The sequence below is a fragment of the Zalophus californianus genome, chromosome 1 (genome assembly GCF_009762305.2).
Source record: "Zalophus californianus isolate mZalCal1 chromosome 1, mZalCal1.pri.v2, whole genome shotgun sequence".
NCBI lineage: Eukaryota > Metazoa > Chordata > Mammalia > Carnivora > Otariidae > Zalophus > Zalophus californianus.
The window spans coordinates 6,817,276-6,889,364 of NC_045595.1; the positions used below are offsets into that span (position 1 = coordinate 6,817,276).

General features: G+C 39.8%; 3 protein-coding genes and 1 pseudogene across 3 annotated transcripts; all 4 read right to left on the reverse strand.

Moving 5' to 3' along the window:
• Positions 1-23,196: 23,196 nt before the first annotated feature.
• Positions 23,197-24,153, reverse strand: LOC118356733 (olfactory receptor 7G1-like). The gene has a single exon (XM_035726275.1). The coding sequence runs from the start codon at positions 24,133-24,135 to the stop codon at positions 23,197-23,199; it is 939 nt and encodes a 312-aa protein (XP_035582168.1). The 5' UTR covers positions 24,136-24,153.
• Positions 24,154-37,350: 13,197 nt separating this feature from the next.
• Positions 37,351-38,322, reverse strand: LOC113916539 (olfactory receptor 7G1-like). The gene has a single exon (XM_035726271.1). The coding sequence runs from the start codon at positions 38,302-38,304 to the stop codon at positions 37,351-37,353; it is 954 nt and encodes a 317-aa protein (XP_035582164.1). The 5' UTR covers positions 38,305-38,322.
• A 9,629-nt stretch (positions 38,323-47,951) lies between these two features.
• On the reverse strand, positions 47,952-56,779 carry LOC113916540 (olfactory receptor 7G2-like). The gene is made up of 2 exons (XM_035726254.1): positions 56,388-56,779; positions 47,952-48,498 (listed from the first exon to the last, which is right to left on the reverse strand). The coding sequence occupies exons 1-2, from the start codon at positions 56,777-56,779 to the stop codon at positions 47,952-47,954; spliced, it is 939 nt and encodes a 312-aa protein (XP_035582147.1).
• A 9,465-nt stretch (positions 56,780-66,244) lies between these two features.
• Positions 66,245-67,167, reverse strand: LOC113916529 (annotated as a pseudogene).
• Between the last annotated feature and the right edge of the window lie 4,922 nt (positions 67,168-72,089).

A 72,089-nucleotide genomic window follows, 5' to 3' on the forward strand; every position in this document is an offset into this window, starting at 1 on the left:
CACTCACCATACAGGTACATACAGATTAATTCCCTCTGAGAGAAATCCCGAAACTGGTTGGGTCACTCCTAGATATCAGAAGACTGAGAAAATACCTACCTCAAAAAAGGTAGGAAAAGCTGAGGTATACTTCACACCATCAACCCCACCCCTGGGACAACACTTACAACCAGGAGAGAATCCCCAACTCAGCTTATCCCTGAGGAGTGAAGGGTTAGGGTTAAGACCACATACATAGGGCCCCAATTTGTATGGCAAACCTAAGGGACTGGCTCCTAAATCTTCTAGCTCTAAGAGCAATGTGGCTTGGCATGTCCAAGTCCCCAGACACCACAGAAAATCAAGAGGCAGTTTTTATAAGGGTATATGAGTACTTCTCATGGTTATCCCCCTGGGCTCAGCACAGAGGGAGGAGGTAGAAACACAAGGCTCCCACTTTCTCCCTGGAAAGTGTTTAATTGCATATTTTCCCAACTGCCTCCCAAGGGATGAGCTCTAATCAGCCTATATATGTGATCTGATTGGGCTCCTCTGGAAGCCTGAAATGGCTTCTGGACACTTCCGATGGAGGCATCAGATGTCCTGATTTCACACTATACTACAAAATTATAGTAATCAAAATTATGTGGTACTGACATTAAAGCACACACATAAACCATTGGAACAGGACTGAGAGGCCAGAATAAACCCTCACATATACAATCAACTTGTTTGACAAAGGAGCCAAGGCCACTCAAAGAAGAAAGATAGTCTTTTTAGTCAATAGTGTGGGAAAAACTACAGGGGCACCTGGGTGGCTCAGTCAGTTGAGTGTCTAACTCTTGGTTTCAGCCCAGGTCATTATCTGAGGGTATTGAGCACATCAGGCTCCAAACTCATCAGGTAATCTGCTTGAGATTCTCTCTCTCCCTCTCCTTCTGCCCTTCCCCTGCTCTCTCTCTCTCTAAAATAAATAAATAAATCTTTAAAAAACTATATATCCCCACGCATAAGAATGAAATTGAACCTTCTATGTTACACCACACACAAAATTAACTCCAAGTAGATTAATGACTTAAACATAGCACCTGCAAACCATACAACTGCTGGAAGAAAACGGGGAAATCTTGACATTGGTCTTGGCAACAATTATGACACCAAAAACACAAGACACAGTTGCAAAAATTAAAAGTGTGTCTACCTCAAATAAAAAGCTTCTGTGCAGCAAAGAAACCAACAACAAAATGAAAAGCCTACATATGGAATGAAATACTTATAAATCATATATCTGGTAACATCCAAAATATATGAAAAACTCATATAACTCAATATAAAAAATAGTCTGATTTTAAAATGGGCAGAGAGCATTTAGGCCATTCACGTTGAGAGTGATTATTGAAAGATATTAATTTATTGTCATCATGTTGCCTGTGAAGACCTTCTTTTTATAGATTGTCCCTGTAAATTTCTGTTCTATATCACTCTTGGGGTCTTCTCCTTTTATAGAACCCTATTATAGAACCCCCCTTAATATTTCTTGCAGGACCGGCTTAGTGGTCACATATTTTTTCAGTTTCTGCCAGTCTTGGAAGCTCTGCATCTCTCCATCCATTCTAAATGACAGGAGGACAGGAGGACATTAGGAGAAGAAAGGGAAAAATGAAGGGGGGGAATCGGAGGGACAGATGAACCATGAAAGACTGCGGACTCTGAGAAACAAACAGGGTTTGAGAGGGGAGGGGGGTGGGGGATGGGTTAGCCTGCTGATGGGTATTTAGGAGGGCACGTACTGCATGGAGCACTGGGTGTTATATGAAAACAATGAATCATGGATCATTACATCAAAAACTAATGATGTATGGTGACTATCATAATATAATAAAATAAAATTTTTTAAAAAATTAAAATAAAAATAAAATGGACAGAAAAACTGAATAGACTTTATTTATTTATTTATTTTATTATTTTTTGATGTTGTGGTTTTTTGTTATGTTAATCACAATACATTACATCATAAGTTTTTGATGTAGTGTTCCATGATTCATTGTTTGTGTATAACACCCAGTGCTCCATGCAGTACATGCCCTCTTTATTTTTATCCCCTCCTTCATTTTTCCCTTCCTGCTATCTTCCTCTTTTTTTCTTTTTTTAACATATAATGTATTATTTGTTTCAGAGGTACAGGTCTGTGATTCAACAGCCTTACACAATTCACAGCGTTCACCATAGCACATACCCTCCCCAATGTCTATCACCCAGCCACCCCATCCATTCCTCCCTCCCACCACTCCAGCAACGCTGTTTGTTTCCTGAGATTAAGAATTCCTCATATCAGTGAAATCATATGATACATGTCTTTCTCTGACTGACTTATTTCGCTCAGCATAATACCCTCCAGTTCCATCCACGTCATTGCAAATGGCAAGATTTCATTCCTTTTGATGGCTGCATAATATTCCACTGTGTGTGTGTGTGTCTGTGTGTGTGTGTGTGTGTGTGTGTGTATACCACATTTTCTTTATCCATTCATTTGTCAGTGGACATCTTGGCTCTTTCCAGAGTTTGGCTATTGTGGACATTGCTGCTATAAACATCGGGGTGCACATACCCCTTCGGATCTCTACATTTGTGTCTTTGGGGTAAATACCCAGTAGTACAATTGCTGGGTCATATGGTAGCTCTATTTACAACTTTTTGAACAACCTCCATACTGTTTTCCAGTGTGGTTGCACCAGGTTGCATTCCCACCAACAGTGTAGGAGGGTTCCCCTTTCTCCACATCCCCGCCAACATCTGTTGTTTCCTGACTTGTTAATTTTAGCCATTCTGACGGGTGTGAAGTGATATCTCATTGAGGTTTTGATTTGGATTTCCCTGATGCCGAGCGATGTTGAGCACTTTTTCATGTGTCCGCTGGCCATTTGGATGTCTTCTTTGGAAAAATGTCTGTTCATGTCTTCTGCCCATTTCTTGATTGGATCATTTGTTCATTGCGTGTTGAGTTTGATAAGTTCTTTATAGATTTTGGATACTAGCCCTTTATCTGATATGTCATTTGCAAATATCTTCTCCCATTCTGTCAGTTGTCTTTTGGTTTTGTGGACTGTTTGCTTTGCTGTGCAAAAGATTTTTATCTTGATGAAATCCCAACAGTTCATTTTTGCCCTTGCTTCCCTTGCCTTTGGTGATGTTTCTAGGAAGAAGTTGCTGCGGCTGAAGTTGAAGAGGTTGCTGCCTGTGTTCTCCTTTAGGATTTTGATGGACTCCTGTCTCACATTTAGGTCTTTCAACCATTTTGAGTTTTTTTTTGTGTGTGGTGTTTGAGTTTAGTTTTGTGTGTTTATTTTAGAAGTGGTCTAGTTTCATTCTTCTGCATGTGGCTGTCTGATTTTCCCAACACCATTTGTTGAAGAGACGGTCTTTTTTCCATTAAATATTCTTTCCTGCTTTGTCAAAGATGAGTTGATCATAGAGTTGAAGGTCCATTTCTGGGCTCTCTCTTCTGTTCCATTGATCTATGTGTCTGTTTTTGTGCCAGTACCATACTGTCTTGATGATTACAGCTTTATAATAGAGCTTGAAGTCCAGAATTGTGATGCCACCAGCTTTGCTTTTCTTCTTCAACATTCCTCTGTCTATTTGGGGTCTTTTCTGGTTCCATACAAATTTTAGGATTATTTGTTCCATGTCTTTGAAAAAAATGGATGGTATTTTAATAGGGATTGCACTGAATGTGTAGATTGCTCTAGGTAGCACTGACATCTTCACAATGTTTGTTCTTCCGATCCATGAGCATGGTATGTTTTCCCACTTCTTTGTGTCTTCCTCAATTTCTTTCATGAGTATTTTATAGTTTTCTGAGTATAGATTCTTTGCCTCTTTGGTTAGGTTTATTCCTAGGTATCTTATGGTTTTGGGTGCAATTGTGAATGGGATCGACTCCTTGATTTCTCTTTCTTCTGTCTTGTTGTTGGTGTATAGGAATGCCACTGATTTCTGTGCATTGATTTTATATCCTGCCCCTTTACTAAATTCCTATATGAGTTCTAGCAGTTTTGGGGTGGAGTCTTTTGGGTTTTCCACATAATGTATCATGTCATCTGCAAAGAGTAAGAGTTTGACTTCTTCTTTACTGATTCAGATGCCTTTTAATTTTTTGTTGTCTGATTGCTGTGGCTAGGACTTCTAATACTATGTTGAATAGCAGTGGTGATAGTGGACATCCCTGCTGTGTTCCTGACCTTAGGGGGAAAGCTCTCAGTTCTTCCCCATTGAGAATGATATTTGCTGTGGCTTTTTCACAGATGCCTTTTATGATATTGAGGTATGTACCCTCTATGCCTATACGCTGAAGAGTTTTGATCAAGAAAGGATGCTGTACTTTGTCAAATGCTTTTCCTGCATCTATTGAGAGGACCATATGGTTCTTGTTCTTTCTTTTATTAATGTAGTGTATCACGTTGATTGGTTTGCAGATGTTGAACCAAACTTGCAGCCCAGGGATAAATCCCACTTGGTCGTGGTGAATAATCCTTTTAAAGTACTGTTGCATCCTATTGGCTAGTATTTTGGTGAGAATTTTTGCATCCATGTTCATCAAGGATATTGGTCTGTAATTCTCCTTTTTGATGGGGTCTTTGTCTGGTTTTGGGATCAAGGTAATGGTGGTCTCATAAAATGACTTTGGAAGTTTTCCTTCCATTTCTATTTTTTGGAACAGTTTCAGGAGAATAGGTATTAATTCTTCTTTAAATGTTTGGTAGAATTCCCCTGGGAAGCCATCTGGCCCTGGGCTTTTGTTTCTTGGGAGATTTTGGATGACTGCTTCAATTTCTTAGTGGTTATAGGTCTGTTCAGGTTTTCTATTTCTTCCTGGTTCAATTTTGGTAGTTGATACATCTCTAGGAATGCATCCATTTCTTCCAGGTTATCTAATTTCCTGGCATAGAGTTGCTCATAATATGTTCTTATAATTGATTGTATTTCCTTGGTGTTGGTTGTTCTTTCATTCATGATTTTGTGGATTTGGGTCATTTCTCTTTTCTTTTTGATAAGTCTGGCCAGGGGTTTATCAATCTTGTTAATTCTTTTGAAGAACCAGCTCCTAGTTTTGTTGATCTGTTCTACTGTACTTTTGGTTTCTATTTCATTGATTTCTGCTCTGATCTTTATTATTTCTCTTCTCCTGCTGGGTTTAGGCTTTCTTTGCTGTTTTTTCTCTAGCTCCTCTAGGTGTAGGGTTAAGTTGTGTATTTGAGACCTTTCTTGTTTCTTGAGAAAGGCTTGTATTGCTATATACTTTCCTCTCAGGACTACCTTTGCTGCATCCCAAAGATTTTGAGCAGTTGTGTTTTCATTTTCACTGGTTTCCATAAATTTTTTTAATTCTTCTTTAATTTCCTGGTTGACCCATTCATTCCTTAGTAGGATGCTCTTTACCCTCCATGTATTTGAGTCTTTCTGACTTTCCTCTTGTGATTGAGTTCTAGTTTCAAAGCATTGTGGTCTGAAAATATGCAGGGAATGGTCCCAATCTTTTGGTACCAGTTGAGACCTGATTTGTGACCTAGGATGTGATCAATTCTGGAGAATGTTCCATGGGCACTAGGGAAGAATGTGTATTCCATTACTTTCGGATGGAATGTTCTGAATATGTCTGTGAAGTCCATTTGGTCCAGTGTGTCATTTAAAGTCTTTATTTCCTTCTTGATCTTTTGCTGAGATGATCTGTCCATTTCAGTGAGGGGGGTGTTAAAGTCCCCCACTATTATTGTATTGTTGTCAATGTGTTTCTTTGCTTTTGTTATTAATTGCCTTATATAATTGGCTGCTCCCAGGTTCGGGGCATAGATATTTACAATTGTTAGATCTTCTTGTTGGATAGGCCCTTTAAGTAGGATATAGTGTCCTTCCTCATCTTTTATTACAGTCTTTGTTTTAAAATCTAGTTTGTCTAATATAAGGATTGCCACCCCAGCTTTCTTTTGGTGTCCATTAGCATGGTAAATGGTTTTCCACCTCCTCACTTTCAATCTGGGGGTGTCTTTGGGTCTAAAATGCGTCTCTTGCAGACAGCATATGGATGGGTCTTGTTTTTTAATCCAATCTGATAGCCTGTGTCTTTTGATTGGGGCATTTACCCATTTACATTCAGGGTAACTATTGTTAGGTATGAATTTAGTGCCATTGTATTGCCTGTAAGGTGACTGTTAACTGTCTGTTGCCTGTGTTCCTTTCTGATCTTTGTTGCTTTTAGGCTCTCTCTTTGCTTAGTGGACCCCTTTCAATATTTCTTGGAGGGATGGTTTCGTGTTTGCAAATTCCTTTAGTTTTTGTTTCTTCTGGAAGCTTTTTATCTCTCCTTCTATTTTCAATGACAGCCTAGCTGGATATAGTATTCTTGGCTGCATATTTTTCTCGTTTAGTGCTCTGAAGATATCTTGCCAGTCCTTTCTGGGCTGCCAGGTGTCTGTGGATAGGTCTGTTGCCAATCTAATGTTACTACCATTGTAGGTTACATATCTCTTCTCCCAAGCTGCTTTCAGGATTTTCTCTTTGTCTCTGAGACTCGTAAGTTTTACTATTATATGTTGGGGTGTTGACCTATTATTATTGATTTTGAGAGGGGTTCTCTGTGCCTCCTGGATTTTGATGCCTGTTTCCTTCCTCACATTAGGGAAGTTCTCTGCTATTATTTACTCCAATATACCTTCTGCCCCTCTCTCTCTCTTCTTCTTCTTCTGGGATCCCAATTATTCTAATGTTGTTTCATATAATCATATCACTTATCTCTCGAATTCTGCCCTCGTGATCCTGTAGTTGTTTCTCTCTCTTTTTCTCAGCCTCTTTATTTTCCATCATTTGGTCTTCTATATCACTGATTCTCTCTTCTGCCTCATTTATCCTAGCATTTAGTGCCCCCATTTTTGATTGCACCTCATCAATAGCCTTTTTGATTTCGACTTGGTTAGATTTTAGTTCTTTTATTTCTCCAGAAAGGGTTTCTCTAATAACTTCCACGCTTTTTTCAAGCCCAGCTAGTATGTTTAAAGTCATGATTCTGAACTCTACGTCTGACACCGTACTAATATCCGTATTGAGTAGGTCCCTGGCTGACGGTACTACCTCTTGTTCTTTTTGCTGAGGTGATTTTTTTCGTCTTGTCATTTTGTCCAGAGGAGAATAGATGAATGAGAGAACAAAATGCTAACAGGTTTACAACGTCCCCAGCAAATATACTGTATACAAATCAGAAAAGACCTGAAACCAGGGGAAAAGAAAGGGAAAGAAAGAAAAAAGAAAGAGAAAAGAAAATAAAAAGATAAAAACAAAAACAGAACAATACCAAAAAAACAGAGTATGATCAAATATGATCAGGCTGGTGCATAGATCAGTGCCACAGACTAGATTTTGGGCGTATTTTGGTCGGTTAGAAAAAAGTGCCTCCTAAGATTTTAAAGGAAGAAAGACATATATGTACAAAATAAGGGTTGATACAATGAAGGGATGGAAGATGACTGTAAAGATGAAAATTATAAAATATTTTATAAAAGGACTTGATAAGATAAGAAGTTGTTTGAAGAAAGAAAGAAGATTTAAGGAAAAAAAAAAGGAAAAAGGGAGAGAATGTCATCAGGCAGGAGACTAGAACAAAGCCATACACTAGTGATTTAGGGTATATTTTGATCTGTTAGAAGAAACTGTATCTCAAAATTTTAAAGAAAGAACAACTTATACATATATGCCAAAAATAAGGGTAACTACTATGAAGGGATAAAATATGACTCTAAAAACGAAAAATAAAAAATGTTTTTTTTTTAAAAAAAGGGATTGATAAGATGTTGGTTGAAAAAGGGAAAAAGAAAAATAAAATAAAAAAGAAAACAGTCAACAAAAATTAACTTTGATGAACTAATGAATCATGGTTAAAAAAAAGCCATGAATTCTTTGTGCAGTATTCCCCTAGCGCTGGAGTTCTCCCGTTCTCCTTGATCAGTAAACTTGTCTTGGCTTGCTGGCTGTTCGTGCTGATCTTCTGGGGGAGGGGCCTGTTGCTGTGCTTTCCAAATGTCTTTGCCGGAGGCTGAATTGCCCCGCCCTTGTCGGTCCGGGCTAAGGAAGCTGCTCCGGTTTGCTCTCAGGAGATTTTGTTCCCTGCAAGCTCTCGGTACAGCTTTGGAGGACCAGGGCAAAAATGGTGGCTTCCCAATCTCCACCCGGAGGAGCTGAGAACTCGGGGCCCCGCTCCTCAGTGTGCCCCCAGAGAAAAGCAGTCACTCCCGTGTCCCCGGTCTCCGGCCGCACTCCGTGCTCACCTGGCCTGTGACCGAGCGTTGCTATCTCTGGCACCCGACCCCGTGTGGAGTCTCCAAACCCAGCAGATCCCTGCGGTGTGCTCCCACGCCGCTCCTCCCGGGGAAGGAAGGGGAGTCTCCCCGGCTCTGCCGCTTGTTGGGTCCCTGCTGGAGGAGCAGTGGCCCGACTGGGCCGCGGGTCACAGTTTATGGCCACCCCGAGCTGAGAGCCCGCGCCTCGGCTCCGTCTCTGCAGCCGGCTTCCCTGCTCCGATACCTGGGAGCTCTGCCGCACTCAGGCACCCCCGCTCTTTCTGTGACCCCAAGGGTCCTGAGACCACACTGTCCCGGGAGGATTCCACCCCCCGCTTAGCCACTGCAGCGACGTCCCTCAGCGGAGCCGACTTCTAAAAGGTCCAATTTTGTGCTCCGCGGCTCTATCACTTGCCAGAAGCAGCCGACGGAGGCCCCCTTCCCCGCCGTCTATCCTCTCGAATATCGCCTCGGATTCACTTCTCCAAACGTCCTACCTTCCAGTAAGTGGTCGCTTCTCTGTTCAGAGAGTTGTTGCTACTCTCCTCTTCGATCTCCTGTTGAGTTCGTAGGTGTTCAGAATGGTTTGATCCCTATTCAGCTGAATTCCTGAGACCAGACGAAATCCAGGTCTCCTACTCCTCCACCATCTTGCTCCGGCCTCGCACTTAGTTTCTCTTTAAAAGCCGAACAGGAGTTTCCAAAATGGGAAATAATAAGAGAGTATAGATACTAAATTATGGCCTAATTTCTTAGAAATAATATTCAGTGGTCAGGGGTTTCAGATGGGGGAACAGGGACCACGGGCAGGGGTGAATAAGGCCAAATATGGGGAAGGAGAAGTACGTGTAGAAAAGGAGGGACAGACTCTCCCTCAGGTGGTCAGAAACAGATTTGTTAAATGTTCTCTCAGGACAAGCTCAAAAGATATTAATCTCATAATCATGGAAACCTCACCACAATCACTAATACTTCCTAAAATCATGAGTACACTTTTTAGCAACGGAGGGCTGGGGGGACAACTGTGCTGTATCACGTCACAATTTCTCCTGATGGCCAGCAGATGTTTGCTGAGACATCAGGAGTAGATCAGACTGCCAACACTATATGCTTCCATTACTTCTGAAAAGCCAAGCACACAGCCTTATGTAAATGAGCAAGAAAGGGTTCTTGCTTCTCTGACTGACCCTGCAACTACCTTGATCTTGAAAACCAGTGAATACCCATCAGCAGCAACTATCACCAGGTCAACTGCTCAGAGGGATACAAATTCCCAGGAACTCATTCTGGAGCCTGAAACCATCTCTATACAGGCCTTCTCTTCAGGGTCCAGGACAGATGGGGTGAAGCATCCTTGGATGGTCAGCAGCACAGAAGTAGCCATCGTGGGAACACCAGTCCCTAGCAGCATGGAGGGCAAGCAGAGTTCTCCTGCAACTCTCACCATGACATTTACAATGTCAGGGCACAAGTCCCCAGTAGCAATGACTCTTCCTGAAGGAAATCTGACTCTGAGTATAAGTTCCAAGGGACAGAGCTTAAAGGCTCCTACCCTACAGATGACAATGTCACCCACTTTCAGAAGTGACATACCACTGACCACTGAGATGATGGGGGTCTTGGCCAACTGATGGGTCACTCACTCACCTGAGATCACAGAAACTGGGAACAGTTCTCCAACTTGGATCAATACCTCAGCAGAGACAATAGCTGCTTCGGAGACCACCACAGACACAGAGGGAACTCATCCTTTCACAGATGTACTGGTGACCACTTCTGGGGCTGACCATGTTCTTCTGCTTCTACCCACTCAGAATCACACAAGCTCACACCACCAATGGTTACAGCCTTCACTATGCAGGCCACCAACCTTTATATTTCAGCCTCCATTTTTCCTAGGTCTGCAAGGACTGGGGCAGACTGGTTCCTCCCAATCTCTTGGACTGAGGGAGACTAGTACTTCTCAGGATTCCAGCACAGGCACAGACTCGGCATGGTTTTTCCCAAATGTTCCGTGATACTACTACTGAAATCACTGGGACTAAGTTCACTAGTGTTTGCAAGGAGTGTAATGTGGGATTTTTTTTCTTTCTGTAAACTTTACTCTTCGTTTTTTTTTTTGTTTTTTTTGTTATGTTAATCACCATACATTATATCATTAGTTTTTGACGTAGTGTTCCATGATCCATTGTTTGCATATAACACCCAGTGCTCCATGTAGTACGTGCCCTCTTTAATACCCATCACCAGGCTAACCCATCCCCTCAACCCCATCCCCTCTAGAACCCTCAGTTTGTTTCTCAGAGTCCATAATCTCTCATGGTTCATCTCCCCCTCCGATTTCCGCCCTTCATTTTTCCCTTCCTGCTATCTTCTTTTTTTTAACATCTAATATATTATTTGTTTCAGAGGTACAGGTCTGTGATTCAAGAGTCTTACACAATTCACAGCGCTCACCATAGCACATACCCTCCCCGATGTCTATCCCCCAGCCACCCCTTCTCTCCCACCCCCACCACTCCAGCAACACTCAGTTTGTTTCCTGAGATTAAGAATTCGTCATATCAGTGAGGTCATATGACACATGTCTTTCTCTGATTGACTTATTTTGCTCAGTATAATAACCTCCAGTTCCATCCAAGTTGTTGCAAATGGCAAGATTTTATTCCTTTTGATGGGTGCATAATATTCCATTGTATATACACACCACATCTTCTTTATCCATTCATCTGTAGCTGCACATCTTGGCTCTTTCCACAGTTTGGTTATTGTGGACATTGCTGCTATAAACATCGGGGTGCATGTACCTCTTCGGATCCCTACAATTGTATCTTTGGGGTAAATACCCAGTAGTACAATTGCTGGGTCGTATGGTAGCTCTATTTTCAACTTTTTGAGGAACCTCCATACTGTTTTCCAGAGTGGCTGCACCAGCTTGCATTCCCACCAACAGTGTAGGAGGGGTCCCCTTTCTCTGCATCCCTGCCAACATCTGTTGTTTCCTGACTTGTTAATTTTAGCCATTCTGACTGGTGTGCGGTGGTACCTCGTTGAGGTTTTGATTTGGATTTCCCTGATGCCGAGCGATGTTGAGCACTTTTTCATGTGTCTGTTGGTCATTTGGATGTCTTCTTTGGAAAAATGTCTGTTCATGTCTTCTGCCCATTTCTTGATTGGATCAATTGTTGTTTGGGTGTTGAGTTTGATAAGTTCTTTATAGATTTTGGATACTAGCCCTTTATCTGATATGTCATTTGCAACTATCTTCTCCCATTCTATTGGTTGTCTTTGGTTTTGTGGACTGTTTCTTTTGCTGTGCAAAAGCTTTTTATCTTGGTGAGGTCCCAATAATTCATTTTTGCCCTGGCTTCCCTTGCCTTTGGCAATGTTTCTAGGAAGAATTTACTGCGGCTGAGGTCGAAGAGGTTGCTGCCTGTGTTCTCCTTTAGGATTTTGATGGACTCCTGTCTCACGTTTAGGTCTTTCAACCATTTGGAGTCTATTTTTGTGTGTGGTGTAAGGAAATGGTCCAGTTTCATTCTTCTGCATGTGGCTGTCCACTTTTCCCAACACCATTTGTTGAAGAGACTGTCTTTTTTCCATTGGACATTCCTTCCTGCTTTATCAAAGATAAGTTGACCATAGAGTTGAGGGTCCATTTCTGGGCTCTCGATTCTGTTCCATTGATCTATGTGTCTGTTTTTGTGCCAGTACCATACTGTCTTGATGATGACAGCTTTGTAATAGAGCTGGAAGTCCGGAATTGTGATGCCGCCAGCTTTGCTTTTCTTTTTCAATATTCCTCTGGCTATTCGGGGTCTCTTCTAGTTCCATCCAAATTTTAGGATTCTTTGTTCCATTTCTTTGAAAAAAGTGGATGGCATTTTGATGGGGATTGCATTGAATGTGTAGATTGCTCTAGGTAGCATTGACATCTTCACAATGTTTGGTCTACCAATCCCTGAGCATGGAATATTTTTCCATTTCTTTGTGTCTTCCTCAATTTCTTTCCTGAGTATTTTATAGTTTTCTGAGTACAGATCCTTTGCCTCTTTGGTTAAATTTATTCCTAGGTATCTTATGGTTTGGGGTGCAATTGTGAATGGGATAGACTTCTTGATTTGTCTCCCTTCTCTCTTGTTGTTGGTGTATAGGAATGCCACTGATTTCTGTGCATTGATTTTATAGCCTGCTACTTTACTGAATTCCTGTATGAGTTCTAGCAGTTTTGGGGTGGAGTCTTTTGGGTTTTCCACATACAGTATCATATCTTCTGCAAAGAGTGAAAGTTTGACTTCCTCTTTGCCGATTTGGATGCCTTTGATTTCTTTTTGTTGTCTGATTGCGGTGGCTAGGACTTCTAATACTATGTTGAATAGCAGTGGTGAGAGTGGACATCCCTGCCGCGTTCCTGACCTTAGGGGAAAAGCTCTCAGCCTTTCCCCATTGAGAATGATATTCGCTGTAAGTTTTTCATAGATGGCTTTTATGATACTGAGGTATGTACCCTCTATCCCTATAGTCTGAAGAGTTTTGATCAAGAAAGGATGCTGTACTTTGTCAAATGCTTTTTCTGCATCTATTGAGAGGATCATATGATTCTTGTTCTTTCTTTTGTTAATGTATTGTATCACGTTGATTGATTTGCGGATGTTGAACCAGCCTTGCAGCCCAGGGATAAATCCCACTTGGTCGTGGTGAATAATCCTTTTAATGTACTGTTGGATCCTATTGGCTAGTATTTTGGTGAGAATTTTTGCATCCATGTTCATCAAGGATATTGGTCTGTAATTCTCCTTTTTGATGGGGTCTTCCCCGGTTTTGGGATCAAGGTAATGCTGGCCTCATAAAATCAGTTTGGAAGTTTTCCTTCCATTTCTATTTTTTGGAACAGTTTCAGGAGAATAGGTATTAATTCTTCTTTAAATGTCTGATAGAATTCCCCTGGGAAGCCATCTGGCCCTGGGCTTTTGTTTTTTGGGAGATTTTTGATGACTGCTTCAATTTCCTTAGTGGTTATAGGTCTGTTCAGGTTTTCTATTTCTTCCTGGTTCAATTTTGGTAGTTGATACATCTCTAGGAATGCACCCATTTCTTCCAGGTTATCTAATTTGCTGGCATAGAGTTGCTCATAATATGTTCTTATAATTGTTTGTATTTCTTTGGTGTTGGTTGTGATCTCTCCTCTTTCATTCATGATTTTGTGGATTTGGGTCATTTCTCTTTTCTTTTTGATAAGTCTGGCCAGGGGTTTATCAATCTTGTTAATTCTTTCAAAGAACCAGCTCCTAGTTTCGTTGATCTGTTCTACTGTTCTTTTGGTTTCTATTTCATTGATTTCTGCTCTGATCTTTATTATTTCTCTTCTCCTGCTGGGTTTAGGCTTTATTTGCTGTTCTTTCTCCAGCTCCTTTAGGTGTAGAGTCAGGTTGTGTATTTGAGACCTTTCTTGTTTCTTGAGAAAGGCTTGTATTGCTATATACTTTCCTCTCAGGCCTGCCTTTGCTGTATCCCAAAGATTTTGAACAGTTGTGTTTTCATTTTCATTGGTTTCCATGAATTTTTTTAATTCTTCTTTAATTTCCTGGTTGACCCATTCATTCTTTAGTAGGATGCTCTTTAGCCTCCATGTATTTGAGTTCTTTCCGACTTTCCTCTTGTGGTTGAGTTCTAGTTTCAAAGCATTGTGGTCTGAAAATATGCAGGGAATGATCCCAATCTTTTGGTACCGGTTGAGACCTGATTTGTGACGTAGGATGTGATCAATTCTGGAGAATGTTCCATGGGCACTAGAGAAGAATGTGTATTCCGTTGCTTTGGGATGGAATGTTCTGAATATGTCTGTGAAGTCCATTTGGTCCAGTGTGTCATTTAAAGTCTTTATTTCCTTGTTGATCTTTTGCTGAGATGATCTGTCCATTTCAGTGAGGGGGGTGTTAAAGTCCCCCACTATTATTGTATTGTTGTCAATGTGTTTCTTTGCTTTTGTTATTAATTGCCTTATATAATTGGCTGCTCCCAGGTTCGGGGCATAGATATTTACAATTGTTAGATCTTCTGGTTGGGTAGACCCTTTAAGTAGGATATAGTGTCCTTCCTCATCTTTTATTACAGTTTTTGTTTTAAAATCTAGTTTGTCTGATAGAAGGATTGCCACCCCAGCTTTCTTTTGGTGTCCATTAGCATGGTAAATGGTTTTCCACCCCCTCACTTTCAATCTGGGGGTGTCTTTGGGTCTAAAATGAGTCTCTCGCAGACAGCATATGGATGGGTCTTGTTTTTTAATCCAATCTGATAGCCTGTGTCTTTTGATTGGGGCATTTAGCCCATTTACATTCAGGGTAACTACTGAAAGGTATGAATTTAGTGCCATTGTATTGCCTGTAAGGTGACTGTTACTGTATGTTGTCTGTGTTCCTTTCTGATCTTTGCTGCCTTTAGGCTCTCTCTTTGCTTAGAGGACCCCTTTCAATATTTCTTGGAGGGCTGGTTTCGTGTTTGCAAATTCCTTTAGTTTTTGTTTGTCCTGGAAGCTTTTTATCTCTCCTTCTATTTTCAATGTCAGCCTAGCTGGATATAGTATTCTTGGCTGCATATTTTTCTCATTTAGTGCTCTGAAGATATCTTGCCAGTCCTTTCTGGCCTGTCAGGTGTCTGTGGATAGGTCTGTTGCCAATCTAATGTTACTACCATTGTAGGTTACATATCTCTTCTCCCGAGCTGCTTTCAGGATTTTCTCTTTGTCTCTGAGACTCGTAAGTTTTACTATTATATGTCGGGGTGTTGACCTATTATTATTGATTTTGAGAGGGGTTCTCTGTGCCTCCTGGATTTTGATACCTGTTTCCTTCTTCACATTAGGGAAGTTCTCTGCTATTATTTGCTCCAATATACCTTCTGCCCCTCTCTCTCTCTCTTCTTCTTCTGGGATCCCAATTATTCTAATGTTGTTTCATCTTATCGTATCACTTATCTCTCGAATTCTGCCCTCGTGATCCTGTAGTTGTTTCTCTCTTTTTCTCAGCCTCTTTATTTTCCATCATTTGGTCTTCTATATCGCTGATTCTCTCTTCTGCCTCATTTATCCTAGCAGTTAGTGCCCCCATTTTTTATTGCTCCTCATCAATAGCCTTTTTGATTTCAACTTGGTTAGATTTTAGTTCTTTTATTTCTCCAGAAAGAGTTTCTCTAATAACTTCCACGCTTTTTTCAAGCCCAGCTAGTATCTTTAAAGTAATGATTTTGAACTGTAGGTCCGACATCTTACTAATGTCCATATTGAGCAGGTGCCTGGCTGACGGTACTACCTCTTGTTCTTTTTGCTGAGGTGATTTTTTTCGTCTTGTCATTTTGTCCAGAGGAGAATAGATGAATGAGAGGACAAAATGCTAACAGGTTTACAAAGTCCCCAGAAAATATACTGTATACAAATCAGAAAAGACCTGAAACCAGGGGAAAAGAAAGGGAAAGAAAGAAAAAAGAAAGAGAAAAAAAAAGAAAAAAGATAAAAACAAAAACAGAACAATAGAAAAAAAGCAGAATATGACCAAATATGATCAGGCTAGTGCATAGATCAGTGCCACAGACTAGATTTTGGGCGTATTTTGGTCTGTTAGAAAAAAGTGCCTCCTAAGATTTTAAAGGAAGAAAGACATATATGTACAAAATAAGGGTTGATACAATGAAGGGATGGAAGATGACTGTAAAGATGAAAATTATAAAAGATTTTATAAAAGGACTTGATAAGATAAGAAGTTGTTTAAAAAAAAAGAAGAAGATTTAAGAAAAAAAAAGGAAAAAGGAAGAGAATGTGATCAGGCAGGAGACTAGAACAAAGCCATACACTAGTGATTTAGGGTATATTTTTATCTGTTAGAAGAATTTGTATCTTAAAATTTTAAAGAGAGAACAACTTATATATATATGCCAAAAATAATGGTAACTACTATGAAGAGATAAAATATGACTCTAAAAATGAAAAATAAAAAATGGGTTTTTTTAAAAAAAGGGATTGATAAGATGTTGGTTGAAAAAGGGAAAAAGAAAAATAAAAAAAAAACAGTTAACAAAAATTAACTTTGATGAACTAATGAATCATGGTAAAAAAAAGCCATGAATTCTAGGTGCAGTATTCCCCTAGCGCTGGAGTTCTCCCGTTCTCCTTGATCGGTAAACTTGGTCTTGGCTTGCTGGCTGTTCGCGCTGATCTTCTGGGGGAGGGGCCTGTTGCTGTGCTTTCCAAATGTCTTTGCGGAGGCGGAATTGCCCCGCCCTTATTGGTCCAGGCTAAGCAAGCTGCTCGGGTTTGCTCTCAGGAGCTTTTGTTCCCTGCAAGCTCTCGGTACAGCTTTGGAGGACCAGGGCAAAAATGGTGGCCTCCCAATCTCCACCCGGAGGAGCTGAGAACTCGGGGCCCCGCTCCTCAGTGTGCCCCCAGAGAAAAGCAGTCACTCCCGTCTCCCTGGTCTCCGGCCGCACTCTGTGCTCACCCGGCCTGTGACCGAGTGTTGCTATCTCTGGCACCCGACCCCGTGTGGAGTCTCCAAACCCAGCAGATCCCTGCGATGCGTTTCTGCCCCGCTCCTCCCCGGAAGGAAGGGGAGTCTCCCTGGCTCTGCCGCTTGTTGGGTCCCTGCTGGAGGAGCAGTGGCCCGACTGGGCCGCGGATCACAGTTTATGGCAACCCCAAGCTGAGAGCCTGCGGCTCGACTTCGTCTCTGCAGCCGGCTTCCTTGCTCCGATTCCTGGGAGCTCTGCCACACTCAGGCACCCCCGGTCTTTCTGTGACCCCGAGGGTCCTGAGACCACACTGTCCCGGGAGGATTCCACCCCCGCTTAGCCACTGCAGCGACGTCCCTCAGCGGAGCCGACTTCTAAAAGGTCCGATTTTGTGCTCCGCGGCTCTATCACTTGCCAGAAGTGGCAGGCGGAGGCCCCTCCCCCGCCATCTATCCTCCTGAATATCACCTTGGATTCACTTCTCCGCACGTCCTACCTTCCAGTAAGTGGTCGCTTCTCTGTTCAGAGAGTTGTTGCTACTCTCCTCTTCGATCTCCTGTTGAGTTCGTAGGTGTTCAGAATGGTTTGATCCCTATTCAGCTGAATTCCTGAGACCAGACGAAATCTAGGTCTCCTACTCCTCCGCCATCTTGCTCCGCCTCAGGACACTATGTCATTCTTAAAGGTCTTTCCAACAAGAGGATTTAACAAATGTAAATATCTATGCCCCCAACACGGGAGCAGCTAACTACATAAGCCAATTGTTAACCAAAAAAAGGGAGACATATTGATAATAATACGTTAATAGTAGGAGACCTCAACACTCCACTCTCAGCAACAGACAGATCATCTAAGCAGAAAATCAACAAAGAAACAAGAGCTTTGAATGACACACTGGGCCAGATGGACCTCATAGATATATACAGAACATTCCACCCTAAAACAACAGAATACTCATTCTTCTCAAGTGCACACAGAACTTTCTCCAGAATGGACCACATACTGGGTCACAAATCAGGTCTCAACCGATACCAGATGACTGAGATTATTCCCTGCATATTCTCAGACCACAGTGCTTTAAAACTGGAACTCAATCACAAGAAAAAAATTGGAAGAACTTCAAACACATGGAAGCTAAAGACCATTTTGCTTACTAATGTTTGGGTCAACCAGGAAATCAAAGAAGAACTTAAACAATTCACGGAAACCAATGAGAACAAAAACACATCTGTCCAAAACCTATGGGATACTGCAAAGGTGGTCCTAAGGGGAAATACATAGCCATCCAAGACTCACTCAAAAAAACACAAAAATCCCGAATTCACCAACTGACTTTACACCTTAAAGAACTGGAGAAAAATTAAGAAATCAAGCCTAAGCCACGCATGAGAAGAGAAATAATTAAGATTAGAGCAGAGATAGGGGCGCCTGGGTGGCTCAGTTGGTTGAGCGACTGCCTTCGGCTCAGGTCATGATCCTGGAGTTCCGGGATCGAGTCCCACATTGGGCTCCCTGCTCAGCAGGGTGTCTGCTTCTCCCTCTGACCCTCTTCCCTCTCGTGCTCCCTATCTCTCATTCTCTCTCTCTCAAGTAAATAAATAAAATCTTATTAAAAAAAAAAAGATCAGAGCAGAGATCAATGACTTAGAAACCAGAAATACAGTAGATCAGATCAACAAAACTAGAAGCTGGTTCTTTGAAAGAGTTAATAAGATCGATAAACCACTGGCCAGACTTATCCAAAAGAAAAGAGAAAGGACCTAAATTAATAAAATTATGAATGGAAGAAGGGAGACCACGACTAACACCAAGGAAATAGAAACAATTATCAGAAATTATCATCAACAACTATATGCCAATAAATTAAGCAACCTGGAAGAAATGGATGCCTTCCTGGAAACCTATAAACTACCAAGACTGAAACAGGAAAAAATAGACAACCTGAATAGACCAATAACCAGTAACGAGATTGAAGCAGTGGTCAAAAACCTCCCAAAAAATGAGTCCAGGGCCTGATGGATTCTCTGAGGAATTCTACCAAACATTCGAGGAAGAAAAAATACCTATTCTCCTGAAGCTGTTTCAAAAAAATAGAAACAGAAGGAAAACTTACAGACTCAATTCTATGAGGCCAGCATTACCTTGATCCCAAAACCAGGCAAAGACCCCATCAAAAAGGAGAATTTCAGACTGATACCCCTGATGAATACGGATGCCAAAATTCTCAACAAGATCCTAGCTATTAGGATCCAACAGTACATTAAAAGGATTATCCATCACGACCAGGTGGGATTTATCCCTGGGATGCAAGTGTGGTTCAACATTTGCAAATCAATCAATGTGATAAAACACATAAATAAGAGAAGAGAAAAGAACCACATGGTCCTTTCAATTGATGCAGAAAAAGCATTTGACAAAATACAGCATCATTTCCTGATTTAAACTCTTCAGTGTAGGGATAAAGGGACCATTCCTCAATTTCTTAAAATCCATCTATGAAAAGCCCACAATGAATATCATTCCTAATGGGGAAAAGCTGAGAGCCTTTCCCTTAGGATCAGGAACAAGACCAGGATGCCCACTCTCACCACTATTGTTCAACATAGTACTAGAAGTCCTAGCAACAGCAATCAGACAACAAAAGAAAGAAAGGTATTCAAATTGGCAAAGAAGAAGTCAAACTCTCTCTCTTCACAGATGACATGATACTTTATGTGGAAAACCCAAAAGACTCTACCCCCTAATTACTAGAACTCATACAGCAATTCAGTAATGTGGCAAGATATAAAATCAGTGCACAGAAATCAGTTGCTTTCCTATACACTAACAATGTGACTGTAGAAAGAGAAATCGGGGAATGGATTCCATTTACAATAGCACCAAAAACCATAAGATACGTTGGAATAAACCTAACCAAAGAGGTGAAGAATCTATACTCTAGAAACTACAGAACACTCATGAAAGAAATGGAAGAAGACAGGCGCGCCTGGGTGTCTCAGTCGTCAAGCGTCTGCCTTCAGCTCAGGTCAGGATCCCACGGTCCTGGGATGGAGCCCCACGTCAGGCTCCCTGCTCAGCGGGAAGCCTGCTTCTCCCTCTTCCTCTGTCCCTGCTTGTGTTCCCCCTCTCAATATATATCCCCCTCTCTGTCAAATAAGTAAATAAAATATTAAAAAAAAAAAAAGAAATTGAAGAAGACACAAAAAGATGGAAAAACATTCCATGCTCATGGATCGGAAGAATAAACATTGTTAAAATGTCTATGCTGCCCAGAGCAATCTATACTTTCAATGCCATCCTGATCAAAATACCAATGGCATTTCTCAAAGTGCTGGAACAAACAATCCTAAAATTTGTACAGAATCAGAAAAGACCCCGAATCGCCAAGGAAATGTTGGAAAAGAAAAACAAAGCTGGGGGAATCACATTGACTGATTTCAGGCTATATTACAAAGCTATGATCACCAAGACAGCATGTATTGGCACAAAAGCAGACACATGGATCAATGGAACAGAACAGAGAGCCCAGATATGGACCCTCAACTCTGTGGTCAACTAATCTTCGACAAAGCAGGAAAAAATATGCAATGGAAAAAAGACAGTCTCTTCAATAAATGGTGCTGGGGAAACTGGTCAGCTATATACAGAAGAATGAAACTTGACCATTCACTTACACCATACACAAAGATAAACTCAAAATGGATGAAAGACCTCAATGTGAGACAGGAATCCATCAAAGTCCTAGAGGAGAACATAGGCAGTAACCTCTTCGACACTGGCCACAGTAACTTCTTTCAAGACACATCTCCAAAGGCAAGGGAAACAAAAGCTAAAATGAACTTTTGGGACTTCATCAAGATAAAATCTTCTGCACAGCAAAGGAAACAGTCAACAAAACGAAGAGGCAACCCACGGAATGGGAGAAGATTTTTGCAAATGACACTACAGACAAAGGGCTGATATCCAAGATCTATAAAGAACTTCTCAAACTCAACACTCAAAAAACAAATAACCCAGTCAAAAAATGGGCAGAAGACATGAACAGAAACTTCTCCAAAGAAGACATACAAATGGCTAACAGACACATGAAAAAATGTTGATCATCATTAGGCATCAGGGAAATTCAAATCGAAACCACGTTGAGATACCACCTTCCACCAGTTAGAATGGCAAAAATTGACAAGGCAAGAAACAACAAATGTTGGAGAGGTTGTGGAGAAAAGGGAACCCTCTTACACTGTTGGTGGGAATGCAAGTTGGTACAGCCACTTTGGAAAACAGTGTGAAGATGCCTCAAAAAAATTAAAAATAGAGCTACCCTATGACCCAGCAATGGCACTACTGGGCATTTACTCCAAAGACACAGATGTAGTGAAAAGAAGGGCCATATGCACCCCAGTGTTCATGGCAGCATTGTCCACAATAGCCAAATTGGAAGGAGCCAAGATGCCCTTCAACAGATGAATGGATAAAGAAGATGTGGTCCATATATACAATGGAATATTACTCAGCCATCAGAAAGGATGAATACCCAACTTTTGCATCAACATGGATGGGACTGGAGGAGATGATGCTAAGTGAAATAAGTCAAGCAGAGAAAGTCAATTATCATATGGTTTCACTTATTTGTAGAACATAAGGAATAGCATGGAGGACGTTAGGAGAAGAAAGGGGAAAATGAAGGGGGGAAATCAGAGGGGGAGATGAACCAGGAGAGACTATGGACTCTGAGAAACAAACTGAGGGTTTTAGAGGGGAGGGGGGATGGGTTAGCCAGGTGATGGGTATTAAGGAGGGCACGTGTTGCATGGAGCACTGGGTGTTATATGCAAACAATGAATCATGGAACACTACATCAAAAACTAGTGATGTACTGTATGGTGACTAACATAACATAATAGAAAGAAAGAAAGAAAGAAAGAAAGAAAGAAAGAAAGAAAGAAAGAAAGAAAAAGAAAGAAAGAAAGAAAAAGAAAGAAAGAAAGAAAGAAAGAAAGAAAGAAAGAAAGAAAGAAAGAAAGAAAGAAAGAAAGAAAGAAAGACTTCTGAGAAATAAAAAAAAAGATTTAACCTTTAACTTGTTCAAAAATAAGAAAATTTACAAATTGGATAGGGATACACATGGTTGATAATAACATTGAATCTCACTGCCAATTTTAGAGGGCAAATGTGATCAAATATGGCAACCTCATAGGATTCAACCTAACAGAACATGAAACAAAGTGATAAATACAAAGTTCAATATAGTGTTTGTCACTGGGCAGAGAGAGGGTAATGTGGCTGGGACACCATCAAATGGACTGTCTGTGGCACTGCTTTATTTCTTCACCTAGGTGAGAGGTATGTGTTTTACTATGCTACCGTTTTTTTAAAACCATAGATACATTTTATATACTACTTTGTATATATTTTAACAAGAGAACTTTAGGAAAGGTCTCATATTCCAGATTCTAAATACATTCTTTCGTAGATTTCTTCCATCCGTTGCAACCATCTGGACCATAAGGGGAGCTAGACCTATGAGGAAGCCACCATGTGGATGAATAAATGAAGTCTTCCTGTCCAGTTCTTATATACCCCTACTTCTGAAGTCCTTACAGTGAAAGAGAATTCTTTTTTACAGCTTTACAGAGGTATACTTACAAAAATTGTATAAAGTTAAGGTGTGCCATGTGATGACTTAATATATGTATGCACTGTGCACTGATTGCCACAAGAAAGTTTATTAATGCATCCATCACCTTATAACCCTCTTTATATTTTGAGCATATTAGAGTCAGGATTTCTTTTTCTTATTACAGCCAAAGACCAAATTTAATTATCTCCTATCATGCCAAACCACTAAGATAACCTAATAATGCCATCTTATATATCATGGAAGTGAGTGTAGTGGTTGCTGATATTGTCCTGCACAGGTACACTTTCCAGTGACTGGAATTGGTGATTCCTGAATTGGGGTACAAAATATCAGCACCTGGCCTCCTAGCAGCTCCAACACTGAAGTGCGATTCTCATGGTATGATCCTAGATTCAGGTAGACTCACAACATCCTCATTTAAATTCTTTCCCTGTTCTGTCTAACCTTATCCCACTTCTCTTCTGAAAACAAACCTCACAAAATCACTACTACAAGAACCCCTGACCCAGGTTCTGCTTTTAAGGAATCTGACTCAGAAACTGAGATTAGAGATTTGAAATCACTTGCCAAACACCACATTGCTGGATAAAGTGCAAGTTAGTTTTCCACATCAAATTAAAATGCACATGACCATTATGCTATCTCGTAATTTCAGAAGAAGTTGATGATGCAAGAATCAGATATTCTGGCTCATCATGTATTTTTGTCACTCTGACTCATTCTAGAAACCACAGTCGAATGCCAATGACACAATCATAGAAGAGAAGGTGTCCTACTGGTAAGTTTCTTCAAGGCTCCCTTCATGTCCCTGTTCCTCAAGCTGTAGATGAAAGGGTTCATCATTTGAGGGACAACAGTGTACATCACTGAAACCACTGCAGTGTTTCTGGAAGAGTTAGTAAGAGCAGAACTTATGTATACCCCCAAACCTGTCCCATAGAACAAAGACATAACTGACAGGTGAGACCCACAGGTGGAAAAAGCTTTATACTTCCCACCTGCTGATGGCATTCTCAAAACAGAGGATACTATCTGAGTATAAGAGAAAATGATTCCACACAGAGGAATACCGCCAAATATGCTAGTTGCAAAATATATCAGGATGTTATTGATGAGGGTGTCAGAACATGCAATCTTGATGACCTGAACAACTTCACAGAAGAAGAGAGGGATTTCAAGGTCTGTGCAGAAGGTCAGTTGCAACACCATCAGACTGTGCATCAGGGCATCCACAATGTTAATGCACAAGGAGAGTAGAATCAGAAGGCCACAGAGGTGGGAGTTCATGATGACGGTGTACCTCAGTGGATGACAGATGGCCACATAGCGGTCATAAGCCATTACTGCAAGAAGAAAACTTTCCAAACTAGCAAAAACCAGGACAAAGTAGATCTGTGTGAGGCAGCCTGTATAAGTGATGCTCTGATTCTGTGCTTGGATGTTCACCAGCATCTTTGGGATGGTGGTTGTGCTTAAACAGATGTCAGTAAAGGACAGGTTGGAGAGGAAGAAGTACATGGGGGTGTGGAGGTGGGAGTCGGAGCTGACAGCCAGGATGATGAGCAAGTTTCCCAGGATGGTGACCAGGTATATGAATAGAAACAGAATAAAGAGAAGGGGCTTCAGTTCTGGATCCTCTGTCACTTCCATAAGAAGGAATTCTGAAACCCCTGTTTTGTTTCTGGGTCCCATGTTGTTGATGAATCTGATGGAGAAGGTGGAGTGACAACACAATCAAATGTTCTAGACCAGCAGGTGAAGCATCACCAGAGACAAACACTGTTTTAGGATGGGATGGAGACTAATAGAGAGGGATAAGAAGTAGGTGCCTTCAGGATGCCTGGGTGGCTCAGTCAGTTAAGCGCCTGCCTTTGGCTCAGGGCATGATCCCAGGGTCCTGAGATCAAGTCCCACATCAGGCTCCCTGCTCAGTGGGGAGTCTGCTTCTCCCTCTGCCTTGCCGCTCCCTCTGCTTGTGCTCCGTATCTCTCTCTCTCTCTCTCTCTCTCTCTCTCTCTGAGAAATAAGTAAAATCTTTAAAAAAAAGAAGTAGGTGCCTTTTGTATGCATATTATTCTATTCCTTTAACAAAAATCTGAAGGTGATACAGCAGAGTGTCATCCATTGTTAATTCCCACAAGGGTTAACAGGTGGCCATTTTTAAAAAAATTACACTCTATGCTATTCTGATTATTTGAAACATTTGGTAATTTTATAAAGAGAAACAGACAGGGGAGGCAGCTGAAGATTCTGTCTGGATCCCCAAAGACCTCTGAGGCAAGCAACTGAGATAATACATAAGTATGTGAAGAACCCAGAATATTTTATTGATGTACAATACACATAATAAAAATCTACCATCTACAAATCTAAAAAAAAAAAAGAACCAGGAATGGGAAGATAAAGTGAACTTTACCAAATTTCCTGCCTCCCACCACCACCAGATTGCAAGTAAATGTCAGATAATTTTATAACAGCCATCCTGTTTTATAAAAAGCATATTTCTACTCAGTAGGAAAATGGTCCTGGCTATAGCAGAGACTGAGTATGATATTAGTAAATCAGCAGTACTTGAGATTGGTATAAAGTACAAGGAAACATGTGAAGCAGATGACAGGCAGGAGGATCCTGGGTGACATGGTTCTAATCATTTGATGCATGTAGTCTTCACAGCTTCCTCTGGATGAAACTGTAGTAAAATATCTGTCCTCATTTTCCAAACATTGACTAACGGACACTAGATTAGCTGGTGGACATTGTAGTAGAATGATTTGACATTTCCTCTGAATGTACCAAATGGAAGACCAATACTCAGGAAGGGCAGAAAGATTGAGTGACCCTCAGGCTCCAGGGCAAGAAGGATCATCTATGAGATGAGGCTCAGGTGTGCTACTTCTTTTCTGGAGAACTGTTGAAGCAAGTGGTCACAGGCAGATTGCAGTCTCTGTATCCCTACAGGTTCAATTTCCAAAGCTCCTTATTAGCCAAGCAATTTTATTATCACTGTGACCCAAGGCAGTGCAAATCCTTCAAGGCTAAGACTCTAGAGGGAGGAATTCAGGATGACTGCTTTTCTGACTCTGAGGCTGGGTATATACCATTCACTATACAATATGTATAGATAAATGGGGGGAAAAAAACCAATCCTAAAAAGTATATGGAATCACAAAAGACCCCAAAGAGTCAAAGCAATTTTGAGCAAGAAAAACAAAGTTGGAGGCATTACACTTCCTTATATCAAGCTACATATCAAAACCATAGTAATTAAAACAGTATAATATTGGCATAAAAACAGATACAGAGCCCAGTGGAATAGAATAGAGAGTCCATAAATAAACTGACACATACACAGTCAACTAATCATTGACAAGTGTTCCAAGAATATTCAATGGGGAAGGGGTAGTCTCTTCAACAAATGGTATTAAGAAAACTGGATATTGGGGCACCTGAGTGGCTCAGTATCTGAGTGGCTTAAGCACCTGCTTTCAGCTGGGGTCATGATCCCTGGGGTCCAGGGATCAAGCTCCACATCAGGTTCCCCACTCAACAGGGAGCCTGCTTCTCCTTCTCTCCACCCCCACTCATGCCCTCTCTCTCTCTCTCCTCAAATAAATAAATAAAACCTTTAAAAAAAGAAAACTAGATATCTACATGCATTGGAAAAAAAATTGGATGTGTATCTTACACCATACCAAAAAGCAATTATGAAAGAAATCATATGGTATTTGTATTTCTCAGTCTGACTTATTTCCCTTAGCTTAATATCCTCTAGGTCCATCCATGTTGTCTCAAATGGCACAATATCATCCTTTTTTATGGCTGCCTAATATTCCATTGATATGTATACCACATATTCCTTATCTTTTTTCATCTATTGATGGATGGAGAAGAGTGGGAGATAGGACATACAGGCTTCCAGTTATGGAATGAATAAGTCATGGGAATAAAAGGCACAGCACAAGGAATATAGTCAATGATACTATAATAGCAATGTATCAGGATAGGTGGCAGCTACACTTGTGGTGAACATAGCATAATGTAAAACTTGTCAAATCAGTATGTTGTATGCCTGAAACTAATGTAACATTGTGTGTCAACCATACTCAAATAAAAAAAAGAAAAAGTAAAATAAAGAGATATTTTAAAAATCAACTTGAATGGATTAAAGACTTAAACAGAAGACCTAAAATCATAAAACTCCTAAGACAAAACATAAGGAAAAAGCTCCTTGGCATGGTCTCGGCAATATGTTTTTGGATATGACACTGAAAGCACAAGCAACATAAGAAAAAAATAAACAAGTTGGACACATCGTACTAAAAAGTTTGCACAGCATAAGGAAAGAACAACATGAAAAGACAACCTACAAAATGGGAGAAATATTTGCAAACCACACATTTGATGAGGAGTTAATATCCAAACTAATAGCAAAAAAAAAAAGTAACCCCATTTTTAAAATGATGAAATAACCTAAAAAGACATTTCTCCAAAGAAGACATACAAATGGCCAACAGGTATATGAAAAGATGCTCAAAATCACTAATCATCAGGGAAATGCAAATCAAAACCACAATGTGAAATCACCTTACACATGTTAGGATGGCTACTGAAGAAGAAGAGGAAGAAGAAGAAAAGAAGAAGAAAGAAGAAGAAGAAGAAGAAGAAGAAGAGAAGAAGAAGAAGAAGAAGAAGAAGAAGAAAAGAAGAAGAAGAAGAAGAAGAAGAAGAAGAAGAAGAAGAAGAAAAGAAGAAGAAGAAGAAGAAGAAGAAGAAGAAGAAGAAGAAGAAGAAGAAGAAGAAGAAGAAGAAGAAGAAGAAGAAGAAGAAGAAGAAGAAGAAGAAGAAGAAGAAGAAGAAGAAAAGAAGAAGAAGAAGAAGAAGAAGAAGAAGAAGAAGAAGAAGAAGAAGAAAAGAAGAAGAAGAAGAAGAAGAAGAAGAAGAAGAAGAAGAAGAAGAAGAAGAAAAGAAGAAGAAGAAGAAGAAGAAGAAGAAGAAGAAGAAGAAGAAGAAGAAGAAGAAGAAGAAGAAGAAGAAGAAGAAGAAGGAGGAGGAGGAGGAGGAGGAGGAGGAGGAGAAAGGGGGAGAGGGAAGGGGAATGGGAGGGGGAGGAGGGTAAGGAGGAAGGGAGGAAGGGAGGGAGGACTGGAGGGAAGGAGTGTGAGAGAGAGAAAAAGAAGGAAGGAAGGAAGAAAAAAATCAAAAGTGTTGTCAAGGGTGTGGAGAAAACAAAGCCTGGTGCACTGTTGGTGGAAATCGTAAATTGGTAGAGCCCTATGGAAAACACTATAGAGGTACCTCAAAAAGTTCAAAATAGAACTACCATTTGATCCAGCAATCCCACTTCTGGGTAAATACTCAGGTGTACTGAAATCAGGATCTCAAAGAGATACCCACACTCCCATGTTTGTTGCAACATTATTCACAATAGCCAAGATACGAAGCCAATCTAAATGTTCATTAATGCATGAACGGATAAAGAAAATGAGGTATATATTCACAATAGAATATTATTTAACCTTAGAAAAAGAAGGAAATCTTGCCATTTGTGACAACATGGATGGACCCAGAGGACATTATGCTAAGTGAAATAAGCCCAACAGGGAAAGACGAATGTTGCATTGTATCACTATATATGGAATCTAAAAGAGTCAAACTCATGGAAGCAAGAGTCAAATGGTGGTTGCTACTGGCTTGGGAGAGAAGTAAATTAGGAGGGTGATGGTCAAAGGGTACAAAGTTTCAGTTGTGCAAAATAAATAAGTTCTGGAAATCTACTATACACCATAGTGCCTACAACTAACAATACTGTACTGCACATTCAAAATTTGCTAAGAGGGTAGATCTTATATTAAGTATTCCTATCACAAAAACTAATAATAAAAATAATTAGAGGGGTGCCTGTGAGGCTCAGATGGTTAAGCGTTTGCCTTCAGCTCAGGTCATGATCTCCAGGTCCTGGGATTGAGCCCTATGTCGGGTTCCCAGCTCAGAGGGGAGTCTGTTTCTCCCTCTCCCTCTCCCCCTGCTTCAGCTCTCTCTGTCTCTCTCTCTCGCTCTTAAAAATGAATAAATAAATTCTTTAAAAAATAAAAATAGTAAGAATGAGGATGGGAGAAAACTTTAGGAAACGATGGATAGACATCATCTTGATGGTGGTGGTGATTTCACAAGTATACACTTATCCCAAACTCATTGAGTTGTATATATTAGTATATACAGCTTGTTTACATGCCAATCATATCTATAAAGTGCTTTTATAAATTAATTAAATCATGGTTGCACTATAAAAAATCCATCACAGAAGTTCAGATCCTCCTTTTTTTTCCTAATTGGGCCCCACTAAAGCTTGGGTCAGGCAGCTATGAGCAGTGCCTCCTGAGTATATTCAGAAGATATGTACCAGCATCAACTCTTCTATTTCCTGGGTTAAGATGAGATTTTTTTAGAATATTGACCTTGGATCCTTCCAAACAGGGGAGACCTAGTTGGCTCAGTCCTGGGTGCATCCATGTATTGCCTATAATTCTTATTAGCCAATGATTTAGAAAAATTCTCTAATGATTTTGTAAAGGTAAATACCTCATCAAGGGTTGCCTGGCTGGCTTAGTTGGTGGAGCATCTGGTTGATTTCCAGGTTGTGAGTTTGAGCCCCACATTGGGTGTGGAGATTACTTAAAAAAAAAAAAAAAAAAAAACACTCATCAGGATCCTAATGTTTAAAGATGAATAGTGGGGCACCTGGGTGGCTCAGTCTGTTAAGCATCTGACTCTTGATTTCAGCTCAGGTCATGATCTCAGGGTCATGAGATTGAGCCCTGTGTTGGGCTCTGCTTTTCCCTCTCCCTCCCCCTGCACTCACTCTCTCCCTCTCTCTCTCTCAATCTCTCATGGATAAATAAATAAAATCTTTTTAAAATAACAGAAATAAAATAAAGATGAATAGCAATATAAAAAATCTGCTTTGGGCACCTGAGTGGCTCAGTCAGTTAAACGTCTGCCTTTGGCTCAGGTCATGATCCCAGGGTCCTGGGATCGAGTCCTGCATCGGGCACCCTGTTCCGCAGGGAGACTGCTTCTCCCGTTCTCTCTCTCTCTCTTTTTTCTGGTGAATAAATAAATAAAATCTTCAAAAAATTAAAAAATAAATAAAAACTCTGCTTCACCAATCAGAAAATCTGAGTCATGCATGGAGTTGTGAAAATAAGCAATTATATCAGAACTGATCATTTGCTATAAATTTGGACTCAGAAACACCTGAGTTTATTCCAGCTTCCAGCACATGCTTTGGGAACAAGGAGATGTTTACAGCTAGGAAATATTGCCAAACACAGTGCTTGACATATGGGATCTTAATATCACCTATAAGAATTTGCTTATGGAGGGACCCCTGGGTGGCTCAGTCAGTTAAGTATCCAACTCTAGATTTTAGCTCAGGTCATGATCTCAGGGTTGTGAGACTGAGCCAAACATTGGCTCCACACTGGGCAAGAAGACTGCTTGGGATTCTCTCTTTCCCTCTCCTTCTGCCCCTACCCACCCACTGCTCTTTCTCTCTCTTTCTCTCTCTCTCAAAAAAAAAAAAAAAAAGATTTGCTTATGGGATGACAATGACTGGACAAACAGGCATGGTTCATTATAAGGAGGGAAGTGAGGGGTGGGACAAGATAAAAAAAAAGAGGAGAGAAAGAAAGAACAATCCTGGCATGGTAATAAATTTCAGGAAGGAATTTATGTGCTAAAACTCCCACTGTAAATCTTGCTCATGTATAGAAGCAGAGAGAGGAAACAAACCTTGGTACATTTCATTCTGGTTCATTGACTTTCACTCCTTTGCTATATTCCTGTCTTACAACATCACTATTTATTTCTTCTTGAAGGAATGGGCATTTGCATTGTGACATACAGACACACATACATGCACCTGCATATACATGCACACAAATACACATACACATATGTGTGTGTGTAAAAATAGTTTACCGCAATACCAAGAGACCCAGCCAACTGAAGACTGTGGTTTCCTCTGGGAATGGTGGAACAGGGATGGAGAAAAACAAAAATAGAATATTGTCTCTATGCAAACTATTTTCTTACTTTAAGAAGAAAACTATTGTGGCACGTACTGCATGGAGCACTGGGTGTTATACAAAAACAATGAATCATGGAACACTACATCAAAAACTAATGATGTATTGTATGGTGACTAACATAACATAATAATAAAAATAAATTTAAAAAGAAGAAAACTATTATGGCAAATATAAAAATTTATTAATTCCAGACACAGATACATGAGTACCTGTCCTGATATTCTATATTAGTCTCCATTTCTTTATATTTAGTAGGTTACTAAAGAGGGGCCAGCACTAGAGATGTAGCTTATGGGGTTTACCCTGGTCCATCTCCTGTTCCAGAGTCCTCATAGACAGGCACCAGGATCCAGACCAAGGATCATCCCTACAAAAGAATATTAAAGAACAGACATGGAGGGATAAATATATGCTGACCATCTACTTCAATTCTGTGCCCAGAAATTAAGAAACATTTTAAAGAATTCTACAACTTTCCACAAAATTGTGCAAGGGAAGTTTTCTCCTGAGGATAGAAAAGGTCTTTAGAACTTCGGGTTCAGAGTAGAAAATGAGACTTATTAGGTATTGCTGCAAAAGTACATGTTTATACCAGATGATGAACAATGAAGAACTTCACAGATGAATAAGATCAGGGTCATCTTCAGCATGTTCTCACTCACAGACCCAAAGGGACTGTGACAAACAGTAGACAAACACCTCTTCCTATTTGAAAACCATATACTAGGGAACGTCAGATTACCTGGGTGCCAGCACTAAGGAGTGATACCCAGTTCTCCCTCTGATACTTCTCAGGGAGAATGAAAACACAGTTCAAAGGACTAGGCCATGATACAAAATGATGGTCCCTGAGAAAAGGCTCAGGTGTGTTGCCAGTAACCTGAGCAGAGTGGTCACAGGCAGACAATTTGCAATCTCTGTGGTCCTTCAGGTTTCAATATCCAAAGTTCCTCATTAGTCACATTCTTTTGCTATCATGCCGATCCCCAGGTAGTAAAAATCTTTAAGGAACAAGGCTCAGAGAAGGAATAACTTAAAACTGGCTAATTCCCTCATCCTGGGAGCCAAAAGTATGCAATTCTTCTCCATCCACCTATTTCTTTTCATATCCATTTCAAATTCCTTTTATACATAGATGCAGTTCTGTTCTGTAATTGTATTCTTGTCTTGTTTCCTAAGGTACATTAAAAGGCACCCTTTATAGCAACAATCTAAGGAAGACAGGACATGTTAAGCTCAAAAGTATAGTTTATTATATGGAGATAGATGATAGATAGATGATGATGATGAAGATAGATAGATAGATGATAGATGATAGATAGATAGATAGATAGATAGATAGATAGATAGATAGATAGATAGATGATAGATGATAGATCACCTATAAAATACAAGTGATAATATGCATGATAATATAGCAAATATACCATAAAAAGCAAATTCTAAGGACTAATTCTATGTATGGCTCATTGTATTCTGTTTCTACATATTATATTGAACAGTTTCTTTTTTAATAAATGTTAACAATATATTTTATTTAACCTAGTATATTAATTCAATATATAAACCATGTAAAATTATTAATGAGCTATTTTACTTTTTTCCTCTTTGAAATCCACTGTGGGTTTGAAACTCAGCACCTGTCTCAGTTCAGACCACCATTCTTCATGTGCTCAACAGCCACATGTGTGCAGTGGCTCCTCCATGGGACAGCACAGCCTGAGAGCCTTGACCTGTATGTTCAACAATTTCTAATGTATTCCCTATAATCAAAATGAACTGTGCATGGAAGAGTAGCCTCAGCAAAAAGGCAAAATGGGAGATTGGGCAGCTCAAAGCTCTTGTCCTCTCAAAGTAACACTGAAAAAAGCAAGCAGAATTGTCAGAACTAACCTTGTCAGAACTTCTGAAAATGGTCAAAATTTACAACAACCAAGTAAGTGCTGGATCAAGAAATAAGCAACTTCAAACTGGAAGGAAAATTATGTGGCATTTTTACTTGCCCTTGCCCCTCACTTTCCCTGGCATGGCAATAGTCTTAGTATGAAAATGGACATAGCCTGTGTTCTCAGCATGAGACCCTGGTCCAGGTATTCTGAGGAAGCAGAGTAGATCCTTTCTCAAACCATTCTGCATGTCTGTTTTAACCCATCTGGGAGCTACTTGAATGACTGACACAAGGCATTCATCTCTGTTTTGCCTAACTCAGAACTCAGGCTGGAAAAATAGTGGGTATTGATAGAAAATACTGTAAACCAAACTAGCAGCCTATATACACTTACCGTAAAAGATTAAGTCAAAACATAAAATAGGGGGCACCTGAGTGGCTCAGCTGGTTAAGAGTCTGACTTGTGCTTAACAAATGGGAAAGTTTAGGGTCAAGTCAAGCATCTTGGCTCAGGTCATGATCCCTGTGTTGGACTCCACACTCAGTGTAGAATCTGCTTAAGATTCTCTTCCTCTCCTATTCTTAATCTCAGGAACAAACTGAGTGTTACTGGAGTGGTTGGGGGTGGGAGGGATGGGGTGGCTGGGTGATAGACATTGGGGAGGGTATGTGCTATGGTGAGCGCTGTGAATTGTGCAAGACTGTTGAATCACAGATCTGTACTTCTGAAACAAATAACGCAACATATTTTAAGAAAAAAGAAAAAGAAGAAGATAGCAGGAGAGGAAGAATGAAGGGGAGTAAGTCAGAGGGGGAGAGGAACCATGAGAGATGATGGACTCTGAAAAACAAACTGAGGGTTCTAGAGGGGAGGAGGGTAGGGGGATGGGTTAGCCTGGTGATGGGTATTAAAGAGGGCACATTCTGCGTGGAGCACTGGGTGTTATGAACAAACAATGAATCATGGAACACTACATCAAAAACAAATGATGTAATATATGGTGATTAACATAACAATAAAAAATTTTTTTAAAAAGATTCTCTTCCTCTCCTTCTCCCTCTCTCCCTCTGCCCACTAGCACGCTCTCTGTCTCCCCAAAATAATAAATAAATAAACAAACAAACAAACAAACAAATAAATAAAATCTTCTGTAAAATTTTAAAAACAATAAAATAGACCAGCTTACCCTAGAGTAAAACAGAGGAATTTTTCTTTAGGAAATTCAGATGTTTAAAAGCCACCAAGTTGGGGCACCTGGGTGGCTCAGTTGGTTAAGCATCTGACTCTTGATTTTGGCTCAGGTCATGATCTCAGCATTGTAGGATCAAGCCCCACATTGGGTTCCATGCTCAGCAGGGAATCTGCTGGAGATTCTCTCTCCCCTACTCTACCTTTGCCCCTCCCCTTGCTCATGCTCTCTCTCTCTAAAATAAATAAACAAACCTGGGGCACCTGGGTGGCTCAGTTGTTAAGCATCTGCCTTTGGCTCAGGTCGTGATCCCTAGGGTCCTGGGATCAAGCCCCGCATCGGGCTCTCTGCTCAGCGGAAAGCCTGCTTCTCCCTCTCCCATTCCTCCTGCTTGTGTTCCCTCTCTCACTGTGTCTCTCTCTGTCAAATAAATAAATAAAATCTTTTTAAAAAATAAAATAAATAAATAAACCTTTAAAAAATAAAAGCAACAAAGTATATGAGAAAATTTAGAAAGCCACATGCATGCCCATGGCAAAACATATACTCAGAAAAGACCAGAGAAGATCCTAAACTTTCACATTATTCTCTACACTCAGTGCAAACCTGGATAAGTGTTGAAAGAGTACTGCAGCACAGATCCAATCTGGAAAGACTGGGAGAGCTGTGTTATTTCTTTGTGTGTTTGTATCACTCCTGGCATTTAAGGAATTCTGTCACAACACTAGCTGAATGAAGTAAGGAACATAGATTTCAATGACCACATAAAATAAAAATTATAGTCTTTGCAAATATATTCTGGGAAAGTTACTAAACAGACTACTACCACCTTGAACAATTTTTTAAAAAGCAAATGGTAGGACTGCCTCATTTTTTTTATGATACACACACACACACACCAAAACTTATTAATCCATTCATCCATCACCAGACACACATGGATGGACCTTGAAGGCATTATGCTAAATGAAACAAATCAGACAGAGAAAGACAAATACTGTGTGATCTCACTTATATGTAGAATCTAAAAAACAAAACACCTAACTCATAGAAAAAGAAAACAGATTTGTGGTTACCAGAGATGAGAGGTGGGGTGAAGAGGAATTGGAGGGAGGTGGTCAAAAAGTACAAACTTCTGGTTATAAGATAAGTAAGTTCTAGGGATATAACATACAATATGATGATTACAGCCAACACTGCTATTTGATATATAGGAAAGTTGTCAGCATAGATCCTTCAAGTTCTCATCAAAAGGAGAAAATATTTTTCTTTTCTTTTGATTGTATCTATATGAGATGATGGATGTTAACTAAACCTATTGTGGCAGTGATTTCACAATATATGTAAAACACACCACCATGCTTATACCTTAAACTTATTAGTGATGTATGTCAATTATTTCTCAATAAAACTGTGGAAAAAAGCAAACTCTGCGGGAGATTCCGATACCCAGAGCTATTACATTATAATATTGAGTCTGAGAAGCAGAAAGAAAAAAGAATGAAGAAAAGTGAACAGACCCTAAGGGACTGGTGGGACACCATCAAGTGAAAAAAACATATGCATTATGGGAGTCCCAGAAGGAGAAGAGAAAGAGAAGAGTAACTGAAGATAAAATGAACAAAAACTCCCCAAACATGAAAATAGACATGAACCTACAAAACTAGGAACCTTAGTGAACTCCAAGGAGGATAACTCAAAGATACTAACACTAAGACTCATTATCGTCAAACTGGCAAAGCCAAAGGGAAAGAGAGAATCTTGAAAGGAGCTCATCATATACAAGAACTTAAGAGAAAATCAATTCCACACATACAAGAGGTCCTTAATAAGACTAACAACCAATTTCGGGCGCCTGGGTGCCTCAGATGGTTAGGCATCTGCCTTCGGCTCAGGTCATGATCCCAGGGTCCTGGGATCAAGTCCCGCATCGGGCTCCCTGCTCCTTGGGAGTCTGCTTCTCCCTCTGCCTCTCTCTCTTTCTCTCTCATGAATAAATAAATAAAATCTAAGACTAACAACCAATTTCTCATAAGAACCATGAAGGCGAGAGGGTAGTGTGATGACATATTTAAAAGTGTTGAAAGAAAACTGACAATTTTATATTTGACAAAATTTTCCTTCCAAAAATGAGGGAGAAATAAAACATTCCCAGAAGAATAAAACTGAAGTAGTTCATTACCACTAAGCCTGCTCTATGAAAATATCTAACAGATTCCTTCGGGTTAAAATGAAAAGACACTAAACAGCAATTCAATTCTGTATGAAAAAAATAAAAATTTCTGATAAATGCATGGGCAAATAAAAAAAAGCATTGTATTTTTGGCTTATAACTCCTCTTTTTATTTCCTACTGGCTTTAAAAAACAAATGTAAAAAATGTTAAATCTATGCTATTGGAAACAATGTATAAAGACTTAATTTGTGACAGTAACAACATAAAGAAGGACAGAGCAATATAAGAGCAGAGGTTTTGCATGCTATTGAAATAAAAGTGGTATGAATTCAAACTAGATTTTTATGAACTTGGCATATTAAATGTAATGCCCATGATAACCATAAAGACAATTATCTGGATATACTCCAAAAAGACAATGAGGAAAAACCCAAAATGTTCACCACAAAAAATCAAGGCAGTAGGGAGGGCAGTAATGGAAGAAATAAAGAACAACAACAACAAAAAAGGCATTAGACACAAGTAAAATAAAATTTTCAATGGAATAATTAAGTATCTCCTTAGCATGGAGGACATTAGGAGAAGGAAGGGAAAAATGAAGGGTGGGGGCAGAATTGGAGGGAGAGATGAACCGTGAGAGACTATGGACTCTGAGAAAAAACTCTGTTTGTTTTTTCTCCCTGGAGGGGGGATTGGTTAGCCCAGTGATGGGTATTAAGGACGGCACGTACTGCATGGAGCACTGGGTGTTATATGAAAACAATGGATCGTGGATCACCACATCAAAAACTAATGATGTATTGTATGGTGACTAACATAACATAATAAAATTTAAAAAAAAAAAGGTAAGTAGATTAAACTCTCCAATCAAAAGGTAGAGATTGGAAGAAAGATAAAGAAAACATGACGTGAATATAGGCTGTTTATGAGAGTGTCATTATGGATTCACAAACACAAATAGACTTTAAATTTAAAAAAAAAAAATACAGTCCAGGCAAATAGTTACCAAAAGAGAACTAATGTCAGGGGATAAAAATAGACTTTAAGTCAAAACTGTTAAAATAAACAAAGCAAGCAAGATGGAAAATAGATAAACAGATACACAGAAATAGAGATTAAAAGGTCAATAATCAAGACAATATAACAATTATAAACATACATACACCAAACAACAGAGCCTTAAAATACATGAAGCAAACATGACAGAAGTGAAGTAAGAAATACACGTTTCCACAATAATACTTAAGAGACTTCAATACATCACGTTCAACAATGCTTTGTGTCCCTGGATAGACTGATAAGAAATAATGAACTTGAAAAACATTATAAACAAACAAAACCTAACAGACACATGTGAACACTCTATCCAACAACAGTAAAAAATGCACTCTTCTCCAGAGCACCTGGAACATTCCTCAGGATAGATCATATGTTAGGCCACAAAGCAGTTTTCAGTAAATTTAAAAATATTGAAATCATTCAAAGTGTCTTTTCTAATCAACATGGTGTGAAGCTAGAAATCAGTAACTGAAGGACAAAAGGAAAATATACAAATATGCGGAAATTAAACAACACACTCCTGAAAAAACAATGATATCTTACTCATGAGTTTCCTCAAGGCTCCCTTCATGTCCCTGTTCCTCAGGCTGTAGATGAAGGGGTTCATCATTTGAGGGACAACAGTGTACATCATTGAAACCACTGCAGTGTTTCTGGAAGAGTTAGTAAGAGCAGAACTTATGTATACCCCCAAACCTGTCCCATAGAACAAAGACACAACTGACAGGTGAGACCCACAGGTGGAAAAAGCTTTATACTTCCCACCTGCTGATGGCATTCTCAAAACAGAGGATACTATCTGAGTATAAGAGAAAATGATTCCACACAGAGGAATACCGCCAAATATGCTAGTTGCAAAATATATCAGGATGTTATTGATGAGGGTGTCAGAACATGCAATCTTGATGACCTGAACAACTTCACAGAAGAAGAGAGGGATTTCAAGGTCTGTGCAGAAGGTCAGTTGCAACACCATCAGACTGTGCATCAGGGCATCCACAATGTTAATGCACAAGGAGAGTAGAATCAGAAGGCCACAGAGGTGGGAGTTCATGATGACAGTGTACCTCAGTGGATGACAGATGGCCACATAGCGGTCATAAGCCATTACTGCAAGAAGAAAACTTTCCAAACTAGCAAAAACCAGGACAAAGTAGATCTGTGTGAGGCAGCCTGTATAAGTGATGCTCTGATTCTGTGCTTGGATGTTCACCAGCATCTTTGGGATGGTGGTTGTGCTTAAACAGATGTCAGTAAAGGACAGGTTGGAGAGGAAGAAGTACATGGGGGTGTGGAGGTGGGAGTCGGAGCTGACAGCCAGGATGATGAGCAAGTTTCCCAGGATGGTGACCAGGTATATGAATAGAAACAGAATAAAGAGAAGGGGCTTCAGTTCTGGATCCTCTGTCACTTCCATAAGAAGGAATTCTGAAACCCCTGTTTTGTTTCTGGGTCCCATGTTGTTGATGAATCTGATGGAGAAGGTGGAGTGACAACACAATCAAATGTGTGTTTTCTAGACCAGCAGGTGAAGCATCACCAGAGACAAACACTGTTTTAGGATGGGATGGAGACTAATAGAGAGGGATAAGAAGTGTGTGCTTTCTGTATGTATATTATTCTGTTCCTTTAACAAAAACCTGAAGTTGATACAGCAGAGTGTCATCCATTGTTAATTCCTAAAAGGGTTAACAGGTGGCCATTTTTTAATATTGCCCTATCTATATCATTTTGATTATTTGAAACATTTGGTAATTTGATAAAGAGAAACAGACTGGGGAGGCAGCTGAAGATTCTGTCTGGATCCCCAGAGACCTCAGAGGCAAGCACCTAAGATAATACATAAGTATGTTAAGAACCAAGAATGGGAAGATAAAGTGAACTTTACCAAATATTCCCTGTCCTCTTACCTCCACAAAATTGTAAGTAAATGTCAGAGACTTGTCTAACAGTCATCCTATTTTTTAAAAAAGCAGATTTCTACTCATTAAGAAATGGCCCTGGCCATACTAGAGAGTGAGTACGTTAGTAAATGGAGGTACTTGAAATTGGTACAAAATACAAGGATGTGAAGAGAATCGCAGACAGGCAGGAGGACCCTGGATGACTTGATTCCAATCATCTGGTACATGTACTCTCTTCGCAACTTCCCCTGGATGAACCTATAGTGAAATACCTGCCCTCATTTCCAAACATCCATGTAGGTTACCTGGCTGGCATCACAGTGGAATGATGATTGACATTTCCCCTGAAGGCGCCATCTGGGAGATTTGTACTCAGAAAGGGCAGAGGGACTGAATGAGACCTAGGCTCCTGAGCAAGAAGGATCATCTATGGGAGGAGGCCCAATTACGCTACTGCTTTTCATGGGAAGGATTGCTGAAATAAGCGGTCACAGGCAGATTGCAGTCTCTGTATCCCTAGAGGTTCAATTTCCAAAGCTCCTCATTAGTCAAACAATTTTATTGTCACTGAGATCCCAGGCAAGTGCAAATCCTTCAAGACCAAGAATCAAGAAGGAAGGAATTCCCTGACCCTGTGAGGCCCAGTATATACCATGTACTTTTCTCCACCTGTGTCTGCTTATCTCCATTTCAAATTCTTGGTAAATGTGGACACGCCATCCTTCTCTAATTGGATAAGAGTCTTCTAAGTTATGGATAAAGATATTGCTATCTAATCAATGACATCAGGAATTCTGATACCTTTTTGAGGTGTGAGAATACAGTGTGCATGTTTATATATATTATATATATTTTAATATATCTTACCAAATTATATGTATTGTTAATTATGTATATTATATAAATAAAATATTTTAAAACATAGCTATATTATTATAAAAATGCAAACACTCTGAGGTTTATCTCTCTGTGTCCTTAATGTTTCCTGAACATTAATCTTCACTGTGTATACACAGAGCATATACAATATGTTTTATATAATAGATTTTAATCTATTCCCTGTGACAATTCTCTGATTAACTCACAGATCTGCTACTCCCATTTTAGGTTTTCACAGTCATATTTTCTTTTCTTTTTTTTTTTCAAGTTTTTATTTAAATTCCAGTCAGTTGAGGTGCCTGGGTGGCTCAGTCAATTAAGCATCTGCCTTCAGCTCAGGTCATGATCTCAGGGTCCTGGGATTGAGCCCTGCATAGGGCTCCCTGCTCAGCGTGGAGTCTGCTTGTCCCTCTTCCTCCCCCTGTGCTTTCTCTCTCTCTCTCTCATGCTCTCTCTTAAATAAGTAAATAAATAAAATCTTTTTTTTCAAAAGTAAATAAATTCCAGTTAACATACAGTACAATATTGGTTTCAGGAGTAGAATTCAGTGATTCATCACTTACATAGAACACCCAGTGCTCATCACAAGTGCCCTCCTTAATACCTCTCACCCATTTAGCCCATCCCCACATACTTCCCTCCATCAACCCCTAGTTTGTTCCCTGTAGTTAAGAGTTTCTTATGGTAAACAAACTGAGGGTTGCTGGAGTGGTGGGGGGTGGGAGGATTGGGGGGTAGGTGATGGACAGTGGAGAGGATATGTGTATGGTGAGCACTGTGAATTGTGTAAGACTGATGAATCACAGACCTGTAACCCTGAAAAAATTATACATTATATGTTAATAAAAATAAATTAATAATAAAAAGAGTCTCTTATAGTTTGCTTTTCTCTCTCTCTTTTCCCCCTCCCATATGTTCATCTGTTTTATTTCTTAAATTCCACATGAGTGAAATCATATGGTATTTGTCTTTCTCTGACTGACTTATTTCACTTAGCATAATACACTCTAGCTCCATCCACACTGTTGCAAATGGCAATATTCATTCTTTTTGGTGGTTGAGAAATATTCCATTATATATATATATATATATATATATATATATATATATATATATATATACACACACACACACACACACCACATCTTCTTTATCCATTCATCAGTCGATGGACACTTGGGCTCTTTCCATAGTTTGGCTATTTGATAATGCTGCTATAAACATCAGGGTGAATGTGCCCCTTCAAATCAGTATTTTTGTATTCTTTGGGCCAATACCTAGTAGTGCAATTGCTGGACTGTAAGATAATTCTATTTTTAAATTTTTTTAAAGATTTTATTTATTTATTTGACAGAGAGAGACACAGCGAGAGCAGGAACACAAGCAGGGGGAGCGGGGGAGGGAGAAGCAGGCTTCCCGCCGAGCAGGGAGCCCGATGCGGGGCTCGATCCCAGGACCCTGGGATCATGACCTGAGCCGAAGGCAGACACTTAACAACTGAGCCACCCAGGCGCCCCTATTTTTAAATTTTTGAGGAACCTCCATACTGTTTCCAGAGTGGCTGTTCCAGTTTGCATTCCCACCAACAGTGTAAGAGGGTTCCCCTTTCTCCACATCCTCACCAACACCTGTTGTTTCCTATGTTGTTGATTTTAGCCATTCTGACTGGTGTGCACAGTCATCCTTTTTGTTGTTGTTGTTGTTATTTATTTATATTTTTAATGTACAGCTCCACTTACTTTTTTAATTTTTTATTATGTTATGTTAGTCACCATACAGTGCATCATTAGTTTTTGATGTAGTGATCCATGGTTAATTGTTTGTGTATAACACCCAGTGCTCCATGCAATACGTGCCCTCCTTAATACCCATCACCAGGCTAACCCTTCCCCTCCTCCCCTCTAAAACCCTCAGTTTGTTTCTCAGAGTCCAGAGTCTCTCATGGTTCATCTCCCCCTCTGATTTCCCCCCTTCATTTTTCCCTTCCTTTGCCTAATGTCCTCCATGCTATTCCTTATGTTCCACAAATAAGTGAAACCATATGATAATTGACTTTCTCTGCCTGACTTATTTCACTTAGCATAATCTCCTCCGGTTCCGTCCATGTTGTTGCAAATGGTGGGTATTCATCCTTTCTGATGGCTGAGTAATATTCCATTGTATATATGGACCACATCTTCCTTATCCATTCATTGGATAAGGAAGATGCCCATTGAAGGGCATCTCAGCTCTTTCTACAGTTTGGCTATTGTAGACGTTGCTGCTATGAACATTGGGGTGAATGTGGCCCTTCTTTTCACAACATCTGTATCTTTGGGGTAAATACCCAGTAGTGCAATTGCTGGGTCATAGGGTAGACACATAGATCAATGGAACAGAATAGAGAGCCCAGATATGGACCCTCAACTCTTGCATGTCAACTAGGACAAAGAAGGAAAAAATATCCAATGGAAAAAAGACAGTCTCTTCAATAAGTGGTGCTGGGAAAATTGGACAGCCACATGCAGAATAATGAAACTCAACCATTCTCCAACACCATTCACAAAGATAAACTCAAAATGGATGAAAGACCTCAATGTGAGACAGGAATCCATCAAAGTCCTAGAGGAGAACATAGGCAGTAACCTCTTCGACATCAGCCACAACAACTTCTTTCAAGACACGTCTCCAAAGGCAAGGGAAACAAAAGCGAAAATGAACTTTTGGGACTTCATTAAGATAAAAAGCTTCTGCACAGCAAAGGAAACAATCAACAAAATGAAGAGGCAACCCACAGAATGAGAGAAGATATTTGTAAATGATATTACAGATAAAGGACTGGTATCCAAGATCTATAAAGAACTTCTCAAACTAAACACCCAAAAAACAAATAATCAAGTCACAAAATGGACAGAAGATATGAACAGACACTTCTCCAAAGAAGACATACAAATGGCTAACAGACACATGAAAAAATGTTCCACATACCTGCCATCAGGGAAATACAAATCAAAACAGCAATAAAATACCACCTTACACCAGTTCTAATGGCAAAAATTAACAAGACAGGGAGCAACAAATGTTGGTGAGGATGTGGAGAAAGGGGAACCCTCTTACACTGTTGGTGCAAATGCAAGCTGGTACAGCCGCTCTGGAAAACAGTATGGAGGTTGCTCAAGATGTTAAAAATAGAGCTACCCTATGACCCAGCAACTGCACTACTAGGTATTTTTTTTAAAGATTTTATTTATTTGAGAGAGAGAGAGTGAGCAGGAGCTGGTGGCAGGGGAGAGGAAGGGGAGGAAGAGGGAGAAGCTGACTTCCTGCTTCCTGGCTGATCAGGGAGCCTGATGCAGGGCTCCATCCCAGGACCCTGAGGTCATGACTGGAGCTGAAGGTAATCGCTTAATTGACTGAGCTACCTAGGCACCCCCAAAACCTCATTGTTTCTGACCAGTTACAGGAGACTATGGGTTCTTCTATTTTGGCAATGTATAAATGTAGATAGTTGGTAAATCAAACAATTACAAAGTGCCTTTCAAATTCTTACAGGTTTTTTTCAGTCTTTAGTTGATTGTTTTATAACTCTGTGCTCTCTCTCTCTCACTCAAATAAGTAAATAAAATCTAAAAAAAAGAAAAGAAACCTAGAGGTTCAATGCAATTTCTCTCAATATTATTTTTGTGCAAAAAGGGACAATGCCTTTTTTCCAGATATGGAAAAACTGATCCTCAGACTCATATGGAATTGCAGGGGGCCCCAATCAGTCCAAACAATTTTATACAGAATAAAATCAGAGGACATAGACTTTTTGAGTTCAGAGAGTGCCGTTTGGCAGTTTCTCAAAAGTTAAATATAGAACTACCATACAACACAGCAATTCCACTCCTAGGTATATAGCCAAAGAATTCAAATCAGGAATACAAACAGGTACTTATATAACAATGCTCGTAGCAGTATTACTGACAATACCCAAAGTGTGGAAACACACACACACACACACACACACTGGATTATGTTTGAGCATAAAAAGGAATGCAGTTTTGAAACATACTAAAACATGGACAAACCTTGAAAACATTATGCTAAGTATAATAAGCCAGATGCAAAAGAACATGTATTTTATGACTTCTCTTATATGAAATATCTAGAGTAAGAAAAATCATAGAGATAGAAAGTAGACTAGGTTCTGTGGCATTAGATCAAGTTATGATAAATGGCTACAGATTTTCTGTTTGATTCATGAAAGCTATGGAAACAGACTCAATGTTTGCCTAATGCTGTGAGTGTAGTTGTGCCACCAAACTGCACATGTAAAAATCATGAAAGTTGCATAGGGTGAAAGAAAGTGGTCCAGTTTCATTCATTTCCATGTGGCTGTCCAGTTTTCCCAACACCATTTGTTGAAGAGACTGTATTTTTCCCATTGTTTCTTTTTAAGTTTTTATTTAAATTCCAGTTAGATAACATACAGTGTATTATTAGTTTCAGGTGTACAATATAGTGATTCAACACTTCCATACATCACCTGGTGCTCATTACAAGTGCACTCCTTAACCACATCACCTATTTAACCCATCCCCTACCCACCTCCCTTCTGGTAACCATCACTTTCTTCTCTGTAATTAAGAGTCTGTTTCTTGGTTTGCCTCTCTCTATCTCTCTCCCTTTTAATCAATTTGCTCATCTGTTTGGTTTCTTAAATTCCACATATGAGTGAAATCATATGGTACTTGTCTTTCTCTGATTGACTGATTTTGCTTAACATTATACTCTTTAGCTCCATCCATATCATTGCAAATGGCAAGATTCCATTCTTGTTCCTGGTAAATAATATTCCATTGTATATATACACCACATTTTCTTTATCCATTCATCAATCAAAGGACATTTGGGCTATTTCCATAATTTGTCTATTGAGATAATGCTGCTATAAATACTGGGGTGCATGTATCCCTTTGAGTTAGTGTTTTTGTATTTTTTGGTTAAATACCCAGTAGTGCAATTGCTGGGTCATAGGGTATCTTTATTTTTACCTTTTTGAGAACCTCCACACTCTTTTCCACAGTGGCTGTACCAGTTTGCATTCCACCAACAGTGCAAGAGGGTTCCTTTTTCTCCACATTCTTGCCAACATGTTGTCTCTCATGTTGTTGATTTTAGTCATTCTGACAGGTGTGAGATGATATCTTATTGTAGTTCTGATTTGTATTTCCCTGATGATGAGTGATGGTGAGCATCTTTTCATGTGTCTGTTAGCCATCTAGGTGTCTTCTTTGGAAAAATGTGTGTTCATGTCTTCTGCCCATTTCTTAACTGGATTATTTGTGTTTTGGGTGTTGAGTTTGATAAGTTCTTTATAGATTTTGGATACTAACCCTTATTGGATATGTTGTTTGCAAATATGTTTCCATAAGTGGCCTTTTAGTTTTGTTGATGGTTTCCTTCACTGTGTATGGTGGAAGTCCTAGCCACAGCAATCAGACAACAAAAAGAAATAAAATGCATTCAAATCAGCAAGGAAGAAGTAAAACTTTCACTATTTGCAGACGATGCAATATTCTATATAGAAAACCCAAAAGACTCCACTAAAAAACTGCTAGAATTGACCAACGAATTCAGTAAACTGGCAAGATACAAAATCAATGTACAGAAATCTGTTGCATTTCTATACATCAACAATGAAGCAGCAGAAAGAGAATTTAAGGAATCAATCCCATTTACAATTGCACCAAAAATAATAACATACCTAGGAATAAACTTAACCAAAGAGGTGAAATACCTGTACTCTGAAAACTATAAAACACTGGCAAAAGAAATTGATGATGACACAAAGAAATGGAAATACATTTCAAGTTCATGGATTAGAAGGACAAATATGTTAAAATGTCTATACTACCCAAAGCAATCTATACATTTAATGCAATTCTTATCAAAATATCAACAGCATTTTTCACAGAGCTAGAACAAAAATTCCTAAAATTTGTATGGAACCAAAAGAGATCCTGAATAGACACAGCAAATTTGAAAAAAAAAAAAACAAAGCTGGAGGCATCACAATTCCAGGCTTCAAGTCATATTACAAAGCTGTAGTCATCAAGGCAATATGGTACTGGTACAAAAAGAGACACAGAGATCAATGGAACAGAATAGAAAGCCCAGAAATAAAACCACAGCTATATGATCAATTAATCTTTGCAAAGCAGGAAAGAATATACAGTGGGAAAAACAGTCTCTTCAACAAATGGTGTTGGAAAACTCAACAGCAACATGCAGAAGAATTAAACTGGACTGCTCTCTTACACCAAACACAAAAATAAATTCATAATGATTAAAAACCTAAATATAAGACCTGAAACTAGAAAAATCCTAGAGGAAAACACAAGCAGTAACCTCTTTGACATTGGCCATAACAACTTCTTTCTAGATACATCTCCTGAAGCAAGGGAAACAAAAGCAAAAATAAACAACTGATTTAGGTTTTCTCAAATGTCTTTCTTTCTTTTCTTGAGATTTTATTTATTTGTCAGAGAGAGAGAGAGCACAAGCAAGGGGAGCGGCAGGCAGAGGGAGAAGCAGGCTCCCCACTGAGCAAGGAACCAGATGGGGGACTCAATCCCAGGACCCTAGGATCATGACCTGAGCTGAAGGCAGACGTTTAACCAACTGAGCCACACAGGCATCCCTCAAATGTCTCTCATTTTTATTATTTAATTCAATTAGCCAACATATAGTACATCATTCGTTTTAGATGTAGATACCACATTTACAGATTAGAAGACATGTCATGATAAAGGTTTCACTTATCCCAAGTGATCTATAGTTTCAGTGTGGGGTGCCTGGGTGGCTCAGTTTATATAAGTTTATATATAAACTTATACACATCAGCTAGAAAAAAAATCAGTAGAAAAATGGGCAAAAACTTGAACATGCACTTCACAGAAAAAGAAAGCTAAATAGCCAATTAACCTATTAAAAAATGTTCTATCTTAAAAACAATGTTCTATCTCATTTGTAGTTAAGGAAATGCACATTAAAACCATAACATAGGGATGCCTGGGTGGCTCAGTTAAGCGGCTGCCTTCGGCTCAGGTCATGATCCCAGGGTCCTGGGATCGAGCCCCACATCGGGCTTCTTGCTCAGTGGGAAGCCTGCTTTTCCCTCTCCCACTCCCCCTGCTTGTGTTCCTTCTCTCGCGGTGTCTCTCTCTGTCAAATAAATAAATAAATAAAATCTTTTTTGAAACCCATAATGTAATACCATATAACCTCACCCATGAGACTGGTAATCAAAGTACTGGTGAGAATATGAAGCAAGAGGAACACATATACTGTGGATCAGAATGTAAATTGGTATAACCACTTTGAAATATAAAATTATAATAAAAATGCCCCATGATTCAAAAAAATAAAATAAAATAAACAATCGAAACTTCATCAAAATAAAAAGCTTCTGCACAGTGAAGGAAACCATCAAAGGCAACATATGGAATGGGAGGATATATTTGCAAATGACATATCTGATAAAGGGTTAATATCTAAAATCTATAAAGAACTTATAAAACTCAACATGCAAAAAATGAAAATCCAATAAGAAATGGGCAGAAGACATGAACAGACATTTTTCCAAAGGAGACATATAGATGGCCAACAAATACATGAAAAGATGCTCACCATCACCGATCATCAGGGAAATACAAATATGTTTATTGTTTTGGCATTTTATAATCAGGATTACTTTCTTAGTAGAGATGATAGCTTCCTCACTGATCAGGATCAAATGTCTAATGATCATCTCAAACCAATGAGATAATCACATTATAGAACTGAGTATAGTTAATGCTGATGTTGCCCTGCACTGACACAGTTGACCAGTGACAGGTTTCAGGAATTATTGGAGTATGAAAGAACAGCTCCCCACACACACACCAGGTCATACATTTGGCTTGTCTCTGGAGTGCAATTCACGTGGCCATAACCGTGAGATCAGGCAGAATCAAATCTCTGCTATAACCACAGACTTATTTGATCCTCTCCCTGACCTGTCCAACTTCTCTCACTTCTCTTCTGACATTTCATTATGAGTATAACCCTTGTCTTGGGACAGCTTGTGAGGGTCCCACCAAAAATACCAGGCTTAGGAATTGGAACTCATTTTTGAAACATCACAGAGCTATTCAAAGAACAAATCAAGTTTCAACACAAAGTTAAGATGAACTTACCCATTAAGTTCTCTAGTCATTCTAAAAGAACTTGGTGATGCAAGAATCTGACATTCTGGCTCACCATGTATTTTTGTCACTTTGACTCATTCTAGAAACCACAGTCCATGCAGATGACACAGTCACAGAAGAGAAGGTGTTCTACTTATGAGTTTCCTCAAGGATCCCTTCATGTCCCTGTTCCTCAGGCTGTAGATGAAGGGGTTCATCATTTGAGGGACAACAGTGTACATCACTGAAACCACTGCAGTGTTTCTGGAAGAGTTAGTAAGAGCAGAACTTATGTATACCCCCAAACCTGTCCCATAGAACAAAGACACAACTGACAGGTGAGACCCACAGGTGGAAAAAGCTTTATACTTCCCACCTGCTGATGGCATTCTCAAAACAGAGGATACTATCTGAGTATAAGAGAAAATGATTCCACACAGAGGAATACCACCAAATATGCTAGTTGCAAAATATATCAGGATGTTATTGATGAGGGTGTCAGAACATGCAATCTTGATGACCTGAACAACTTCACAGAAGAAGAGAGGGATTTCAAGGTCTGTGCAGAAGGTCAGTTGCAATACCATTAGACTGTGCATCAGGGCATCCACAATGATGACGAAGAGGGGGAGTAGAATCAGAAGGCCACAGAGGCGGGAGTTCATGATGACGGTGTACCTCAGTGGATGACAAATGGCCACATAGCGGTCATAGGCCATTACTGCAAGAAGACTACTTTCTAAACTTGCAAAAACCAGGATAAAGCAGATCTGGGTGAGGCAGCCTGTGTAAGTGATGCTTTGATTCTGTGTTTGGATGTTCACCATCATCTTTGGGATAGTGGTTGTGCTTAAACAGATATCATTAATAGACAGGTTGGAGAGAAAGAAGTACATGGGTGTGTGGAGGTGGGAGTCAGAGCTGACAGCCAGGATGATGAGCAAGTTTCCCAGGATGGTGACCAGGTACATGGATAGGAACAGGATGAATAGGGGGAACTGCAGTTCTGGATCCTCTGTCACTCTCATGAGAAGGAAATCTGAGACATGTGTATCATTTCTGGATTCCATATTGTTGATGAATCTGATGGAAAAGATGGAGTCAATCAAATGTGTGTTTCCTAGACCAGGAGGAGGAGCATCACTAGAGGCAAAAACCATCTCGGGATGGGATGGAGACTAATAGAGAGGAATAAAAGATGGGTGCCTTCTGTATGTATATTATTCTGTTTCTTTAAAAATAATAAAAACCTGGGATGCCTGGGTGGCTCAGTTGGTTAAGCATCTGCCTTCAGCTCAGGTCATGATCCCAGGACCCTGGGATCAAGTCCCACATCAGGCTCCTTGCTCAGCGGGGAGCCTGCTTCTCCCTCTGCCTGCCTCTCTCCCTGCTGTGCACTCTCTCTCTCTCTTTCTGACAAATAAATAAATAAAAACCTTTAAAAATAATAATAATAATAAGGGAGGGTATGTGCTATGGTGAGCCCTCTGAATTGTGTAAGACTTGAATCACAGATCTGTACCTCTGAAACAAATAATACATTATGTTAAAAAAAAAAGAAGAAGAAGAAGAAGATAGCAGGAAGGGAAAAATGAAGGGGGGGAATTGGAGGGGGAGACGAACCATGAGAGACTATGGACTCTGAGAAACAAACTGAGGGTTCTAGAGGGGAGGGGGGTGGGGGATCGGTTAGCCTGGTGATGGGTATTTTAGAGGGCACGTACTGAATGGAGCACTGGGTGTCATATGCAAACAATGAATCATGGAACACTACATCAAAAACTAATGATGTAATGTATGGTGATTAACATAACAATAAAAAATTTAAAGACAAAAAACTAATGATGTATGGTGATTAACATAACATAATAAAAAAATAAAATACAATAATAAAAATAATAATAATAAAAGCCTGAAGCTGATAAAGCAGAGCATCAATAGCTATTAAGTCTGGAGAGGGTTAAGAGGTAGTCATTTTAAAAATTACACTGTTTATGATGCTCTGTTTATTTAAAACATTTTGTAATTTTAGGGGCACCTGGGTGGCTCAGTTAGTTAAGTGTCTGACTTTGGCTCAGGTCATGATCTCAGAGTCCTAGGATTGATCCCCATGTCAGGCTTTTCTCTCTCCCTCTCCCTCTGTCCCTCCCCATGCTCATCCTCTCTCTCTCAAATGAATAAATAAAATCCTTTTAAAAAATAAACTAATATGTAGAATGTGAACACCTTGTAATGCTTTCTTTTTTTTATCATTTTTTATTATGTTATGTTAGTCACCATACAGTACATCATTAGTTTTTGCTTAATTTCTTGATCAGACTTAGTAGTTATGTGGGTTTATTCCACTTTAGAAAATTCATTAATTAGTGCACCTTTCTTTGTGTATGTTACACTTCAATAAAAATGTTTACTTCTGAAAAAAATAAAACATTTGGTAATTTTATAAAAAGAAACAGACTGGGAAGGTACCTGAAGATTCTGTCTGGGGGGCACCTGGGTGACGCAGTCGGTTAAGCATCCAACTCTTGGTTTCAGCTCAGATCATGAACTCAGGGTTGTGAGATCATGCCCTGCTTTGGGTCCATGAAAGACACTATGAATGGCAGGCAGGGAGCTGTTTCTCAGCTGTGGTGCTGAAAATAAAACCATCACTCAACCTCCAATAACAACAGAAGATTCTCCAGCAACTCCTTTGATTCTCCTGAGACCTCCACTGTTAACCCTTTCCCAGAAAAGGTGATTCTAACTTATGGACCTTCTTTTCTGCGTTTATGGAGAAAGTAATGCTCCTAATATTGACAATTTCCCTTTTCTCCACTCTTGTATTCAATATCTCCTTGTCTAATAAATAAATAAATAAATAAATAAATAGATCTTAAAAAAGAAACATTCTGTCTGGATCTCTAGATACTTCAGAGGCAGACAACTGAGATAATACATAGATGTGTCAAGAACCAAGAATGAGAAGATAAGGTAAACTTTTTCCAAACTTCCTGCCCTCTTACTACTACAAGATTATAAGTAAATGTCAGAAAATTTTATAATGGTCATATTTTTTAGACTTTATTTTTTTAAGATTTTATTTATTTATTTGAGAAAGAGAGCATGAGACCGGGGTGAGGGGTAAGGGGCAAACGGAGAAGCAGACTCCCCCCTGAGCAAGGAGCCCAATGCAGAGGTTGATCCCAGAACCCTGGGAGCATGACCTAAGCCAAAGGCAGATGCTTAACCGACTGAGCCACCCAGGCCCTAAGGGCCCCAACAGTCATGTTTTTTAAAAAGCAGATTTCTACCCAGGAAGAAATGGTCCTGGCCATACAATTGAGTGAAAAGGTATTAGTAAATGGAGTGATGGCAAAAAGTACAAGGAAACACGTGAAGACAAGACAGGTGAAAGGACCATAGGTGACTTGGATTCAATCATTTGGTGTATGTACTCTCTTCACAGCTGCCCCAGATGAACCTGTAGTAAGACATTTGCCCCCATTTCCAAACATTGAGTAAGGGATGTTAGGTTACCTGGTTGGCATCATAGTGGAATGATGATTGACATTTCTGATGTACCTTATGGAAGATCTGTTCTCAGGAAGGGCAGAGGGATTGAGTGAGACCCAGGCTCCGGAGCAAGAGGGATCATCTGTGGGAGGAGGCTTAGGTGTGCTACTACTTTTCATGTTGAATGAGGTGGTCACAGGCAGATTGCAGTCTCTGTATCCCTAAAGGTTCAATTTCCAAAGCTCCTCATTAACTAAGCAATTTTTTTTTCACAGACATCCCAGGGCAGTGTAAATCCTCAAGGACCAAGACTCTAGAACAGTGGAATTCAGGATGGTGCTTTCTTGACCCTAGGAGACCAAGTGTACATCATGTATATCTGGGTCTGTTCATCTCCATTTCAGATGTTTTGCAAATATAGACATACTGTCCTTCTCTAAGTGAATTTCAGTCTTCTTTTCTTAGGTATTAATGAAGGGATCTCTATCCAATGAATGACATCAGTAAGTCTGATACCAACTTTAGCTATGAAAATATAGTTTTTATATATTGATATAAATAATACATTTAAAAATATAGCTGAGTTGTTGTAAAATGCGGAACTCTCAAAAGTTTTTCTTCTAAGAGTCACTGTTTCCTGAAGCTTAATCTTCATTGTGTATATTTATAAGTAGATTCTAATTTATTCTGTGTAACAATTTGTCTCTCATCAATGCAGACAAATCTGTTACTTCTTTTTACATATTTGTAACTATTTTTTTTCTAATTTTTTCACAATATTTTCAAGGTACATATTTGTTCACTCTAGGGTCCTGTGGGTTAAAATTATCTAAAAAACTTATGTGAATTAATAAGAAAAGCATAGGAGCACCTGGCTGGCTCAGTTGGCTAAGCAACTGCCTTGGGCTCAGGTCATGATCCTGGAGTTCCAGGATCAAGTCCCACATTAGGCTCCCTGCTCAGTGGGGAGTCTGCTTCTTCCTCTGACCCTACCCCCTCTCGTGCACTCTCTCTCTCTCTCTCTCACTCTCTCTCTCAAATAAATAAATAAAACCTTTTAAAAAAAGAAGACATTTTAAAAATAAGTAAGAAAAACATAAACTCAGTAGAAATACCACAAACAAATATTTAAAAGAAAGGGAAGCTGACACCTGAAACCATAAAAATCCTAGAGGAAAGCACAGGTAGTAATTTCTCTGACATCAGCCACAGCAACATTTTTCTAGATATGTCTCCTGAGGCAAGGGAAACAAATGAATCACTGAACATTATATCAAAAACTAATGATGTACTATACCTTGGATAATTGAATTTAAATAAATATAAAAAAGCAAAATTAAACTATTGAGACTACATCAAAATGAAAAGTTTCTGTACAGCTAAGGAAGCAATCAACAAAAGAAAAAACAACCTACTGAATGGGAGAAGACATATCTGATAAGGGGTTAGTATCCAAAATATGCAAAGAACTTACACAACTCAAACAAAAAAATAAATAATCCGCTAAAAAGTGGGCAGAAGACATGAATAGACACTTCTCCAAAGAAGACATAGAGACGGCCAACAGACACATGAAAAATGCTCAACATCACTAATCATCAGGAAAATGCAAATCAAAACCACAATGAGATGTCACATCACACATGTCAGAATGACTAAATTCAAAAATACAAGAAACAACAGGTGTTGGCAAGGATGTGGAGAAAAAGGAAGCTTCACATACTATTGGTGGGAATGCAAGCTGGTGCAGCTACTGTGGAAAACAGTATGAAGATTCATCAAAGAATTAAAAATGGAATTACCATATGGTCCAGTAATTCTACTACTGGATATTTACCAGTAGTAAGAACCCAAAAATACTCATTCAAAAAGATATATACACCCCTATGTTTATTACAGCATTATTTACAGTAGCCAAATTATGGAAGCAATCCAAGTGTTCATTCACTGATGAATAGATAAAGAAGATGTGGTATATATACACACAGTGGAATATTTCTCAGTCATAAAAAAGAATGAAACCTTCCCATTTGCAACAACATGGCAAGATTTGTCAGAGAAAGACAAATACCAGGGGCGCCTGGGTGGCTCAGTCATTAAGCGACTGCCTTTGGCTCAGGTCATGATCCCAGGGTCCTGGGATTGAGCCCCGCATCGGGTTCCCTGCTCCTCAGGAAGCCTGCTTCTCCCTCTCCCACTCCCCCTGCTTGTGTTCCCTCTCTTGCTGTGCCTCTGCCAAATAAATAAATAAAATCTTAAAAAAAAAGAAAGAAAGACAAATACCATATGATTTCACTCATAGGTAGAATTTAAAAAACAAAACAAACCATCAAAGAAAAAGAGAGACAGGGCACCTGGGTGGCTCAGTTAAGCGTCTGCCTTTGGCTCAGGTCATGATCCCAGGATCCTGGGATCAAGTCCCGCATCGGGGACTCTGTTCTCCCTCTACCCCTTCCTGCCCTGCTCATGTTCTCTCGCTCGATCTCTCTCTCAAATAAATAAATAAATAAAATCTTTTTTTTTTTTTAAAGAGAAAGATAAAAAACAAAAACAAAAAACAAAAAACAACCAGACTCTTAAATACAGAGAATAAACTGATGGTTGCCAGAAGGAAGGTGTGTGGAGGGCTGGGTGAAATAGGTGAAGGGGATGAAGAGTACATTTATCATCATGAGCACTGAGTAATGTATAGAATTGCTGAATCATTCTATTGTATAGTGAAACTAATATAATACAGTATTAATTATACTGGAATAAAATTTTTTAATTAAAAAATTATAAATAATAAAAGAAAGTTAATATGTGAAGATGCCCAGCCACATAACAATAAGATATGCCAATTAATAAATTATTTTTACTCCCACCAGGTTATCAGTATCCTTGAAAGTATATTGATGATGATATAGATTATCCGGACCTTCTAATGTGTATAACTGGCTATCTTATTTCCACCAAGGGACATATATGAGAATATTCCAACAGCTTTATTTATAATAACAGAAAACCAGTTACAAACAAAATTTCCATCAATATTGGACAGGATACCCACTTTGAAAAGTCACCCCTATGTTTATTGCAGAATTACTTACAATAGCCAAATTATGAAAATAGCCCAAGTGTCCACTGATAGATGAATGGATAAAGATGTCATATGTATGTATATATATGAATAATATTCCATTGTATATATATATAATATTCATTGTATATCTATATATTATACATAAAAATAGATATGTAAAATGAAATACTATTCAGCCATAAAGAGAAATGAAATCTTGCCATTTGTAACAACATGAATGGAGCTAGAGAGTATAATGCTAAGTGAAATAAGTCAGAGAAAGACAAATACCATATGATTTAACTTATGTGTGGAATTTAAGAAACAAAACAAATAAGCAAAGGGGAAAAAAGAGAGAGAGAGGCAAGCCAGGAAACAAACTCTTAACTACAGAGAATAAACTGATGGTTACCAGAGGGGAGGTAGGTGGGGGAAATGGCTGAAATAGGTGATGGGGATATAGGAGGGCAGTTGTTATGAGCACTGGGTGTTGTATGGGTGTTGAATCACTATATCACCTGACACTAATATAACATTTTGTGTTACCTAACTGGAATAAAATAAAAACTTTTTTAAAAAGAATATAACATTCTTTATTGCTTGTGTCTATTAGAGTCGGGGTTACTTTCTTTTAGCAGAAACAAAGGTTTTTTTTTTTTAAGATTTTATTTATTTATTTGACAGAGAGAGACAGAGAGAGAGGGAACACAAGCAGGGGGAGTGGGAGAGGGAGAAGCAGGCTTCCTGCTGAGCAGGGAGCCCGATGCAGGGCTTCATCCCAGGGCCCTGGAATCACGACCTGAGCCGAAAGCAGACGCTTAACGACTGAGCCACCCAGGCACCCAAAACAAAGTTTTTTTCACTAATTAAGTTAAACAGTTTATCTTCATTTACCATCATCTCAAACTACCAAGATAATCAAATTATAACAGTTTTATAGATGATGAAACTAAGTGTAGTAGATGCTGATAGTGCTATGCACAGACACAAGTTACCAGTGACCACTCTTGGAAATTACCAAATTAGGTATAAAAGATCCATTCCTCCCATGTTTCATAGTAGGCTTATTTTCAAAGTGCAATTCAAACGGTGCAATCTATGGAATCGGCAGAATTATGTCTCCATGACTACAAACTTATTTGGATCCTCTCCATGATCCATCCAACTTCTTTACTTTTCTTCTTCCTTGAATATCCAAACAAAATCACTGTATGCCCTGCCTCAGGTTCAGCTCTATGGACCTGACCAAAGAAACTGCGTTTGATAATGGAATTCATTTTTGAAACATCACAGAGCTATTCAAAGAACAAATCAAGTTTCAACACAAAGTTAAGATGAACTTACCCATTAAGTTCTCTAGTCATTCTAAAAGAACTTGGTGATGCAAGAATCTGACATTCTGGCTCACCATGTATTTTTGTCACTTTGACTCATTCTAGAAACCACAGTCCATGCAGATGACACAGTCACAGAAGAGAAGGTATTCTACTTATGAGTTTCCTCAAGGCTCCCTTCATGTCCCTGTTCCTCAGGCTGTAGATGAAGGGGTTCATCATTTGAGGGACAACAGTGTACATCATTGAAACCACTGCAGTGTTTCTGGAAGAGTTAGTAAGAGCAGAACTTATGTATACCCCCAAACCTATCCCATAGAACAAAGACACAACTGAGAGGTGAGACCCACAGGTGGAAAAAGCTTTATACTTCCTACCTGCTGATGGCATTCTCAAAACAGAGGATACTATCTGAGTATAAGAAAATGATTCCACACAGAGGAATACCGCCAAATATGCTAGTTGCAAAATATATCAGGATGTTATTGATGAGGGTGTCAGAACATGCAATCTTGATGACCTGAACAACTTCACAGAAGAAGAGAGGGATTTCAAGGTCTGTGCAGAAGGTCAGTTGCAATACCATCAGACTGTGCATCAGGGCATCCACAATGATGACGAAGAGGGGGAGTAGAATCAAGAGGCCATAGAGGCGGGAGTTCATGATGACGGTGTACCTCAGTGGATGACAAATGGCCACATAGCGGTCATAGGCCATTACTGAAAGAATACAACTATCCAAACTCACAAAAACCAGGACAAAGCAGACCTGTATGAGGCAGCCTGTGTAAGTGATGCTCTGATTCTGTGTTTGAATGTTCACCAGCATCTTTGGGATTGTGGTTGTACTTAAACAGATGTCAGTAAAGGACAGGTTGGAGAGGAAGAAGTACATGGGTGTGTGGAGGTGGGAGTCGGAGCTGACAGCCAGGATGATGAGCAGGTTTCCCAGGATGGTGACCAGGTATATGGATAGGAACAGGCTGAAGACAAGGGACTGCAGTTCTGGATTTTCTGTCACTTCCATGAGAAGAAATTCTAAAATGTCTGTTTCATTTCTGGGTTCCATATTGTTGATGAATCTTATGGAAATGATATGCTAATAAGACAATGAAATGTTAGCTCCTAGGCAAGCAGCAGGAGTATCACCAAGTGCAAGCACCTTGTTGGGAAAGGAAAAAGTCAAATGGAGAGATGTCTTCTCTTTGTATATTATTTTGTTATTTTGAAAAAAAGATTTAAAGTTAATAAAGCAGTGAGTCAAGATTTGTTAATTCTGGAAAGGGTTGAGGAATCATCATTTTTTAAATTAGACTATTCTTTAATTTGGTGACTTCATTAGAAGAAATGGGTAGTGAGACTGATGAGTCTACCTGGATCTCCACCCCGTTCTGCAGAGACCTCACAGCCTGGCAACAGAGGTAATACAACAGTATGTTAAAAAACCCAGAATTGGAAGATACAGGAAAAACTGCCCAAGCCAACTTTCAGAAATCAGTAGAAGGATTAAGCAAATGTTATAACAATCACTGTATTTGCAAATGAGCATGTTCCTGCTGAGAAGGAAAATAGTCTTTTTCCTTACAGAGAGAAAATAGGAAACTGGCAGAATGATAACTATATGGGAATCGGAGGAAAGGTACAAGGGAACAAGTCAAGAAAATAGAAGGCAGGAGGCAAATGGATGTCTTGATTCTAATCATTTTATGCATGTACTCTTCACGGTTTCTGCTGGATAAAATCATAGTAAAATATATGCCCTCATTTCCAAACATTAACTAAGGTACATCAGGTTACCTAGGTTACATCACTATGGAATGATATGGGACATTTCTGCTAGATGTTGGATGATGGAGACTGGTGCTCCATCCGTAGGAAGAGGAAAGGGATGGAGTGAAGCATCAGGCTCCTGGGCAAAAGAGATCATCGTCAGAGCAAGGTACAGATATGCTGTTTCTTTACTGGGACAGGGCTGTTGAGCAAGGTTGTCACAATTTGTAGTCTCTGTACCTCTGGAGGATCAATATCCAAAGCTCTTCATTAGCCAACAATTGTATCATCATTCTGATCCCAGGGCAGTGCAAATTCTTTTAAGACTAAAGCAATAGAATTGATGAATTCAAGATGGTTGATACCCTGATGTTATGCATCCAGGTGTTCACCACTCATTTCTCCACCTGTTTCCGCTCACATCTTCTATTTCACATACCTCCTAGATGTGGACATGCCCTCCTTTGGCACCTCTATGTAAACAATGACATCAGGAAACCTGATAATAATTGTAGGTGTGAAATTATATATATGTGTATATATATATACTTGAGCCACAAGAAGGAATGAAATTCTGACAGGTACTACCACATGGATGAACCCTAAAAACTTAAGTAAAATGAGCAGATGAGAAAGGACAAATATTGTATAATTTTATTTAAGGTACCTAGAATAGGCAAATTCATAAAGATAGAAAAGTAGAATGTGGTTACCAGGGGAGGGAAGAAAGGACTGATTTTTTAGTGTGCTGGAATATATTAACAGCTGTGTCTGTGCTAATAGAATCATGTTGCTATTGGTAGGGTGAGCAAGATCCCACCTGGAAATATTTCACTGGAAGTTTATTTGCCCTATGTTTTTAATTCTTGTTATACTGAAAGAACAATTCTGAATTTTCATTGAATGAGTCACGTGTTTTAGTAGCTCATTTTTAAAGTGCTTGAATTTCTCAGTCTTTATCTTTTGGATTGTGCTTATTCTCTTAAGAAACTCTTGACTTCAGGAAAAAAAAAAAGAAATGCTTGACTTTGTGTCACCTGGGTGGCTCAGTGAGTTAAGCATCCAACTCTTGATTTCTCCTCAGGTCATGATCTTGGGGTCATGAGATTGAGCCCTGTGTGGATCTCCAGGCTCAGTGGGGAGTTTGCTTGAGATTCTCCCTCTGCCCCTTCCCCACTTGCGCGTATACTCACACAGTCTTTCTCTAAAAATAAACAAATCTTTTAAAAAAATGCTCAACTTCTCTGAGGTAATAAAAATATTTTCTTGAGGGGCGGAGCAAGATGGCAAAGGAGTAGGAGACCTGGATTTCATCTGGTCTCAGGAATTCAGCTGAATAGGGATCAAACCATTCTGAACACCTACGAACTCAACAGGAGATCAAAGATAAGAATAGTAACAACACTCTGAACAGAAAAGCGACCACTTTCTGGAAGGTAGGACGTGCGGAGAAGTGAATCCGAGGCGATATTCGGGAGGATAGACGGCGGGGGAGGGGGCCTCCGAGGGCCGCTTCTGGCAAGTGATAGAGCTGCGGAGCACAAAATCGGAACTTTTAGAAGTCGGCTCCTCTGAGGGATGTCGCTCCAGTGGCTAAGCGGGGGGTGGAACCCTTGCGGGACAGTGTGGTCTCAGGACCCTCGGGGTCACAGAAAGACCAGGGGTGCCTGAGTGTGGCAGAGCTCCCAGGTATCGGAGCAGGGAAGCCGGCTGCAGAGACGGAGCCGAGGCGCGGGCTCTCAGCTCGGGGTGGCCATAAACTGTGATTCGCGGCCCAGTCGGGCCACTGCTCCTCCAGCAGGGACCCAACAAGCGGCAGAGCCGGGGAGACTCCCCTTCCTCCCCTGGGAGGAGCGGCGCGGAAGCGCACCACAGGGATCTGCTGGGTTTGGAGACTCCACACGGGGCCGGGTGCCAGACATAGAAATGCTCGATCACAGGCCGGGTGAGCATGCAGTGCGGCCGGAGACCAGGGAGACAGGAGTGACTGCTTTTCTCTGGGGGCTGGGGCCCCGAGTTCTCAGCTCCTCCAGGCGGAGATTGGGAGGCCACCATTTTCACCCTGTGCTCCAAAGCTGTACCGAGAGCTTGCAGGGAACAAAAGCTCCTGAGAGCAAACCCGAGCAGCTTGCTTAGCCCGGACTCACAAGGGCACGGCAATTCCGCCTCCAGCAAAGACATTTGGGAACCACTGCAACAGGCCCCTCCCCCAGAAGATCAGCACGAACAGCCAGCAAGCCAAGACCAAGTTTACCGATCAAGGAGAACGGGAGAACTCCAACGATAGGGGAATACTGCACATAGAATTCATGGCTTTTTTACCATAATTCATTAGTTTTCCAAAGTTAATTTTTTAACGGTTTTTTTTTAATTTTTCTTTTTCCCTTTTTCAACCAACATCTTATCAATCCCTTTAAAAAAAACATTTTTTATTTTTCATTTTTAGAGTCATATTTTTATCCCTTCATAGTAGTTACCCTTATTTTTGGCATATATATATAAGTTGTTCTCTCCTTAAAATTTTGAGATACAGTTTCTTCTAACAGATCAAAATATACCCTAAATCACTAGTGTATGGCTTTGTTCTAGTCTCCTCCCTGATCACATTCTCTCCCTTTTTTTTCTTTTTTCTTTTTCTTTTTAAATCTTCTTCTTTCTTTTTAAAAACAACTTCTTATCTTATCAATTCCTTTTATAAAATCTTTTACAATTTTCATCTTTACAGTCATCTGCCAACCCTTCATTGTATCAACCCTTATTTTGTACGTATATGTCTTTCTTCCTTTAAAATGTTACCAGGCACTTTCTTCTAACAGACCAAAATATGCCCAAAAGCTAGTGTGTGACACTGATCTATGCACTAGCCTGATCATATTTGATCATATTCTGGTTTTTTTGTTTTGTTTTGTTCTGTTTTTCTTTGTTTTTATCTTTTTCTTTTTCCTTTTTTTTTTTTCTCTTCTTTCTTTCCATTTCTTGTCCCCTGGTTTCAGGTCTTTTCTGATTTCTATACAGTATATTTGCTGGAGACGTTGTTAACCTGTTAGCATTCTGTTCTCTCATTCATCCATTCTCCTCTGGACAAAATGACAAGACGAAAAAAATCACCTCAGCAAAAAGAACAAGAGGTAGTACCGTCTGCCAGGGACCTACTCAATACTGACATTAGTACGATGTTGGACCTAGAGTTCAGAATCATGACTTTAAAGATACTAGCTGGGCTTGAAAAAAGTGTGGAAGTTATTTAGAGAAACGCTTTCTGGAGAAATAAAAGAACTAAAATCTAACCAAGTCGAAATCAAAAAGGCTATTAATGAGGTGCAATCAAAAATGGGGGCAATAACTGCTAGGATAAATGAGGCAGAAGAAAGAATCAGCGATATAGAACATCAAATGATGGAAAATAAACAGGCTGAGAAAAACAGAGATAAACAACTACAGGATCACGAGGGCAGAATTCGAGAGATAAGTGATACGACAAGACGAAACAACATTAGAATAATTGGGATCCCAGAAGGAGAAGAAAGAGAGAGGGGCAGAAGGTATATTGGAGCAAATAATAGCAGAGAAATTCCCTAATGTGAGGAAGGAAACAGGCATCAAAATCCAGGAGGCTGCCAGCAAATTAGATAACCTGGAAGAAATGGGTGCATTCCTAGAGATGTATCAACTACCAAAATTGAACCAGGAAGAAATAGAAAACCTGAACAGACCTATAACCACTAAGGAAATTGAAGCAGTCATCAAAAATCTCCCAAGAAACAAAAGCCCAGGGCCAGATGGCTTCCCAGGGGAATTCTATCAGACATTTAAAGAAGAATTAATACCTATTCTCCTGAAACTGTTCCAAAAAATAGAAATGGAAGGAAAACTTCCAAATTCATTTTATGAGGCCACCATTACCTTGATCCCAAAACCGGACAAAGATCCCATCAAAAAGGAGAATTACAGACCAATATCCTTGATGAACATGGATGCAAAAATTCTCACCAAAATACTAGCCAATAAGATGCAACAGTACATTAAAAGGATTATTCACCACGACCAAGTGGGATTTATCCCTGGGCTGCAAGGCTGGTTCAACATCCGCAAATCAATCAACGTGATACAATACATTAACAAAAGAAAGAACAAGAATCATATGATCCTCTCAATAGATGCAGAAAAAGCATTTGACAAAGTACAACATCCTTTCTTGATCAAAACTCTTCAGAGTATAGGGATAGAGGGTACATACCTCAATATCATAAAAGCCATCTACGAAAAACCTACAGCGAATATCATTCTCAATGGGGAAAAGCTGAGAGCTTTTCCCCTAAGGTCAGGAACGCGGCAGGGATGTCCACTCTCACCACTGCTATTCAACATAGTATTAGAAGTCCTAGCCACAGCAATCAGACAACAAAAAGAAATCAAAGGCATCCAAATCGGCAAAGAGGAAGTCAAACTCTCACTCTTTGCAGATGATATGATACTGTATGTGGAAAACCCAAAAGACTCCACCCCAAAACTGCTACAACTCATACAGGAATTCAGTCAAGTAGCAGGCTATAAAATCAATGCACAGAAATCAGTGGCATTCCTATACACCAACAACAAGACAGAAGAGAGACAAATCAAGGAGTTGATCCCATTCACACCTGCACCCAAAACCATAAGATACCTAGGAATAAATTTAACCAAAGAGGCAAAGGATCTGTACTCAGAAAACTATAAAATACTCAGGAAAGAAATTGAAGAAGACACAAAGAAATGGAAAAACGTTCCATGCTCATGGATTGGAAGAACCAACATTGTGAAGATGTCAATGCTACCTAGAGCAATCTACACATTCAATGCAATCCCCATCAAAATACCATCCACTTTTTTCAAAGAAATGGAACAAAGAATCCTAAAATTTGTATGGAACCAGAAGAGACCCCGAAGAGCCAGAGGAATATTGAAAAAGAAAAGCAAAGCTGGCAGCATCACAATTCCGGACTTCCAGCTCTATTACAAAGCTGTCATCATCAAGACAGTATGGTACTGGCACAAAAACAGACACATAGATCAATGGAACAGAATCGAGAGCCCAGAAATGGACCCTCAACTCTATGGTCAACTTATCTTTGACAAAGCAGGAAAGAATGTCCAGTGGAAAAATGACAAGTCTCTTCAACCAATGGTGTTGGGAAAATTGGACAGCCACATGCAGAAGAATGAAACTGGACCATTTCCTTACACCACACACAAAAATAGACTCCAAATGGTTGAAAGACCTAAACGTGAGACACGAGTCCATCCAAATCCTAAAGGAGAACACAGGTAGCAACCTCTTCGACCTCAGCCACAGCAAATTCTTCCTAGAAACATCGCCAAAGGCAAGGGAAGCCAGGGCAAAAATGAACTATTGGGATTTCATCAAGATAAAAAGCTTTTGCACAGCAAAAGAAACAGTCCACAAAACCAAAAGACAACCGACAGAATGGGAGAAAATATTTGCAAATGACATATCAGATAAAGGGCTAGTATCCAAAATCTATAAAGAACTTATCAAACTCAACACCCAAAGAACAAATAATCCAATCAAGAAATGGGCAGAAGACATGAACAGACATTTTTCCAAAGAAGACATCCAAATGGCCAACAGGCACATGAAAAAGTGCTCAACATCACTCGGCATCAGAGAAATCCAAATCAAAACCTCAATGAGATACCACCTCACACCCCTCAGAATGGCTAAAATTAACAAGTCAGGAAACGACAGATGTTGACGGGGATGCGGAGAAAGGGGAACCCTCCTACACTGTTGGTGGGAATGCAAGCTGGTGCAACCACTCTGGAAAACGGTATGGAGGTTCCTCAAACAGTTGAAAATAGAGCTACCATACGATCCAGCAATTGCACTACTGGGTATTTACCCCAAAGATACAAATGTAGGGATCCGAAAGGGTACGTGCACCCCAATGTTTATAGCAGCAATGTCCACAATAGCCGAACTGTGGAAAGAGCCAAGATGTCCATCGACAGATGAATGGATAAAGAAGAAGTGGTATATATACACAATGGAATATTATGCAGCCATCAAAAGGAATGAGATCTTGCCATTTGCAACGACGTGGATGGAACTGGAGGGTGTTATGCTCAGTGAAATAAGTCAATCAGAGAAAGACATGTATCATATGACCTCACTGATATGAGGAATTCTTAATCTCAGGAAACAAACTGAGGGTTGCTGGAGTGGTGGGGGCTGGGAGGGATGGGGTGGCTGGGTGATAGACATTGGGGAGGGTATGTGCTATGGTGAGCACTGTGAATTGTACAAGACTGATGAATCATGGATCTGTACTTCTGAAACAAATAATGCAATATATGTTAAGAAAAAAAAGAAGAAGAAGATAGCAGGAGGGGAAGAATGAAGGGGAGTAAGTCGGTCGGGAGACTAACCATGAGAGATGATGGACTCTGAAAAACCAACTGAGGGTTCTAGAGGGGAGGGGGGTGGGGGGATGGGTTAGCCTGGTGATGGGTATTAAAGAGGGCACATTCTGCGTGGAGCACTGGGTGTTATGCACAAACAATGAATCATGGAACACTACATCAAAAACTAATGATGTAATGTATGGTGATTAACATAACAATAAAAAATTATTAAAAAATATTTTCTTATTTTATCTTCCAAAATATTTAATCACTTTGATTCTTGTGTTTAATGCTTTGGTACATTGGAATGAATTCTTTAGAGTTTTTTATTGTGGTAAATATGTATCACATAAAATTTACTATTTCAGCCATTTTATTTTTATTTTTTAAATTTTATTTTATTATGTTATGTTAGTCACCATACAATACATCATTAGTTTTTGATGTAGTGATCCATGATTCATTGTTTTCTTTTTTTTAAAGATTTATTTATTTATTTGACAGAGAGAGACAGCGGGAGAGGGAACACAAGCAGGGGGAGTGGGAGAGGGAGAAGCAGGCTTCCTGTGGAGCAGGGAGCCCGATGCGGGGCCCGATCCCAGGACCCTGGGACCATGACCTGAGCTGAAGGCAGACGCTTACCACCGAGCCACCGAGGTGCCCCGATTCATTGTTTTCCTATAACACCCAGTGCTCCATGCAATACATGCCCTCCTTAACACCCATCACCAGGCTAACCCATCCCCTCAACCCCTCCCCTCTAAAACCGTCAGTTTGTTTCTCGGATTGCATAGTCTCTCATGGTTCGTCTCCCCCTTTGATTCCCCCCCTTCATTTTTCCCTTCCTTCTCCTAATGTCCTCTATGCTATTCCTTATGTTCCACAAATAAGTGAAACCATATGATAATTGACTTTCTCTGCTTATTTCACTTAGCATAATCTCCTCCAGTCCCATCCATGTTGATACAAAAGTTGGGTATTCATTCTTTCTGATGGTTGAGTAATATTCCATTGTATATAATGGACCACATCTTTATCCATTCATCTGTTGAAGGGCATCTCAGCTCTTTCCACAGTTTGGCTATTGCAGACATTGCTGCTATGAACACTGGGGTGCATGTGGCCCTTCTTTTCACTATATCTGTGTCTTTGGGGTAAATACCCAGAGTGCAATTGCTAGGTCATAGGGTAGCTCTATTTTTAATTTTTTGAGGCATCTTGACACTGTTTTCCAAAGTGACTGTACCAACTTGCATTCCGACCAACAGTGTAAGAGGGTTCCCCTTTCTTCACAACCTCGCCAACATTTGTCGTTTCTTGCCATGTCAATTTTTGCCCTTCTAACTGGTGTAAGGTGGTATCTCAACGTGGTTTTGATTTGAATTTCCCTGATGGCTAATGATGATGAACATTTTTTCATGTGTCAGTTAGCCATTTGTATGTCTTCAGCTATTTTAAGTGTACAATTCCATGGCATTAAGAACACTCACAGTGTTGTATGACCATCACCACTATCCATTTCCTGAACGTTTTTTATCATCCCAAACAGAAACTCTGTACCTGTTAAATGATAACTTTTTCTCCAACCAGCTTTCAGAAGGAAACTAACGTGTTTCCATATAGCTGATTTCAGACTTCTGACCTTCAGACTGCAACAGAATGCATACATGTTGTTTTAAGAGGCTAAGTTTGTAATGTTACAAGGACAATAGGAAACTAATACAGGACACATATCTCAATTTGGGCTGATGATAACAATAATGCTTTCTGGACATCTCCTTGGAAATACTATGTTTGTGTTGCAAGGAAACCCAAGGAGAGGTCATCAGTTTTTGTTTCTGGGTCTGAAAGACCTCTGCCCTGGATCAGGCATCAGTGACCACCAGGAGAATAGCCCTGATAGGCAAATACCACCACATGGCAGAGTGAAATGCATCCCTGGGGTTCTGTGCCTGGACCTACCCAATCCCTTAAGTTTTTGTTAGGAAAGATCATTGTTTTATCACTTGACTGTATTGGAGTTGAGAATTTTGCCTTAGTACAGCTGAAGGCATGCATCCTAACTGAGCTGGAGTATCTCATATCTTCCCAAAATATAAACTAATATAATCACGCCAATTTTATAGGTGAGGAAACTGAGTTTAGAGAGTTGAGATAAAGTGTCAAAGGCCACATGGTTATATTTCAGTGGAGGTAGGATTCAAACCCAGCTGGTCTGATTTCAAAATCCTTACCCTTAACCATTTTATCTCTGGTTTCATATATTCAAAGTTGGTCAGGCTGTCTGGATCACACATTATTTCTGTCAAATTCCAGCAGTGTAAGTCCAAAGCAGCTGACACATTAATGGAAAGATGATACTCTAGAGAAGTTTCCTCAAAGCCCCCATCATGTCCTTGGTCCTCAGACTATACATAAAGGGGTTCATCATGGGGGTGACCACAGTGTACATGGCTGATACTATTGCACTCTTCCTGGGGGGGTGTGTAGCTGCAGAACTAAGGTACACCCCAAAACCTGTCCCATAGACCAGGGAAACAATTATTAAGTGTGACCCACAAACGGAAAGTGCCTTATATTTTCCACCAGCTGATGGGATTTTTCAAGACAGACAAGATAATTCGAGTGTAAGAGATAATTATCCCAGAGAGAGGAATAACACCCAACAGGCTGGTCACTAAATACACGAGGATGTTATTGATGAGGATATCAGAACAGGTAAGCTTGAGAGTATGAGCTAATTCACAGAAAACCTGGGGAATCTCCAGGTCTCCAGGTGCAGAAGGAAATTTGTAGTGCCATCAAAGTGTGGAGAAGGGCATCCAGAACACTAATAAGGAAGGACAGCAGAACCAGCAGCCTACAGAGTTTGGGGTTCATGATGATATTGTACCTCAGTGGGTGACAGATGGCCCACAAATCGATCAAAGGCCATCATGACCAGAATTCCATTTCTAATCCAGACAAAGTCAGGACAAAGCAGATTTGTGTGAGGCAGCCTATGTAACTGATGGATTTGCTTTGTGTCTGGATGTTCACAAGCATCATTGGAATCATTGTGGTGGTGAAACAGATGTCAACAAAAGATAGCTTAGAGAGGAAGAAGTACATGGGGGTGTGGGGGTGGGAGTCATACATAGTGGCCAGGATGATGAGCAGGTTCCCGAGCACAGAGACCAGGTACACAGACAGGAACAGGCAGAATAGGAGGGGCTACAGTTCTGATTCCTCTGACAGTCCCAGAAGGAGGAACTCTATAGTATCTGAGAGGTTTCCTGATTTCATGTTGCTGAGGGGTCTGATAGAAAAGATGGAGGTGACAAGAAAACAAAACTTAAGAGAAACTTTCTTAAACATGCCTACCTTTTCTCCTGCTCTCCTCTCTCCACTCTTTACCCCTCCTTTCCTTGCTTTATATTCCCCTCAATTTCCCCCCATACCATCCTGTCCCAAGTTTTTATTTTCTATCCGTTCTTTTTTTAATTTTATTATGTTCTGTTAGTCACCATATAATACATCATTAGATTTTTTTATTTTAAACCTATTTTTTGATGTTTTTACTTATTTATTTAGGTTGCTCCGGGGATTACTATATATCTTTTTTTCTTTAAATTTTTTATTGTTATGTTAATCACAATACATTACCTCATTAGTTTTTGATGTAATGTTCCATGATTCATTGTTTGTGCATAACACCCAGTGCTCCACACAGAACATACCCTCTTTAATACCCATCACCAGGCTAACCCATCCCCCCACCTGCCTCCCCTCTAGAACCCTGAGTTTGTTTTTCAGAGTCCATCGTCTCTCATGATTCGTCTCCCCCTCCAATTTACCCCCCTTCATTCTTCCCCTCCTGCTATCTTCTTTTTTTTTTTCTTAACATATATTGCATTATTTGTTTCAGAGGTACAGATCTCTGATTCAACAGTCTTGCACAATTCACAGCACTCACCATAGCACATACCCTCCCCAATGTCTATCACCCAGCCACCCCATCCCTCCCACCCCCCACCACTCCAGCAAACATCAGTTTGTTTCCTGAGATTAAGAATTCCTCATATCAGTGAGGTCATATGATACATGTCTTTCTCTGATTGACTTCTTTCACTCAGCATAACACCCTCCAGTTCCATCCACGTCGTTGCAAATGGCAAGATCTCATTCCTTTTGATGGCTGCATAATATTCCATTGTGTATATATACCACTTCTTCTTTATCCATTCATCTGTCGATGGACATCTTGGCTCTTTCCACAGTTCGGCTATTGTGGACATTGCTGCTATAAACATTGGGGTGCACGTACCCTTTCGGATCCCTACATTTGTATCTTTGGGGTAAATACCCAGTAGTGCAATTGCTGGATCGTATGGTAGCTCTATTTTCAACTGTTTGAGGAACCTCCATACTGTTTTCCAGAGTGGTTGCACCAGCTTGCATTCCCACCAACAGTGTAGGAGGGTTCCCCTTTCTCCGCATCCCCGTCAACATCTGTCGTTTCCTGACTTGTTAATTTTAGCCATTCTGACGGGTGTGAGGTGGTATCTCACTGAGGTTTTGATTTGGATTTCCCTGATGCCTAGCGATGTTGAGCACTTTTTCATGTGTCCGCTGGCCATTTGGATGTCTTCTTTGGAAAAATGTCTGTTCATGTCTTCTGCCCATTTCTTGATTGGATCATTTGTTCTTTGGGTGTTGAGTTTGATAAGTTCTTTATAGATTTTGGATACTAGCCCTTTATCTGATATGTCATTTGCAAATATTTTCTCCCATTCTGTCGGTTGTCTGTTGGTTTTGTGGACTGTTTCTTTTGCTGTGCAAAAGCTTTTTATCTTGATGAAATCCCAATAGTTCATTTTTGCCCTGGCTTCCCTTGCCTTTGGCGATGTTTCTAGGAAGAAATTGCTGCAGCTGAGGTCGAAGACGTTGCTGCCTGTGTTCTCCTTTAGGATTTGGATGGACTCCTGTCTCACGTTTAGGTCTTTCAACCATTTGGAGTCTATTTTTGTGTGTGGTGTAAGGAAATGGTCCAGTTTCATTCTTCTGCATGTGGCTGTCCAATTTTCCCAACACCATCTGTTGAAGAGACTGTCTTTTTTCCGTTGGACATTCTTTCCTGCTTTGTCAAAGATAACTTGACCATAGAGTTGAGGGTCCATTTCTGGGCTTTCGATTCTGTTCCATTGATCTATGTGTCTGTTTTTGTGCCAGTACCATACTGTGTTGATGATGACAGCTTTGTAATAGAGCTGGAAGTCCGGAATTGTGATGCCGCCAGCTTTGCTTATTTGTTCTATTTCTTTGAAAAAAGTGGATGGTATTTTGATGGGGATTGCATTGAATGTGTAGATTGCTCTAGGTAGCATTGACATCTTCACAATGTTGGTTCTCCCAATCCATGAGCATGGAACGTTTTTCCATTTCTTTGTGTCTTCTTCAATTTCTTTCCTGAGTATTTTATAGTTTTCTGAGTACAGATCCTTTGCCTCTTTGGTTAAATTTATTCCTAGGTATCTTATGGTTTTGGGTGCAATTGTGAATGGGATCGACTCCTTGATTTGTCTCTCTTCTGTCTTGTTGTTGGTGTATAGGAATACCACTGATTTCTGTGCATTGATTTTATAGCCTGCTACTTGACTGAATTCCTGTATGAGTTGTAGCAGTTTTGGGGTGGAGTCTTTTGGGTTTTCCACACACAGTATCATATCATCTGCAAAGAGTGAGAGTTTGACTTCCTCTTTGCCGATTTGGATGCCTTTGATTTCTTTTTGTTGTCTGATTGCTGTGGCTAGGACTTCTAATACTATGTTGAATAGCAGTGATGAGAGTGGACATCCCTGCCACATTCTTGACCTTAGGGGAAAAGCTGAGAGCTTTTCCCCATTGAGAATGATATTCGTTGTAGGTTTTTCATAGATGGCTTTTATTATATTGAGGTATGTAGGATGAAATGGACAGATCCATTTCATGGATCTATAGGGATAGGTAGATCCCTATACTCTGAAGTATCTATCCTCTATCCCTATAGTCTGAAGAGTTTTGATCAAGAAAGGATGCTGTACTTTGTCAAATGCTTTTTCTGCATCTATTGAGAGGATCATATGACTCTTGTTCTTTCTTTTGTTAATGTATTGTATCACGTTGATTGATTTGCGGATGTTGAACCAGCCTTGCAGCCCAGGGATAAATCCCACTCGGTCGTGGTGAATAATCCTTTCAATGTACTGTTGGATCCTATTGGCTAGTATTTTGGTGAGAAATTTTGCATCCATGTTCATCAAGGATATTGGTCTGTAATTCTCCTTTTTGATGGGGTCTTTGTCTGGTTTTGGGGTCAAGGTAATGGTGGCCTCATAAAATGAGTTTGGAAGTTTTCCTTCCATTTCTATTTTTTGGAACAGTTTCAGGAGAATAGGTATTAATTCTTCTTTAAATGTCTGATAGAATTCCCCTGGGAAGCCATCTGGCCCTGAGCTTTTGTTTCTTGGGAGATTTTGGATGACTGCTTCAATTTCCTTAGTGGTTATAGGTCTGTTCAGGTTTTCTATTTCTTCCTGGTTCAATTTTGGTAGTTGATACATCTCTAGGAATGCATCCATTTCTTCCAGGTTATCTAATTTGCTGGCATAGAGTTGCTCATAATATGTTCTTAGAATTGGTTGTATTTCTTTGGCGTTGGTTGTGATCTCTCCTCTTTCGTTCATGATTTTGTGGATTTGAGTCATTTCTCTTTTCTTTTTGATCAGTCTGGCCAGGGGTTTATCAATCTTGTTAATTCTTTCGAAGAACCAGCTCCTAGTTTCGTTGATCTGTTCTACTGTTCTTTTGGTTTCTATTTCATTGATTTCTGCTCTGATCTTTATTATTTCTCTTCTCCTGCTGGGTTTAGGCTTTCTTTGCTGTTCTTTCTCCAGCTCCTTTAGGTGTAGGGTTAGGTTGTGTATTTGAGACCTTTCTTGTTTCTTGAGAAAGGCTTCTATTGCTATATACTTTCCTCTCAGGACTGCCTTTGCTGCATCCCAAACATTTTGAACAATTGTGTTTTCATTTTCACTGGTTTCCATGAATTTTTTTAATTCTTCTTTAATTTCCTTGTTGACCCATTCATTCTTTAGTAGGATACTCTTTAGCCTCCATGTATTTGAGTTCGTTCCGACTTTCCTCTTGTGATTGAGTTCTAGTTTCAAAGCATTGTGGTCTGAAAAGATGCAGGGAATAATCCCAATCTTTTGGTACCGGTTGAGACCTGATTTGTGACCTAGGATGTGATCAATTCTGGAGAATGTTCCATGGGCACTAGAGAAGAATGTGTATTCTGTTGCTTTGGGATGGAATGTTCTGAATATGTCTGTGAAGTCCTTTTGGTCCAGTGTGTCATTTAAAGTCTTTATTTCCTTGGGAGCCTGGGTGGCTCAGTAGGCTGGGCATCTGCCTTTGGCTCAGGTCATGATCCCAGGGTCCTGGGATCAAGTCCCACATCAGGCTCCTTGCTCGGTGGGGAGCCTGCTTCTCCCTCTCCCTCTGCCTGCCTCTCTGCCTGCTTGTTCTGTCTCTCTCTTTATGTCAAATAAATAAAATCTTTTTTAAAAACAACTTTAAAAAAATAAAGTCTTTATTTCCTTGTTCATCTTTTGCTTAGATGATCTGTCCATTTCAGTCAGGGAAGTGTTAAAATCCCCCACTATTATTGTATTGTTGTCAATGTGTTTCTTTGCTTCTGTTATTAATTGCCTTATATAATTGGCTGCTCCCATGTTAGGGGCACAGATATTTACAATTGTTACATCTTCTTGTGTGGATAGACCCTTTAAGTAGGATAGAGTGTCCTTCCTCATCTCTTAGTACAGTCTTCGGTTTAAAATCTAATTTGTCTGATATAAGGATTGCCACCCCAGCTTTTGGTGCCCCTTAGCATGGTAAATGGTTTTCCACCCCTTCACTTTCAATGTGGGGGTGTCTTTGGGTCTAAAATGAGTCTTGCAGACAGCATATCGATGGGTCTTGTTTTTTAATCCAATGTGATAGCCTGTGTCTTTTGATTGGGGCATTTAGCCCATTTACATTCGGGGTAACTATTGAAAGATGAATTTAGTGCCATTGTATTGCCTGTAAGGTCACTGTTACTGTATATTGTCTGTGTTCCTTTCTGATCTATGCTGCTTTTAGGCTCTCTCTTTGCTTAGAGGACCCCTTTCAATATTTCTTGG

Coding starts and splice junctions, on each gene's coding strand:
- LOC113916539 (XM_035726271.1), bottom strand. CDS start 38,304: ATGGGACCCAGAAACAAAACAGGGGTTTCAGAATTCCTTCTTATGGAA.
- LOC113916540 (XM_035726254.1), bottom strand. CDS start 56,779: ATGGAACCCAGAAATGAAACAGACATTTTAGAATTTCTTCTCATGGAA. Junction 48,499..56,387: donor GCCATTTGTCATCCACTGAG/GTACACCGTCAT, acceptor TCATCCACTGAG/GTACACCGTCATCATGAACT.
- LOC118356733 (XM_035726275.1), bottom strand. CDS start 24,135: ATGGGACCCAGAAACAAAACAGGGGTTTCAGAATTCCTTCTTATGGAA.